This window comes from Convolutriloba macropyga, chromosome 8 (genome assembly GCF_964194025.1).
Source record: "Convolutriloba macropyga chromosome 8, txConMacr16.3, whole genome shotgun sequence".
NCBI classification, from domain to species: domain Eukaryota; kingdom Metazoa; phylum Xenacoelomorpha; order Acoela; family Convolutidae; genus Convolutriloba; species Convolutriloba macropyga.
Genome location: NC_134475.1, coordinates 10,708,921 through 10,781,009, shown reverse-complemented (window position 1 = coordinate 10,781,009; position 72,089 = coordinate 10,708,921). Strand labels below are relative to the sequence as shown.

General features: G+C 37.3%; 3 protein-coding genes across 4 annotated transcripts; 1 reads left to right on the top strand and 2 right to left on the bottom strand.

The window, feature by feature from the left end:
- Positions 1–4,755: 4,755 nt before the first annotated feature.
- On the top strand, positions 4,756–6,311 carry LOC142344943 (uncharacterized). The gene is made up of 2 exons (XM_075397028.1): positions 4,756–5,493; positions 6,201–6,311. The coding sequence occupies exons 1-2, from the start codon at positions 4,756–4,758 to the stop codon at positions 6,309–6,311; spliced, it is 849 nt and encodes a 282-aa protein (XP_075253143.1).
- Positions 6,312–12,678: 6,367 nt separating this feature from the next.
- LOC142343925 (cationic amino acid transporter 4-like) lies at positions 12,679–46,405 on the bottom strand. Of its 2 annotated transcripts, XM_075395324.1 has the most exons (3): positions 46,085–46,405; positions 34,197–34,681; positions 12,679–13,973 (listed from the first exon to the last, which is right to left on the bottom strand). In XM_075395324.1, the coding sequence occupies exons 2-3, from the start codon at positions 34,648–34,650 to the stop codon at positions 12,772–12,774; spliced, it is 1,656 nt and encodes a 551-aa protein (XP_075251439.1). In that variant the 5' UTR covers positions 34,651–34,681; positions 46,085–46,405; the 3' UTR covers positions 12,679–12,771. The 2 variants fall into 2 exon arrangements, with proteins under 2 accessions (XP_075251439.1, XP_075251438.1); XM_075395323.1 differs by lacking the exon at positions 46,085–46,405 and having other exon boundaries at positions 34,197–35,076.
- Positions 46,406–52,150: 5,745 nt separating this feature from the next.
- LOC142344451 (uncharacterized) lies at positions 52,151–67,649 on the bottom strand. The gene is made up of 6 exons (XM_075396104.1): positions 67,196–67,649; positions 66,190–66,510; positions 64,326–64,802; positions 59,619–60,209; positions 55,672–55,849; positions 52,151–52,570 (listed from the first exon to the last, which is right to left on the bottom strand). The coding sequence occupies exons 1-6, from the start codon at positions 67,383–67,385 to the stop codon at positions 52,321–52,323; spliced, it is 2,007 nt and encodes a 668-aa protein (XP_075252219.1). The 5' UTR covers positions 67,386–67,649; the 3' UTR covers positions 52,151–52,320.
- Positions 67,650–72,089: the final 4,440 nt, after the last annotated feature.

Below are 72,089 nucleotides of genomic sequence, written 5' to 3'. Positions count from 1 at the left end.
TCAATTCAACAACCCTCCAGTCCAATGAATCAAACTGCAGTCTTATTTCCTGTTGAATCTATTGATAACCAGCCGGAATTAATTCACTCATCAATTGGAGAATTGAACCAGTTCTTTAGTTCAAAGTTGATCACATTGCCCGAAACTCCAATGAATCAACCAGCAAATGTCACAGTTAGACCAAAAGAAAAGTCTTCTGTTCCCATAAATAACAAAAGAGAAGATCAAAGCATACAACGTCTTGCATTAGATTTACAAATCTCACTTCGACATAACTGCTCAGTTAACAAAACCAATACATATCAAACATCAAGTTCATGCAATTTGAATGAGCAAATGCTTCAGCGTCAATTTCATACAGAAAAAAAGAACAAATAGAGTGACAAATGAGACCACGCCAAATCCATATTGTTACGAAGACAATCCCCTACATTTTGACAACAATCAAAGTGCAACTGCTCAAACTGTTTCAAGCGCTCAATTTTCATCTGTTCCAATAATCAAAACCAGAACAGCGCAAAATTGGCGTCAGCAATGTCGTTACCAACAGTAGCGCAAACAAACGTTTACCAGCAATTTCAGAACCCACTTTACCCAACTGGAGTTCATTTTAGCAATGGAAATCGAACGGAAGAACCAAATGATGGAATTGTTTTCCCCTACAATACAACACTCAACAACCAGGGTACCAACCTTGTTTGCTGTACATCATCTCAGCCACCTAATTGTCCGCTTACTCCGGAAAATCCCTTTACAAACTACCAAACCGCCATTCTTCCCCCCTTTACTCAACATATTAGCCAACCAAACATTTCGGGAAATTCGAAACAAATTCTAAATTGGTTTTTTTCTGGAAAGCAACTGTTTCAGACACGAACTGAAATACAAACAGAAAAAATCCCGTTTGAAAATAGTTTAAATTTACAAACCACAAACAAAAATTCCATTAAATTTCCACCAATAGCAATATCAAATTTCAATGGTAACCCACTGAAATACCATGAGTGGATAAACAATTTTTTCAACCTAGTTCACAATATTACTAGCCTTAAGGATACACACCGTATAACATACTTACAGAACTCGGTCGTAGGAAAAGCCAAAGAAAAAATTCAAGTCTACTCGTGTGACCCAGCTTACTACGCGATTGCTTTGAAAGAGCTCATGGATCACTTTGGAGAATTGTTGTGAATGCTTTCATCAATCAACTGGAAGCCTGGCGTCCGAACAATGACTACAACAAACAGAGTTTCGTATCTTTTGCTTCTTTTCTCAAACGATTAGTGCAAGCTTTTGAATATTTTGGCTTCAATGAAATTGATGAAAAAGGCAAAAAAAAAATTCCACATAATATTCTGATAAAATGGACAGAGTATACAATAACATCAATTGGAAATTAACCAACCGTCTCTGATTTTCAGAAGTGGCTTGAAGTATAGGCCCAAGTATACGACCAAAATCAACAGAGAAAATGTTCATAAGCCGTTTAATAATTGGAACACTTTCGGTCAAAACAATAATAGCATTAACAGAATTAACAACAACAATGATAATAGGAACAGCAATAGGAATCAATTTTCTAATAATTCACAAAACAATTGGAAACCGAATTCATTGCACTCAAGTCGCCCTGAAAACCAGCATGGTCAACCACCATTTCCTCTGCGTAAAGATGCTGATCAGTCAAACAAGTCTTGCGAGAAATGCAGAGGAAGTCACATGCCCGCAACATGCCCTGAAAACCAGAAACGTGCGCCAGACCAAAGGTATGACATTGTGAGCAAAAACAGTCTTTGCTCCAACTGTTTAAGCAACAAACATTTTAAGCAGCCATGTCCGTCCACAAAACGATGCCAAACATGTAAAGGATTTCACCACACAACTTTGCATGATCCTTCGAAACAAGTTAAGCGGCCCACCGCTGCCTTCTCAACAAGCAATCCCAATCAGCCGACACAAAATCTAGCAAACCCTCAAACACAGCCATCCTTTCAACACAAAATCAAAACAAAAGTACTGACACTGTCAGCAGTACAAACAGCCAGCAGACAAGATACGGTCAATCGTTTTCTGGTAAAAGACAATCACAGCAACAAAATATTCAACGCGCCCGCTTGAATGCTTCGAATCCGACACAAAACTTCAGTATCAACCGAAATACAATTCCTCCTCCTGAATGGTATGAACAACTACAAATAATACCAGTTTCATTTGTAAACGGAAGTAAAGTGTTTGATACCTACGCCTTGATTGACCCCGGAAGCCAGTTCACCTTCCTGCTAGATAAAGTTACTAGTTTTCTTGAGCTTCCCTGCGAAAAACAAGCATCAACAACTCTGCATTACCTAAACACTGAACATAAAATGCCACTGTCCAAAATTAGTGAAACAGTGACAGTAACGCCTTATGACAAAATCAATCAACACTTCAGCATTGCAAGAGCCTATAGCACGCCATATCTCAATGTATCACCCGCCAGCGTTCTTGAAATCAATCAATTATGCGACACCTTCAAGGAACTTAGTCACATTTTTTTCCCTGACATAGCCAACGGTGCAATAGGCGCCCTTCTTGGTGTCAATACGTTTGCCTTCACATATCCAGTCAACGTAACCCAAAGTAGCAAAAAGCGTCCATTCGGCGTAAAAACAAAGCTTGGTTGGACTCTCGCTGGAGAGTACGAGCTATCTCCTAAAACAATGAACGCAAACAAGCCCCCTCGCCAACCATTCATTTACCATGTCTGCCGGAAAGACATTAAAGAAGAACCATTGGACGAATTGGTTCAAAGATTCTGGAAAGTAGAAGCTGAAGGTACATTACCCGAACAGAATGAAGACAGCTCACTAGACCAATTAGCAGTGCAAACAATGGAAAACTCAATCTCTCACAACGGTGAAAGATATCAGATTGGCCTTCCTTGGAAACCTGTAAAGAAACTCCAGAATAACTATTTCTCAGCAGTCAGTCAACTAAAAAGTCTACAAAAACGACTACAAAACAATCCCGGTCTCAATCAGAAGTACAACCAGACACTCCAAACAGACTTGGATAAAAATTTTGTCAAACCAGTCGAAATGCAAGCACCACCCCCAGAGTCAACATGGTACTTACCTCATCATCCAGTCACTAATCCAAACAGACCCGGAAAAGTGAGAAGAGTTGCCAACGCAGCATCAAAATTCCGCGGTGAATCACTGAACTCTAACTCATCTTCTAACTGGTCCTGATTTGCTAAATAATTAGTTGGAGTGCTGTTGAGATTCAGAGAACACCCGGTTGCTGTTTTGTCAGACATCGAAGGAATGTTTATGCAGATTGCCGTGAGACAAGAAGACCAGTCTGCTGTTTGTTTCCTTTGGATGATAGACAACTCCATTCGACAATTCCAATTCACTAGATTAAACTTTGGCGCAACACGTTCACCATTTTGCGCAATTTATGTGCTCAATAAATGTGCAGAAGACAACAAAAGTGAAGTTCCAGCAGCCTTGGACGCTATTAAACACCACTTTTATATGGATGACTACATCCAGTCCCTGCCAACAATTTCAGAAGCCAAAGAAGTCATATCACAGACAACAAGATGCCTGAAAAATTGTGGCTTCAGGTTGACAAAATTTGTTTCGAACGAACCAGATGTACTCGCTGAAATCTCTTCCGACGACAAAGACGAAACAAAAGAGATCATAACAGTCCTTGGTCAAAAATGGAACGTAACAACTGACGATTTTGTCATGTTTCCCCTACAACAATTTCGTAAAGATGCAACAGTGTACACACAAAGGAAAATATTCAGTTTGGTATCTTCAATCTTCGATCCCTTCGGTCTGTTGTCTCCCCTGACAATTAGAATCAAAATGGTTTTGCAGCAGATTTGGAAACTTGGAAGAAAATGGGATGATTTGATACCACATGAACTACACCATGACCTCCAGTAAGTTCTAAACAGCTACTTTGCTATGCTTGAAATCCGAATACCAAGAACTATTCACAATTTCAAAGCGAGTCGACCTGGAATGAGATAAACAAACCACGCACAACATGTGCGGCAGTCACGAGAAGTCCCAAGACAATTAAACCTATAGTCGATTCGAGTAAATTCTCAACATGGAACAAACTTCTTCTGACAGTTGCAACAGTTTTCAACCTATTTAATCGTGCAAAGAAAATAGGAACGAACAATCACCAATACAAAACTGAAGACATTCAGTTATCAAGAAATTATCTCCTGAAATTATCTCAGGACACTTTTTTCCATTCGACCGTTAATTCCTTACAACGTGGAATCAAACTAAATTCTAAGTGCAAAATACGATGTTTAAATCCGCTGTTGGATGAGGACGGATTACTCAGATCTTGTGGTCGATTGCAGTATGCACCAACACAACTGGATTTGGAAAAACGTTCAATAATTTTGCACGCCAAGGACAAAATTGTTCGTTTGTACTTGGAACATGCCCATCAAATATGTATTCACCAGTCAACAGAACCAACAGAAGCATTCATTCAACAACGTTACCATGTGATTGGCCTTCGGAAAGCGTTAGCAAGCGTACGGTTTCATTGTTTCTTATGTCGACGCTTTGACACGAAAAATATTCAACCAATTATGGCGCCATTACCTAGGTTTTTTTTCCAACAGCAAAAACACAGTTCCCCTTTGCTAATTCTGCTGTAGATTTCTTTGGACCCTTCTACATCGAAGATTCCAAAGGCATTTTAGAAAAATTTTATGGTCTAATATTTACATGCATGGTGACGCGAGCAGTTCACTTAGAAACGTGTCCAGACCTCAATACAGATACGTTTCTCAATGCCTTCAGAGGATTTTGCAGTCGTCGATGCCAGCCCCAACTTCTCTACAGCGACAACGGGAAAAATTTCGTTGGCGCTTCTGAAGAATTGAAGAAAACTGTTAAAGCCTTAGACAATGACAGAATCTACAAAACTTTAGCAGTAGCCAATACAACGTGGAAATTCAATCCCCCATACGGCCCTCATTTTGGCGGTGTCTGGGAGCATTTGATCCAGAGCGCCAAAAGAACGCTCCTCCTCATTCTAGGATCCAGAAGACTCTCTTTTGACACTTTACTATTAATTATGGTGGAAACAGAATCAATCCTCAACTCCAGACCACTGACTAACGTTGCTGAGCAGCCTGACAACGAGGAAACTTTGACTCCAAATCACTTTCTTATCCAGCGTCCATTCAATAGCTTGCCACCAGGACAATTTGGAGACCAGCAACCTGCAAGCTTGAAGACATGGAAGAACACGCAGAAGCTGATGAACCATATATGGCGACGCTTGGTGAACGAGTATCTGCCAACGCTTAGCCGACGGTCGAAATGGTCAAACAGCAACGATCGACCTCTCAAAGTGAACGACATTGTTTGGGTGTTGAAAGACCAAACACCAAGAGGCATTTGGCCACTGGGAAGAGTCATGGAGACAACGCCAGGACGAGATGGAGAAACACGAGTCGTAAAGGTAAAAACGGCTTACAGTACGTTCGTTCGCCCCGTTTCCGGTCTCGCACGCGTTTTTTCGGCGTAGTTTTTTCTCGATTTTTCTCGCTCCGGATTTAGGCAACGTGAGTTACCCCTTTCCCACAAATTGATGTACTGACCATATTGACAACATTTCAGCCTACAGTTTCAGAGCCAATTTCAAAGAAGTTGACAAAAGACTTCAATCAATTGATGCCTCCGAAATTCCTTGATGCCCCCTTTGTGCCCTTGCAGCATATTGCCAATGTTATTGCAACTTTCAAGATGATTCAAAAACCGCCAAAATTGCAACAAAAACTTGACTCTTTTGTCCAACAACGTGAAACTTAGACGTGCTCTTTTAACAAATGATTAGACTAGAGATATGTTTTAAAACATGCCCAGTTTTCTGTAGAGAAGTTCCAAATGACGCGCTTTGGAGTTATTCTCAGATAAAGCTTCAAGGCTGAAAGAATTCAGTTTACTATTATTAATTCTCTCTCAGCAGGTCAACTGGCTACTGGTTGGTAGGTTAAACTGGTTTTACCCCTGATTCCTCATCCATGATCACCAAAACGTCACGTTGATCCTTAACACAGTCCCGGTCTGTAATTAGTCGTACTCAAATTATTTCTGGCACAGTTGAAACAGTATTCTTTATCCTAGACCTGTTATGTTTTTATTTGTAAAATACGTTTTGGGCTTCAGAGATCTGTCCAAAGCTTCATGCTACTCTTTATTGTTTCGATGGCATCTTTGAATGTTCCTTTCACTTCAGAATCAGATTGCGCAAAGTGGAAAATTTTGAGAGCAAAGTAGATTGAATTATCATCCGCGTACTCAAAATGCAGACGACTCGAGGCATCCGTATAAATATTTTATTGTCCGAGTGTATAGATCAATTTGAAATAGAATCCCGTCAGTGCTATCTCCCATCTTCTGATTTTTTCTGAATTTTTCGAGACATCTTTTCTCGTGTAAGCAAGTTTTCAAGGCTTGCTTTTAGTCTGTAGACTGAACTTGCTTTCGAAAACGATTTGTTTCACCCTTTTGGCAACAAAGACCGTTATAGTTGTCTCTCGCTCTATATTGGCTTTATTAAACTACTTTTGTTCTACTTGTTACATTTTTCTTGAGAGGTTACATTTTTCTAGACGGGATTCTAGAAAATAAACATTTCAGACTCATTTTTTTGCCAGTTTTCTTTTCGTTTATTGTAACATAGGAGAACGCATTTGACTTCTGACTACAATCATTTGTTTCTTGAACCGCTCTTTTTAGGTATTCCCGTTAATTGTTTCTGATTTTTGAAGATTACGTGATCTTTGATTTCTTTGAGTGTTGACTCAATGCAATTCCAAAAGAATGATACAGATTTCTCCGATCCAAGATGAAATTTGATAACTTTAAACTGTCCCTGCACTTTGCTGATTTTGCATAAATCTGTTGCACCTCGTCAAACTCAAAATAGAATGTGCAACTGTCAAATCGATTTTGTCAAAGTAAGAGACCCCTTATTATTATCATGGAAGATGGAGTCCTTGTCTGGGATTCGGGAACCCTCGTCCTTTAATTCACTAATTAAATCAACTGTCAGGTCCACAAACCTATTCTCAGGAATGCTATTCCCAGGAACCCTTCTAAGGAATGGTGACAAATATGTCACCTGGTGACATTTATGACCTCACAAAACTACACCCGCTCGAAGGCGCCCTCTCGGACAATGGACTTATATTTATCTTTGACCTTGTCCTGTAGAGGAAGAGAAATGTTTCTGACCTTGCCGAGATTTGGTTGTGCTCCTGATATCAGTATCAAATGGTTTTTTTTATTATTTAGCAGCAAATAGCATCTCTTCGCACAATGTGCTGATGCCTTCTTTCGGCAGTCAACTAAGTTGGTAAAATTGATTGTCGTATTGCACATCTGTTAGCGGTTTTTGTTGTTTGTGTTTGCTTTCTTTCCTTAAATATAGTACCTGAGTGACCACAGAAAAGTTCATTCATTGCCTATTAGGCTGCAGGAAGTCTCATTTGAATTTCCCGTCAAACTTATGTTTGCTAAGCTGAAAACAAACTGCTATCAGCACATTTGTCGCTTTGCATGTTTATCTTCAGATCGTTTACTGTGAGCAACAACAAATGCAGTGACATCTTGACATTCGTGCGTGTTAGAGTACTTACCGTTTCCGAGAAAACCTTGACCTGACAAAATAACTTAAGTTGTTGCTTAAATCAAATTTACTCGACTTTGTGTGCGTTATATATCTTCAAATCTTTGGTAAGTGCCTCACATCTTTAGATAACATCGGAATTACGCTTCTTGTAACAAGCAGTGACATGAATTATAGCTCTTTGGCTCACTGTTACCTTTTAGAATTGCCCAAAAATCTCTTTAAATTTTTTTCTAAACCTCTTTTTACATTACGTCCTTCTTCTTCTTCTATTTCAACCTACTTGTACCTCATGAAGAAGAATTAGCGAATGCCTTTGCGTGAAAACTGAATTAAATACCACTAGTCATTTTGAAATTTGAAATTTTCTGTTGGCTTTGCAGCTTTATTTTTTTGCTTCAGGGTCTCGAACGTGAAATGAATTTCATTTTTGCTTCTGCACTCAGGATTGACAGTTATTTTAACTTTTTTTGAGTTACAATGGCGCGTTTTTTAGCCAATTCGAGCAAAAAGACAGTCATCAAATCCTCGTACTTTTGATTTAGTGACTGACACTTGGCCCATTTTCCTGCAGTCAACATTTCCCTGGGAAAAGATTAATTATGAATTACAGCTCTAATATCGCTAAGAGGAGTGTCTAGTAACTTTTCGGGCTCCTTGTTGTGAATAGTGCGTAGATACTCGATGGTGCGTCATTTTTTTTTCTTTTCTGTCGTTTCTTCACTTCGCGGCACTTCGCCAGAAAAAAATTGTCATTGTAGTTCTGATTTCCGCTTTTTGGGGATCTAAATGTCGTCGGCCCATTGCTGACTTGGACACCGCTATCTTGTCTTGAGAAAAAATAACAAGGTTTCGGCTGATTTTAAAAATGAAACAAGGAGGCTCGGTAATGTGCAATCGCACATAAGGTTCCGACCCCGCTCCTCCACAATTTTGGCGTGATTGTCTACCAAATGAGGAACAGATAGAAAAACACAAAAAGTCAAGTTTTTTTCAATAAAAAAGTGTATGAACGTAAAGATAGCCTCCAAAGCAAAGAACTCAGCAGAGTAAAAAACGATGCCTTAGATTGATGAGGTATGTAAATAAGAAAGCGAGTCAAGACAAACATCAAAATCAAATAACAACAACAAACATTAATTACATCAAAAACTTTATGTCCGTTCTAAAAAACAAAAACTTAATAACCAAGTCCAAATAGCGTCACATAAAACTCAAAACTAAAAGAAAATAACTTGCAATTCACCAGAAAAGATATGGGACCACTCCATAATAAGGCTTGGTAAGAATTAGACAATAAAGAACAAAAACATTAAAGTTGAAAAATTCGCTTTTAAAAAAACAAGCAATTATTTTCAAAGTAATGAAAACCACTGGAAAACAACTAAAATATCCCATAGGTTTAAAATTACCAATGCTTCTATATAATTGAATTAGGAAATGTCAGTTTTCAATTTTTAATGCAGTTTCAAAAAGAACAACAAATAGACAACAAACAAAAAACCAATAAAAAATTGCCAGAAACGCCTTCGAAGCCGTAAAGCCATACTTTTGCCCTCGAAATATTCCCGATTGCACCTCCTCCAAACACCGATAATGTTTTTGCGACCTCTTAATAATGAAACTAGGTAACAAGTAGACAAAAAAGAAAAAAGTTAAAATTAAGTAATACTTGTTTTTTTTTTCGAAAAAAAATTATTTCCAAAGACATGAAAGCCATTAATAACAAAATGAAATATCTAAATAGGTTTGTTTATTCTTCCAAAGGAAGTCCTTGAGATCTGCAATCATCCAGAATATGTCTCACGTCTACAAATAGAACGTCAAATATGATCAGAAATCAAAAATTAATTTTTTTTTTTTGAATAACCCGTGTCAGAGCCAGTAAATTCATAAAGAATTCTGTATAAAATGGATATTTTGTGTCGCTAGTCCTTTTTGACACCTTACCTGGGGAACAATAAAGGCCAAACAACAAACAACGTATTTGGCCTTTAACCAACGAGACTAGGTAACAAACAGACAATAAAGAGAACAAAATTGCGAAGTAAAGATGTGTTTTTTTTATTTTGGAAAACATTTGTTTTCAATTCGTGAAAGTCATCAGCTATCTACTAATACCGGAATATGGGCTCACCTCTTCTTCCATGAAAAGCCAATACAATCGGGTTATTGCACATAAAATTTTGTTCGACAAGAAATACAAAGTAAAAACGACAGTAAAAGACAAAAATAAAAAATTAATTTCAATTCTTCGAGAAAATGGGGTCGAAGCCGTTAAAGCCATAATCTATATCTTTAGGAGTTTAATATCATCAATGGTTTATTTTTCTGAACACCGATTTTGTGATAAATGAACTGTCAATAACGTTATAATGTGACAAACCTAGAAAACATGAAAAACGGGCAAATACCTAAAAGTAGAAAAAAAGAAATCTAGTGGTATCAAAGACAGAAAACCATTACTTAAGGAATGAAATCGTAATAAAGATTGAATTTGATTTCAGTAGAAAGAAGAAGACTTCTTCCATTGCTAACACTAAGCTATAAATTGACCAGATTAAGGGAAAAATGGAGGCAAAGTTCAATAAGTCAGTTTTTATTTAAAAATCAAATATTTTCAAAAGTCAAAACAACCGGAAGCTTTCAAGTTATAAACTAGATACATTGATTTGGAGCTAATTGGGAAGCCGACTGGATCTATCACTAGGGAGTTTTGATTTCAAATGTTCTGTTTCTTAATTAATATAAAATGAGTTAAAATAAAAATGAAATATTTTAATAAAGAAGACCTTCTGATTACAATCCGAATTTTGTGGATAGTAACTGTTCAAGATCGGTATAAAACTAACCCTACTAATGCTGTTCGTCCATTAAGATCATTAATTTTTCAAATGTCATAGTTGTAAATTTTTGTTAGTTAAAATATCAAAAATGAATGCTGCGTTTTTGATATTCAACGAGTAAAATTAGAGAAAAACAGCAAATTTTTAACTACGGAGAACTCTTAACGGAATTTGAAGTAGAAATAGCCACCTTTTGAGTCTACAAAGATTGTGTTTGTGGTTTCTGGATGTGCACTTCCTGTAAATTTTGTCAAAGTGGAATAAAGAACCTTATTTCGTGCTGTCTTTGATTAAAAAGTCTGAATTTTTTGAAATATTTAGCCAAAATTTTGACAATTAAATTAAACAAAATTAGCCGGCAATAATTTTTTGTCTGTAAAATTAAAATCAACAACACTTTTGAAATAAAAATTAATATTTTTTAGCAAAATTGGCGAATATTTAGTCAAAGATTCCGAAGATTGTGAATAAAATCAATGGAATTCACTCTACTTCTCCCAAAAGTTTTAACCTCGATAAATCCCTGTGAAAAAAGAAAATCGCAAAAAACTTTTTAATTCCATATTCTACGCTGGACAAGCTTTCTAATGATACCACTCACAACTCTCTACGATGAATATATCGATCGGTCAAAATTGACTGAACAAAAAAAGCCCATTTGAGTACATAGTTCCTCCCCCCTCAAGAGGGGTACGAACAATTACAATCATCTAAATGCCAAAAACGAGTGTTTATAGTCCGTATAAGTATCGAAGTCTACAGATCCGTTTGACTTTGAGTTAACTGATTTGGGTTAATTGACACCTCAGGTTTGCTTTTTGCCATATATCGCCAGCAATAGTCGGGTAGCTTTTGCACTCAACACATTGTTCTCCCGACCTGGAACCTGCTATTTCTATATACAGGGACGATTGTCGAGTTTTCTCACACCAATATACGATTCGTCTAAAATGGAAATTTGAACAAATCCGACGTGGTTCAGCTTTGAAGCCATTAATCAATGTTATTTCGCCAACATCAGGTAAGAACGTTTGGTTTATGTCGAAGTTGAAGATCGACAACTAAGTTTTGAACTTTTCCATATATCGCATCCGAGTAGTTTTTCAATGAACTGTGAAATTTTTGGAGTAGAAACGAACCGTAAAAAATCAAAGTGTTTCAGGAATAACTCTAATATAAAGTGTATAAGTAATTAGGCCGAGGTTTCAGGATTCAGAAAATTTTATTTACTTCTTTTAAAACCGCACTTATTCTTGGAACAAAACAATCCACAACCAAAAATGAACCTCTCCGAAAATCAAGATCTTTTACTAATAAGGACCCTTCAATTCACGCTATTTTCATAGCATAACAAATTTTTGCTAGTGGTGACAATAAATGGCTCCATTAAAATGCATCGTTAAATAAATTCTTTCAGTTTTTTATCTCGAACATTGTCTTCTAAAATGAAATGAATGGCTCTATTCTGTCCCGCCAGCATAGTGGCTATTTACTTTTGCGTCACCTATGGCGCACATGCTTTTTTGGTAAATAGTAACGTGCTATGTAATAACACTCTGAAATGAATTGAGGTAAATTTACCAGAAAAAAAACAGCAGAATTTATCTGAACAGTTTAGGTAGATTTGTCTCACCTAAACCATGCCTGAACGCACCATACCTGAAAGCTACCTGAAATTTACCTGAAAATTCAAGTATCACTGCCTGAACTTTCACCTGAACTTACCTAAAAATTACCGGAAAAAACCACCTTATATGTTCAGGTAATTTGTGCTCTCCTCTGAAACTCTGATTAGGCCGGAGCAAACACTTTTGAGCTAGAAACTACAGCTGGGCTGAAGAGTGAGAACTTTTTATAATAACCTGATCCGTAACTTTGTGAAACTTAGAAAACAGCCAGGTGGACATTGCTTGATAAATGTGTTGTGGTGTCCCTTGGATTTTGTATGTTTTTTAGTTTAATTTAACTTGGAATACAAAGAGTTATGTTGCTTTATAGCTGACTGTAATAAAAACTTTTTTGCTGCTTACACCTGAAATCGTTTGGGTAAAAATTTACATGAACTATAGTTCAGGCGTTTCAGGTGTTTGTACACCTGAACTTCCGATTACCTGAACGCGGTTCAAATAAATTCACCTGAGTTTTGTTTTAGAGTGAACGCATAAATTTTAATGGGGGGATAATAAACATTTTTGGAGGGGACAGAATTGATCAAAATGAATAAATACTTTTAATAAAAATATAATGTTTTCTGTTTGGTTCAATCTTCAGTTTCTTCGATTTTTGGTTCCAAAGGATATGACGCATCATTTTCCAGGTTGCTGTGACTTATCCCGTAAACAAAGTAAACAAAAGCGCCCAGGCTTGCCCAAAACAGGCCGAAAAGTAAATATTGTGTCCCAAAATGTGCCATAATACACAAGTTCATCCAAATTGAGACAGCCGGAAGCAACGGAACCAGTGGAGTTCTAAATAGTCCAGATGATGGCGCTTGTTGTTTGTATTTTTTCCCGAAGTAAACAATAACTCCCAAAGATAACAAGGAAAAACTGACAAAGCATATCAAACAAACGTAACGAATAGCTCTACTGCCGTCAAAAATGTATACTGGTTGTATAAACAGAACTGCGCTTACAGACGAAATAACAAAAGCAGCCAAAATTTTCACTTTTTTGGATGTCCAACCGCTGTTATTTTTGTTCAATGTGAGAGGTTCAGTTTCCGATTGAAAATGTGGTTTATGGTCTATATTTGTTTGTTTTGCGTCCTCTAACAATAAAGGTTTGTCGGTGTATCTTACAACAATAATTGCAAACGCCAGTAACGTGTGATTGACAACATTCCCGAACGAAACTAACTCAGTAAGGTGGTCTAAGCTTAAAAAAATAGCAACTAATCCAATTAGCACCGACCCAATAACCGTCGAAAACACCGGAACTTGGGTCGTTTTATTAACTTTGCTCAAAATTCTCATAAATAGTCCGTCTTGAGATATAGCGTACATTGTTCGGGAGAAACACAAAACGCGCCCCATAATAAGGCCTATTAACGAACACAGAGCCCCAACTGTGACTATATATTCAGCCCATTTCAAATTATGGAACCCGAAAACGGAAATAAAAGGTGCTGTTTCCGATATCTCATAATAAGGGGTTATCAGTGTGACTGAGATAGAAACGGTACAGTATAAAACGGCGACCAATGAAATTTGAGTAATCAACGCCACCGGAACTGACTTAGAAGGTTCGAAAGCTTCTTCGCTCGATATAGTTATCAAGTCGTATCCTGTGAAGGCGAAATAGGTTTTGGTAGTCGATTTGAAAACGGACGAAATGCCGAATGGGAAAAAATTTGCCCAATTTTGAAAGTCGAATAATACAAATCCGCAAAGGCTAACGAAAAGGAGGGTCGAGATATTGACCGACCATAGAATTGTACTGACTAAGGTCGACTGTTTGATTCCTGAAACAATATAAGTTTTTTGAAATTTGTTATGGCGTAATTTAGCCCCCGTTTTCTGGGTGGGAAAATCTGCAAAATAGCATTATATCGATATCCTTTGGTACGCCAGATGTGCGGAGATGTTAAAGATTTTGGGTTCCAAAAATTGGGAGAAAGAAACAGCTTCATTTCTGATTGTTGTTGAGATATTTAACGTATATCGCGGAGTCGTTTTTCGAAGGGAAGGAAATTGTTTCAAAAAAGTAACGAGATAAGAGGGTAGGGAAGAATGGTCCAAGACCATGTTGCAGTTAAAAACGCAGTTGTTTCAAAGCTTGAAAGAAGACAGGATTCCAGTGATACTGCTGGTCTCTGCTATAGTAAAAAGGGGAGTACCTTTACATGTGGGCGCAGGCCTACATGTAAAAACTTAGAGTTAAATCGCTAGTTCTAGACTTATTATATAGTATACTTCTCAAGATTGTTAGTTGCAAATATGAATTAATATAATTTTGTAAAACAACATTGCATGCAAAAGGAGTATGAGGGATAGATTTCTAAACATGGGCGAGGCAAATAATAATAAGATAAAACAAGTTGAAATAGTCTAAAATTTTTGTAACCGAGACAGGAGTTGAAAAATGTTAAACACTGAAACTTTTCTGACCTTAAATCCAACAACAGTTCTACATATTTGTGAACTAGAACTTCTCAAGTCGAGGCCTATCAAAGTTAAGACAAAATGGGAAAGAGAATGGACAGTTTTCTTTAAAATTTTCTTCCATTGTACTATTTTAAGTTTTAATGGACCATAAAAGGTGAATGAAAGATCATTTCGGCATTGAAAACTGATTTTGTTGAGGAGGTTATAGCTTCGGTGTTTTCATCAATGACGCCTCTGGATATTAAGCGAACTGAATCCATTCATAACTGGTCGACGATGTGAGGTGATGGTAGATCGATCAGTGGGGATAAGTTAGTTAAGATAGTTAGTTTCAAATATGAATTATTATACTTTTGTTAACCCGGAGCGCATCGTCAGAGAGATTCAGTACTGGACCAGAAAATAAATCATAATGATTTTTAGGCGGGTCGTTACTATGTTCAGGTCCGAGATTTCACTGTTTAATATGATTTTAGTAAGACAAGATGATTCATCAACTGACTTTTGTCTGAACATGAATTTTGTTGATTCGGTTTGCGGTCTGGGCATGAACAAATTCTGTCTGCCCTGGTTATGGGCATATTAAAATGCCGCCTGGTTTTGATATGCGCATAGCGTAAATAATTACCCGCGCTTTCGCGCTTCTATTTGTTCAAGAGCCAATTATCTCGCGTCTCTCTCTCTCTCTCTCTCTCTCTCTCGCTATCTGTTTTGATCGTAATTAAAAATACATGCGTTTTTAATATACATGAATATATATCAAGTTGCAGAACTTGTTCTGCGTAAGAATTCACTTAATAGGCTCTGAAACTATGATTATAACTATATGATTATAACTAGGATTTTGAGTTATAGTTTTTGATTTTGTCGCAAGCATCTAATTAATTTGAATTGCGGCCATTTGAATTGCGGCTCCTTGAATTGCGGCTCCTTGAATTGTGGCTCCTCCGACCTCAGCATCCGACCTCTAAACTTTTCTCCCGACTTCATTGTCCAGCAGCATGGCTGGTGTGAATAAGTTTCATGTGGGTCAATCAACGTGAACGGAAGGTCGCACAGATTGATAGACTCGTGTCGACATCCAGAGAATAACTTCCGACATGCACTTCATGATCGAACCCGGCTGTGGGGGGGGGGGGTGAACAGCTGAAATAAATAGATCAAATTAAATGAAATAGTTACCATGATGGGGGGCTATAGGTTATCTGACCACTAAGCTGGGGGGGGGGCTAAAATGGGAAAGACTCCAAAATTTCAGTTTCATTTAAATCCACGTTTCAATAAAGACTAAGCTGGGGGGAGACTAAAGCTGGGGGACTAAAGCTGGTGGGGGGAGACTAAAATGGGAAAGACTAAGCTGGGGGGGGGGGGGGGGTGGGGGCTATCTGACCATCTATAGCGCGTTGATACCGCTGCGGCCTAGTGATCTGGAGCAGCCTGCGGGTTAAGGAATGGAATATGGTGGGGGAGGGGAGTTTGGATGACCAAGGGAGTGGACCAGAGAAGGAGTTGACGGGGGTGGGGGTAAGGAGATGAGTTGTGGAAATGTGGGGTGGAAATTTGGGCATTTGAAAATATGATCAATTCTGTGGAGTGGACTACTTGTACTACTACACCACAACTTATTTTGATTTTAATAATTCTGGCTCGCACATCGACATCCGCCTCCGCCTCCGACCGCCGCCATAAGTACTACTACACCACAACTTTCTGACTCGCACATCGACATCCGCCTCCGCCTCCGCCTCCGACCGCCGCCACAAGTACTCTTACACCACAACTTTCTGACTTGCACATCGACCTCCGCCTCCGACCTCCGCCTCCGACTCCGACCTCCGCCTCCGACTCCGACCTCCGCTTCCGACCTCCGCCTCTGACCTCCGACCTCCGCCTCCGACCGCCGCCACAAGCACTACTACACCACAACTTTCTGACTCGCACATCGACCTCCGCCTCCGACCTCCGCCTCCGACCTCCGCCTCCGACCTCCGCCTCCGACCTCCGCCTCGGACCTCCAACCTCCGCCTCCGACCTTCGTCTCCGACCTCCGCCTCCGACCTCCGCCTCCAACCTCCGCCTCCGACCTCCGACCTCCGACCTCCGCCTCCGACCTTCGCCTCCGTCTCCGACTCCACTGCAAAGATGTAAATGCACCAATATGTGGTATAGTTGGAGCTATAATAGCTTCTGAGGGTATCGCCATATTAAGAGTTTTAAGCATGATGTCAGTTATTCGAAAATTTTCAAAACTTGCTATGTTCTTTGTATGTACAATCTGATGAGAGAAATGTGAAACACTCTGGGCAGTGTTGACCAAGAATGTAAATGAGACTGTGAAGAAGAACGGCACACTGGGATGTTTCTTAATTGACTCTGGGCAGACTGGCAAAAGTATTTATACTGCTATTTGTCTGGTACAGTGCTGGTTACATTTGAAAGCCGATGGTACAGCGCTCAAACTCACTGTGAGCAAGGTCCGGGAAACAGCATTGCATTCAAAAGGAGTGTGAAGGATAGACTTATAAACATGGGCGAGAACAAATAATAATGAGATAAAACAAGTTGAAATAGTCTAAAATATTTGTAACCAAGACAGGTGTTAAAACATGTTGAACACTGGATTTTGACCTACCTTAAATCCGACACCAGTTCTACATATTTGTGAACTAGAATTTCTCAAGTTAAGGCCTATCACAAATCAATGTAAGTTGGAATTTAATTTAGTGAGTAGAGATTTAGGCAAGGGAAGTAGATACTTGGAAATAATTTATATTCAAGTTATTAGGAACCGTAGATTTTTGGCGTTAAAACTCTTTTAAACTTGCGGACACGTGCCCTTTTAGTTTCCTATTGGACAAAGTCGACAGCGAAAAACTATTTTTTGGTATTCTCAAGTTGTTTCGGTATTATCAAGTGATGATTGGTATTCTCAGTTTGTGTTTTGAATCGTATTCTCAAAAAAGGAGCTACATTTAATTCTGTTCACGTGATATGATGGATTTTAATCAACTCATGTTTGTGCTTTACGTACTTATATTTTATTTTTACTCACAGCCGAATAGCACAAATCTATCCTGCTCATTTTATCGACCTTCGCGCAACAATGGGAAAAGTTCAACAATTGACTTTTAGCTGATACAATTCTGTTTTATCATGGGCAGAGTAGAAAAATTGGAATCGGTACAATTTATTTTAGCCTCCTGGCATGGATTTGGGTCAAAAAAGGCAGACGATTGCACTAGAATTGCAAAAAAAATCAGCTCTCGAATAAAGGTCTCAGGATGCCTAGTGATGATTTTTCAAGCTTCAGAGCAAACAAGAAAAGGGAAAGGGTTTCTTGCTGGGCGAGATGTTATGTGTTAAATGGTGGAAATGGCAAGGGTTATAGCTTCGGTGTTTTCACCGATGACGCCTCTGGATATTAAGCAAACTGAATCCATTCATAACTGGTCACCGTCTGAGGTGATGGTAGATTGATCAGTGGAACAAAAAGAACTACCATTTTAGCTGCCATATGAAGCAAAATAAAATGATGATCCGAGAAAGCATTCTTTGGTTCTGTTACTTTTTTCTACCGCTTTCTGTGCATATTTCTTTAAATCAATGAACTTGTGATTATAATTGGCAGGAGGGAACAATTAGAAATCAGCAAATCGGAGAGATCGGGATATATAAAAAAGGCAGAAAAGGCGGAATGGAGCCGAAAATGGCGGAATGGAGAAAAAAGGCCCACAAAGGGGAGTCTACACTAGTAATCACATTCACAGACTTTGTTTTGTTAGCGTTTTGGGCGCCAGTTTATCCCAATCTAGTCTTTCATATGGCATAAAATGCATTATAACGATGCTGAATTTTGATTGGTTGAAACAGACTTTTGTAAAAATATACAGCACGCATTTATTATCTTGAAACTCACAAAGACAATTCTGCTCAGTACAGCTAAGTTGGTTACTTGGAAACTTGAATAAAACTGGTAGCAAAAAAGAGCGTTTTTACCAAACCCAAGCTCCGGATGGCACTCAGCAAAAACTCGCGATTAAAAGCCTTTATTAGAAAAGAAATTGCAACCATAACTCTGTCTTCATACCATATAACACTTGGCACTAGCACCTACATAGCCGCCTCTAAAAAGATAGAAAAAGGTATAAGCAAATTAGAAAGAGATTTATCTTATGGCGACAGAGATGTTGAACGCTTACTTCTGTTAAACAAAAAAGAGAAAAAATTTGCAACTCATGGAATTAGCCATTAACGGCAAAACTTACAATTTTCGAATCATCAGAAAAACAAACCCTGGAGTGAGTTTTTATTTTATCGCACAAGAAGACAATCAAACCGACATCAAACAGATCCGTATTACCAAAAAAAACTCAGAAACTTTACAATTTCTTTCAAAATTATCGAATTCGAGAAATTAACCACACTACAAGCACAAACCATCTTTACCCATTCAAAAATATATGAGCAATCAACTTTTTCGCTTTGCTGGCAAAGAGAAAATACAACTCAAGTCACAACACTATCTCTATAACACTATTGGAAGGTTATCAACCTAGAAACGCGTTCGTATTCTTCAACGGAAAAACAATCGACAGAAAAGTAAACCAAAAATTTGCAGAGAAGAATTAAAAAGACCAGCCAAACAGCCTAAAATTGCAAACTCTTTGACATAGCAATATTGAAGAAGCGCACAATATGCTCGTTCTACAAAAACACTTCATTAACAACCCGATTAAAACAAAATGGAAGATCCAAGTCCGCCCCACGTACATCCAGAAAGATTCTCAAGGACTACCAACCAAAAACTGGCCTGAATTTGAAGGACTACTGAGAGCAAGCATTGCTGTATCTACAATTCCTGAAGCAAATCGTTAACGTGCACGATATCTTCACCTAAACTTAACCGGTAATGCACTCAACTATTACCTTCTACTCGCCGAAAACACAAGAAACGACCTAGACGATTCGCTTGAACAACTGTGCAACCGATGCTGGAGCAGACCAAAGACGAAACATTTAGCTCGATCTGCAATCGAGAAAGTTTAATCCGGTGAAAGAACAACCAGGTGACTTCCTCACAGATCTGCAACGCCTCGCCAACCTTGCAATTGTGGACGACCCTGCAGCTCACATAGACCGCACTGACGAAAGAACAAGACGAATAAGAGAACAATTCATTCAAGGTATGCCCTTCAAGTATAAGAAAGTGTTGCTGAAAGAGAATGACAACATCAAAGTAAACGAATTGTGCGCTATCATCAAAAACTGAGTCCTGATTGATCAGATAAACCCCAAACAACAATAAACCACGCCATTCAATACATTAAACGCATCAGGAAACCCTGCAGTGGCCCAAGCTTAGAAAACTTAATGGCGGCAAGAATAGCATCAATGCTAGTAGCACAGCCACAGCATCAGAGCGTGGAGAGTACTCAGTACCCTAGCTATAGAAGACGAAATAACTACAGAGGCCACAACTATAACCGACAAACATACCAGTATAATGGAAACAAAAATGGCCGAGGACACATTAACAACTACAACAGCAGAGGACGTAACCGTGGAAGTTTTCAGAGAGGTCGAGGAAACTGTTTGAGAGAAAGGTCAAACTTACAACGAAACGACCAAAATAACGGACGTACCAAAAGATGTAAAGATGTCCTACACTCATGAAAACATTTTGCAGAACATGTGTTTGCAATGAGCACACTGCCCGAGATTTTACAGAACATCAACTGCGATGGAAACATGCCATTTAATCAACAATCAAAAAAATAAATAACCTGCATGTTTTTCTACAACATATACCAGATAGCATGACATTGTAGCAAAAATGTATTTATAATACCTCTGTAGTCCGAAACATTAATAATGAAAGCAGTAACAGACACTGGAGCATTCAGCAGCGCCATGTTAAAGAAACATTTCAATAAAATAAGCAGAAACCTCTACCAAAAACCCTAAAAAACAAACCCTCTCAAAATGAACGTTTCCGCAGCTTTCCTGCATTAATCACTCATTTTATTTACAGTCCAACTGACATTCAAAATTGGCCACTTACAATTTAAGGAACAGTTCGTGGTGTTTGAAACAATTTCCGCTATCCTTTTTGGCTTTCCCGTCTTTGACAAAAATCAGATACTTTTTGATGCCCATAACAGACTACTTCAAACACCAGAATCTATTTTTCAGCTAAATCTTATGCATATAAAAATCAACAACAAACAAAAACGTCTCAACAGCCGGAAAAAGATCAATATTGAAACCAAAACAATTTATACGCTCTCACCTGTGGAAAAAACACTTTGGAACTAATCCCATCAGAGGTATCTGGTGCACAAGAACAATTTGGACTAGTAAAGCCTAGTTTCATTTTTGAAAAACTGGGCCTTGCACATCCGACAAGGTTCTTCAGTAGCAGCATTCGAAACTATCACACAAGATCAAGCTCGCTACTTGATACCATTTGAGTCAAAAATATTTCAATAAAGCGACTCAAAGAAAATAAAAAAAAGATAGAAAAATCTATAGAGAGAACAGCAAATCAATCAACAATAAGAAACGAAAACGGATTTTGGTTTCCGACCCAAAAAACCAATCCCAACACATCCAAGATGAGTGCAGTTGAAAAACGCAAACATAACAAACTTGTCAAATACAAAAATTTTGAAGCATTTCAACCAATCTCGAAAAACGAAGACAGGAAAACTTTTCTTAACTCATTCAAATGGAGCAACAGCGCACTCTCTGCTATAGAAAAAGAACGAACATAACAGCTTCTAGTAGAATTCAATGACATATTAATAAGGCACCGCCTTAACATTGGCTACACTCAAAAATTCTCAGTCAAATTGACACCAGACACAAACAGAACCTTATACTCCAAAACTCAAAAAATTTCAATTCATCTCAAACACGATTCGCTAGTTGAACTAGCGCTTCTCCAATACTACGGAATCACAACAACGCTCCCATTCAGCCGCTATTCATCTCCAATATTTACTAAACGCAAGCCAAACGGGAACCTCAGCATTTTAGTAGATCTCAAAAATACAAACCATCTCATTAGAAACCACTACAATAATAATAACTTGCCGATAGCTACACTAGCAGATGCGGGCACCCTTTAGGCCGACAGGAAACTCTTCTGCAAAGTAGATGGCTGTCAAGGCTACTTTTTTGAATCAATGGCAGCTGAACAATCAGTACAGTTACTGGCCTTCAATTTCGCATCGAAAATATATACTTTTCAAAGACTGGCTCAAGGACTAAGCAGAAGCGTCAGTGCCTTTAGCTCATTCATTCGACAAAACATCGACCCAGTGATAACAGCGGATCGATGTTTTCAGTACGTCGACGACATTGGCATCGGAGCACAAGACACAAGCAACAATGTTGGAAAAAACTCATGCAGTTTTTACATGCATCCGCGAAACAGGAATTAAGATCGGAACAGAAAAATGTGCATTTGGACTCAAAGAAATACAATTCCTTGGTGTTAAAATGACCTCTGAGGGTCTCACGCCCAAAAATCAAAAGATTACAATTTTTCTGAAAACATTCTGACTTCCACGAAACCCAAAAAAACAAGTTGAACGAATGAAAAGCGTTTACTGTTTTATGGTCTACTAAGGAAAGACACCAATTTCGTGATAGAAGAAGACCACCAAGTTATTCTGGACAAGCTAACAAATGATCTAAGATCAGCCTGTGACCTTTCACTCAGACTGCCCAAAGTTGACCAGCAATATGTAATAACGGACGACGCATCCTTTTACATAGCCGGATATGTTTTCATGAAAGACGACAACACAACAAATCAAGATAATCAGGAATTGATAATTTATGCATCCGTCAGTTTTGGATCTAGAATTTTCAACCCAGACCAACTCAGACTTTCGATATATGCAAAACAATTTTTCGCAGTTCACTTTGCTCTAGACACCTTTGCAAATATTAAATGGGGATGTAAAAAACCAGTCCTCATTTTGACAGACAACAGATCAGTAACAAATTTTTTTCAAACAAAATCATACCGTCAACACTTTGGAATGCTCTCGATCATGTACTCAGCTTCGACATTACACTGGGACGTATACCCGGAAAGGCTAATTTAGCAAAGAATTATTTGTCTAGAATATACATAAACCCGAAAGAGAAGCTCGAGCTACGCATCAACTCACGCGTACCGATGCACGAAACCAAAATCAACACAACAGCAGACACACCTGACAACTCAATCAGTCATCTGAGCAGCTCAGCAGATGACGATACACCAAATATTATGAAAAAATACTTACTTTAGAGTAAACAAACTAAACGAAGGAGATCCTATGAATGTTCGAGCTGACGTTCAACATATTCTTGCACCTGCAACGCAACAAATAAACGCCATTCATGAAGAAAACCCTCTAGATGAATTCATCACTTATGGGCACGGAACTTTAGACCTTCGTGCCGAACAACAACAAGACGAAGATACCAAACGGATACTGCTCTGGTTTGAGAGAGGTTCACCGACAACAGGACAATATCTAACCAGTGACCTAAAAAAGTATCTCAAGCAGTTCGCAAGACTAGCGATAACAGAAGGCGTCCTTCATAGGAAGTTCTATAACCACACTGGAAACAATTTCATGAAACAATATTGCGTTCCTTCGCACTTTCTGAAGGAAGTACTCTACTTAATTCATAACAGTGTTTGGAGTGGGCACAAAGGAGTCTCACTGACAATAGCAGAGTTCAGAAAACGATTTTACTTCCCGATCTTCACTGAACGCCTAACAGAATATATCAGAAACTGTTTCACATGCTTGCAAACAAAACCAGCACCAACATCTGCCTTGAAACCTCCATTACAACAATTTTCTCCACAGCAAAACTTCTTAGCAGACCTCTTACTTATAGATCTCGTGGGAAAGATGCACCCTTCTCCTTACATGTACATTCTTTCAGGTATTGATGTGTTCTCGAAGTACCATTTCGCCACACCTCTTTTAAAATGCGACGCAGACATCGTAGCACGAGCCCCTGTCTCAATTTTTCTGAGACATTCATACATTCCTTCAAGAATCATATGTAATCTTGAAACTGCGTTAACATCCTAACTAATGCGTGAACTAGCAAAAAAATCTGGAGGTGGAGCTCAAACATTGCACATTGAAACGTGCGCAAACCATTGGCTCACTTGAAAGAAATCACGCATCGCTAAAACAAATTTTGAGATTCAACAAAAACCAAACTTCGTAGGATTGGCACGGATATGTTGACATTGCAGTATTCATCCACAACACAACATTCGCACCAGCTCTGGGTTGCACACCCTCTGAAGTCTTTCACGACAGAACACCAATACATCCTTTGGACCTTAGATTTCAAAACACAAAAAAATGCGCGTCTCATCCAAAGTACGACGGCATTAAAGAACTACAAGACAAAACTGCCGAGGTTTTCTCCAGCGTGAAAGACAAACTTATCTCTTCTTATCTGAAATACAAAAGTACTATAACAGAAAAGCAAACGCTACACCACTAAAACCCAAATCATACTGCTTCATTCTTGACCCAAAAAACACAACACAAGTAGCGATGAAGAATAAGCAGCAAAGCAAATGGATCCGATTATACAAATTAGAAAAATTGCTCAGGAATGCAAAATACTTTGTACGCAAAACCAACACAAATTACACGCAATGTATCCATCGAATAAGACTTCGACACAATATCAAGTAGAAGATTTTGAACATGTCAACCCCAGAAACTTTGAAGCATATCCCGCCATACTAGACGAATAGAAAGAACCACTATTGTTCGACAATCAAGTCATGGACCGCATCAACGAAGACAATATGAAGCTACCCATAACAACACCAGACGTGTAGTCAGTTGCCTTCAACTCAAACATTCACACAGGTAATTTTTCTACTGAAAGCCCACCAATACAATTTCATGATAGGACACATGAACCAACGTGTGACCAAGATGCATTCCTCATGCGAGGCTCAGTTTCATGCGCAAACACGCAAGAAACGCCAGAATCAATTGATACAGGAGATTACGTCTTCTCAAACTCAAACTTTTTATCGTCCCACGGTTGTTTTGGCTCAAATCGATGATACAATTTTCGCAGAAATGATCATCTGGCATTGGCCCGAGACAACTCGCTATATAACTTCTTGCAACCTTCAGAAAAAGAAAAGGAAGAAGAGGTAAAAGTAATCATTTCTCACTTGACTACATCCCAGACCCCAACCTGTAAAACTGATCACGATGAGAGCATTGCAGACTCACAAGCAACAGGCTCAGAGTCGCGAAATCAGAGTCTCACCGACTTCACGTTCGAATAATCTAAAAACATTTAAGATTTATCTGATGACGTTAATAGACCCGTCTACACGCGCCCAAAGTTAGACTCTACAGGCGAAATCTTATACCAGACCAACTCGATCAACGACATTTACCACAACAATACAACCTCAAGCAATGATGTCTAACAACCGAGCTCCGAAGAGAACAATGAGCACTCCTTCATAGGAGGGAAAATTTCACAAATGGAAAATAACGAGATCAATAGTGCTATTGCCCAACACAAAACCCCAAGAACATCTTCACCATTTCCTCAACGATTATCCAACAGAGAACCAGTGGACCTTGACCCAGTGCTTCAAAACAGACGAAGAATTGTTTCACTAACACTTCACCGTTGAGAGATCAACGGAAACCTTCAACAAACTTTTGGCTTTGAAGATAACAGCCAATAGGAATTAAGCACCAACACTCTATTATAGATACACATTACATACATCACCAACCAATGAAGACACTCCAAAAGAAGCCTAATTTGAAAGGAGAAAAGACACAGCTCAAATCGTTTTCCACAACTTCGTATCTCACAATCAGTCGCCCAGTGACTCGTATTCATTTTCACAAACAAACACATTCACCAAAATGTTCAACATCGTACTACTTTTACTACAACTTTTACCCTGGATGAAAACGAGCCAGCCATTGGTGGCAACAGAAGATCGAGTATTATTCAACCTTCACCACAAAATTCTATTGAACGAAAAATTTGTCAAAACTGAACTTCTGGGCCCCTAACCCATAAATAACAAAACAGTGGAAGACAAACTGATCAACATGACAAAAAGAAATAGACAAAATGTGGACTTCAGAAAATTACGGATGCCCATTGAACTTCAGTGATATAATCGACTCGACAGCAGGCCTCCACTGGATAGCGCAAAAAACAATTATAGAAAACGAACAGGCACAAAATGACATTGTGAACCTCAAATTGGAAATTTGAACACACTACTAAGAGTAACCTGTCAAACTTCTTCAACACTGCAAAGACAACCCCGCGGTGCGGCTGCCGCAGCAGCAGCCAAGGCAGTGCTTGGAATTGGAATAAGAACAGACAAATTATTATGCTTCATCAAATCCGTGCTTGGAGAATGCGACAAAAGAGTGGCTAGAAACCAGAAAAACATCAGACAAGCAAAGGCTTATCTCCAATACGTTACCGACCATGTTGAAGAAATCAAAATCAGAAACAATGAAAAACTCTATGTTGTATCAGGTGAACTGGAAGCCATCAAAGAAGCCCAGAACGAAATGATTGAGACACAAAAAAGGAACAGGGAAATTGCTAAAGGACAGTTCAAAGCGTTGCGACGAAACGTACATCACATGAGAAAGTGCATCCAATACTTATACGTAAGAGAAAAAATCAAAAAACATAGTCTTGTACTTAGCAATACTTTTCAGGCAATACTTGTTAACATTAAAACCTACCGTTTGGTTGTTCATACGTTTCGAATCGACATACTGAACGCTTGACGGTTCTCATGAATCCACTACCGCCAATGTCACTTGTTCCAAGGGAGCAGTTGCATGAAGTTCTTATGATTGTTCAATTGCAACATAAAGAACAACAGAATTGATAATCTCTAGCCGTTCGAATCCAAGAGATTCTCTCGTATTATGAAACGAAACTAGTCAAACAAGTCGAAGCAATTGACGCAGGTCTTATAATTACACTTGTAATCCCAATAGCTTCAAAAAGTACAGTTATCAATGTATTACATGCCACTCCGATCCCAATGCCGGACGGGGATACAGGCAAATCTTTAGTTTGGCAACTTGAGGCCAAATACATTACCGTCTCAGACGACGGAGAAGAAACAGCGTTTATCGATGAAGACGAGCTCGCAAATTGTATCGGATACCAGAAATACGCAATTTGCACCAAAAGAATTCCTACAGAACTTACTTATCAATCCTGTATGACTACTTTAGTTTACCACGATGACGAGCAACTTGCCTTGCAACACTGTCAACTGGATTTAGTTGAATTGCCGTTGACTGACAAAGGACGCAATCTCGACTTCGGTCGTTGGTTAATAACAACGTCCACAGACGATTATACAATCATCGAAAGCGCTGGTAATAGCAACAATCCATTGGCACGAATAGAGAATTTTGGGCGCAAATTGTGTATCATCACATTGGGATGTAGAAAACAGCTTAGAGAGCCAAATGTTCATCTTCGCTGAGATCTCACTGCTTGTGACACAAAACCGGCAATACGGTTAGAATTTCAATCACCACATCCAATAAGTACACTCTCCAAACTACTGACTCCATTGCATGAACTACCAAACATCTAATGAAGATCTGAGTTTCAGATTCAAATTCTTCAGCAAATTTAACCAGAGTCCAAACGAATGGAAACACGACGAACAAACAGCATATCAATAGAACAATTGGCCCAACCAATTTTGGAATGAATGAGAGCCTCCAAACCCGAACTCGAACACCGGTTCGAACAGTACATTCCATGGAAAATTTCTCTTATTTTTGGATTTTTATCCTCCTTGATTAGCGTATAACTACATCTAACCTATTATCTTTTACACAAATGGACAAAATTTTGCAGACGTTTCCCTTTCCGAATAAAACACGAGGGACGAAGAATAAAAACAAAACAAGTAAAATTTGTCGCATTAAATGACTATGAATATCTACATGAACATCCAGAACACAACCTGCACAAATGCTCACTAGTACCACGCGAAATCAAAACTGAGTTCGAAAATGAAAACGAAAAAAAAAACATAAAAACCTTGCTATCACTACACATTCCTAGGAGACTAAATCCGGAGACTGAAACGTAGGGAAGAACCGACTATCAAAATTGATCATAACAACAGGCCTGCCTCACCAAGTCAGCCCATCTATACACATATACCTGAACACCCACTGATATCCCATTACGGAGCGTATCCTCTGAGAACAATCAATACAAGGAACGTTTAAAAATAACCTGACCGGGACACGAACCCTCAACTTCAACATGAGAGTGCAGCGCGCTACCAACTGCGCTAAGTGGGACGATCCTATTGTCGGTAAAATTAGCTTATAAACTTTAAAAAAGGAAAAAAGTTAAACTTTTCTTTGCCATCACCTTTCTCTACCCCCTTACTGTTACCCTAGCTCACCCTTACAGCCCTTTTTGCCCTTTCCAGATTTTTGCCACATTATGGAAGCACCTGGAACCCGTCGGGATCAAAACCCGGAACCGAAGCTCAACGGTCAGAGATACTAACCACTGAACTAAGCCACTTGTTGAAAGTTATCAATTAAATTCACTTCTACTCTACCGCAAATTTTGTATCAACAGTGAGCAAAAAAGCAAAAATTTAAAACTGAATTTATAAAAAATTATATGATTTAACTGCATTTTTAAAAGTCCGACGCATACCAAAGAGACCCATTCTCTCCCTGGATTATATTTGCAAAAACTTACTTCATAAATTTGATATTACTTGAGTATCAAACCAAAATTTTCATCACTTCAAGGTAATCTTTGAAAGAAAAAACAAACAAAAGTTTTCAGAGCAATTCGCCTTAAACCTCCATTTATAAAGTCACGGATTTGCTCTACACTTTTTTTCCAGCGAAAAATTTATTTCGAAAAAAAATTTAAACTGACGCATTAAACAACGGAGTAATAAAATGAATTTCCCAAAGGAAACTTATCATTTATCTGTCAAAGCGAGAAAAAGAAGGAAGTGCATTAGCACGGAAGGCGAACTGTCTATCAATCACAATGACAACCTTCAAGGAAATACTAATCAGCCCAACCAGGGAGATTCACCACAATCCCAATTATTGAACATGTCAAATTTACCCCACTTCCCCCGCAACACTATCAATCATTCGAACTACTTTCCGCCTTGTACCTACCTGCAACTCTCTCTGTTGCTAACTGTTTACTCTTCAAATCTATTACAATTTTCTTTGCGGATAAAACTTGAAAGTTATTTTAACAACTCAAACGTCTAAAATTTTACCCCTTGCATTATTTCAAACACTTTAAAATGAATCCAGTATATCAGTTCAGAATTATAGTTGAGCCACGCATTAACACTACATTCAACGGCCAATCAGCTTATAATACGGAATACAGCATTGCCTTTTTTACAGATTATGAAGCAATTATTAGTATCAACATGCAACAGGATAATATTGTCAACATATTTATTCAATTTCATTCATTACTCCAATTTCAATCTGAACTCAGCGAAGAACCAGTTGCAGTAGAACCGTCGCAACCGACCATTTCTGAAAGTTCCAAAAGGCCTGATCCTACACCAAGCCATGGTTCTGCTGAATTAAACTATATTCCAATTCGTCCTCCATCACCAATTCCTTTCTCAGATGACTCTATGTAATTTTCCTCAAATTTTTGCAATTTTATTCTATAAACATTTTATCTCCTGTTTTATCCACGAACCCCAACGTTCACCCCAATTGACCATTCAGAAGACACCTTTCCTTTTATTTCTCTAATTCCAACCCAAATTCCACTTTATGCTTGCTTTCTTACAGAATTTGATATCAATGTTATAGTCTTTTTTGAATACCTCGTATTCCCCTTCAATACCTTATGCTTCTGGATTATTTTCCTGGATAATAATCAAGACAAAGAAACTACTTTGGAACCAGATCATCCAAATTTTCTTACCTTTTTGAATTTCTTACAAAACACCAAAGAATAAGTCTTAGAAGGCAAATTCGACCTGTATTTTTTTCAAAACCTTAATTACTTATTCTTTATCTGATATTTTCCAATCCTAAAACCTAGCACTTAGCCAATTTTACTTTTCCTATAAATCCTTACTACAAGCATTTGGGATTAAATCCGAAACTACGTCGGCCCAGAAGACATCGCCCCCAAAACTACATACAAGCCACAACATCAACGTTTGCGTGAAAGTCGGAATCCCCAACAGGGAATGTTTTTTCAATGAATATGTAAAATTAGAACAAAATGGAACCATCGTGGTCTGGGCACACTAGCATGCAAGCCTTCTCACAAAAAATTTTTTTGTTTACACAACCTGGGAATATTACATTTATGTATATCACTTCAGTACTACCCAACTAACCCACCAATACTGGGAATTTATTCAAATTGACAATGACGACCCCATTGGGTTTGACCCGGTTGGCAATCGTGTATTCACCTAAATTTCCATACAATTGTTTTCAATTCAAATTTTTTTCTTGTCTCACCATTCGAGTTACGAGTCACAATTGATTTAATGTAATCTTTATTTTACAAACACCGCAAATTATGTGAAGGTAACGCCTCCTCCTCTTATTTTCAGTTTCTTATCCATTTCAATCTTTACTTCTCTGACACCAAAAAAATCACTCGAAAGTGATAACTCGTGAGCACAATGAGCAAGCACCCCTAACAGGGCAAACTACTATCAACCAAACCATTTCCAACCATTACCAACAACCCTAAACATCCCAACCTCTTGTCACTTCGAAGGGAACGCAATTGAAAGTCAAGATATTAACTGCCTCAACTACATACGACTCTCCAAAATAACGGCCAAAAAACTCACAAAACATCATTTTTTTCCAGAACAAAACCAAACTAAAACAGAGAGGACCCTTACCGATTGCTCAGTACCAACAAAAAACAAACCTTTCAACATACGTGTAAGAGGCACGGAATCGAAACAACAAAATCTCGAAAAAATAACAAACAAAAACCTGGCAGAGTAATTCCAAACCTAACAAAAAAATAACAATTAACTAAAAGTTGAACAACTCATTTATTCCATTGAATGATACCTTGGAGGAAGAAACGAATACACGATATTCTCCTCGCTGTCGTTCAACTGTGTTTTCGTTTCCCGTTTCCCGTCCCATTTTCTTCGATTACCTCGTTTATTATTTGTTTTTAAAATTATACCACTATTAGCAAAACTCAGTGACATCACTAGCACCAGCAGTTGACAGTTTTTGATTTCGCCTAGTCTAAAAGTGCCTTCTTATTTTTATCTGACATTAAAATGATTTTCACCACTCCATTACGCACACCATAAGCAAACGATCCTGAAGTCCAATCGACAACAACCTGATTCGGTTGATCCCGCACCTGCCAGCCAGTCATTAACGACAAACCTCTTGTAAAAGCCAAAACAACATGCGCACAAAACGAAGGCTGGATCAACATATTATCTTTTGTCTGAAAAAAACATCCTTTCCCAAACCACTTGCAGAAAGTCCCCTCGCAATTTTAAAGTACCCGAATAATGCGGAGTACCCATAACACTATTAAAATCGCTTGATGTCGGATACCTTCCAAATCAGAAACAATTTTTCCGCACGGCGTTTTTGAAACACTATCATTTCCCCAATTTCAACAAGTGCCGCCGTCAACAAGTGCTACTCATTTCATTGTACCATTGAATCTCTCCTTACACCAGTAAAACCATCAGGCAAAACACCACTCATCAAACCATCCACACAAAACGTTCAAGCTATTGAATTACACAAACCAGCATACGACCCAACTTCTTGATACAACCTGCTATCACCATTCTCCAATTTAAATTTACTAAAAAAACTATACACATCACCCTGATCATTACAGCCCCGGAACCCCTCTATTAAACTTTCTTGAAATCCCACATTTTCCTCATTATTTATTGCTAATGGTACCTTAGGCCGACCATTCTCTCCAGCCAGTCCCCCTACCTTCTACAGTTAACTTATTCTTTACGGAGTTCCAACTATTAATACCCCGCTTATCGACTGTCTCCACGTCTTTCCATCCGAGACTTATTAATTTTTTCCGATCGTAGTATTGATGTTTGAACTCGTTCGTTTCGATTAGCAAATCTTGTCTGCCTCGTTTCGTTCTAAACACGATAATTTTGCTTTAAAAATAATTACAAAAATTGTTAGTGCTCGCCTTTCAAAACCTAAATTATCATTAGTAGTTAACGAGCCTTTTAGTGTCCATACATTGATAAAAAAGAATATCCCGGCTCTTCGTTTTTGCAAATATTCGTATTTGCAAAGGTTTGATAAAACGTCCAACCGTCGATGAATAACGCCGCTATTGAAGTTTGACCTCTTTGCAGTGAACGTATTCTGAAAAATTTTATCAATAAAGCAGCCAATAACACTGTTCTCATCTTACCTTCCTCCAAAAGATCTTTTAGTGTCTGCCATTTACTGCCATGACGAGGTAATTACTTCATTAATTTACCTACACTCACACAGTGGAGGAAATGGAGCTGTCACACTTGACAGATCACTAATACATCAATCTCCCTTGCAAATATGCGAATAAACCCCCCTGACCAGGTTATCAAATAACTGTCACACTAATACAAATCTAAAGAACGGCCTCCCGCTCTTACCTTACTCGACATCAGTAAAAACACTCATCAACTTATCTATTCAGTCTCAAATTTATCAGCAGAGAAAACAACAGTAAATCAACACAAATAAACTACCAGCTTGATCCCCCACAACTTTTCTCATTCGATTGAAGGCGCGCTCTGCTGATCAAAGTGGGAACCCCGGAACCCGCAATCTACCGCACTTGCGTGCAAATAACTTACGTTTGGCAGGGCCAGCCGACGAATCTGGACATACTGCGGAAAACAGCTCTCATCCCACGAAGGAGCCCTCTCATGCCTTACCTCAGGAGAGTTGTGGGCGGTCAGGAGGCCTTAAATTTGAATACCCAGCCGCACCATTTTGTTATCAGAAATTTTTAAACTATTTTTAGACGTTTTTTTAGCAAATCTGCACACCTTTATTTTTCTACTGCATGCGTACTATGCCTGGCACGACCAACACGAACATCATTGCAAAACTTGGACAAAAACGAGAACAAATTTTTTCGATCTCACCTTCTCCAACTGACAATCGGACAAATATGGCTCCGATATGGTACGAAACTAACATCAACTTGGCCAACGCGGAATGTAGTATTCTTTTCTTAACATACAGCAGTCGCGTTCCCCGGCTCAAATTCTTCACATAAATCAGATGAGAAAACAAGAGGACAAATAAGAACAAACAGAAAGTAAACTTTCAGCACTTTGATCTGGAAAAAAAACAGAAGAAACCATTATTGATGATGCTTTCCATTTATACTTAATTAGCTTAGTAAATCTCTTGATTTCGGCAATACCACTAATCAAGACCCACTTGGCACAGCAAACTAGGCAATTTTGTTTATAATCATCAGGTTGAAGGTTCGAAACCCATCGCCTCTGCTTTTTCTAAAGAGCGGTAATATAACGATGCTGAATTTTGTTTGGTTGAAAAAGACTTTTGTATAACTATACAACACGCATTTATTATCTTGAAATTCACACAGACAATTTTGCTTAGTACAGCTCAGTTGGTTACTTGGAAACTTGAATAAAATTTGTAGCAGAAAAAGAGCGTTTTTACCGAACCCGCGCTCCGGATGGCACTCAGCAAAAACTCGCAGTTAAAAGTCTTTATTAGAACGGAAATTGCAACGATAATTCTGTCTTCATACCATATAGCACTTGGCACTAGCACCTTGATAGCCGCCTCTAAAAGATAGAAAAAAGTATAGGCAGATTAGAAAGAGAGTTATCATATGCATTCTCTTTTAAAGTATTTCGTTTTATGTAAATAATTTTGAACACACTCAGTCAGATGAACGGTTTTAAATTTCTCTCTTGTGGAACTGTACAGTTTTTTTCGGGTAATAACCACACGAAATATCAATATTAAGCCCTGGAAAATTGTGCAAATTTGTACGATTTACAGTCTAAGTGGGCTTTTTCTCGTGTGTCATCCCCCCCCCCCCACCCCCCCCCCCCACACACAAAAAATGAGTGATAACACACAGTTTTTATGTGAATCATACGAAATATTTAGAGTTTATGCTTCGAGTACTTATTCCTTTCATTCTAAGAATTGTGGAATTAACATTTTTTGCTGAAAAAATTTGAAGCTTGATGTACACGCCTCCGACTGGTTATATTTAAAGTAGCAATTGGATATGGTCTAATCAGAGGTCAGTAAGGTCTGGGAGGGTCTGATCATAGGTCAATTCATTTCGGTCTGGGTTGTTACTAACCGAGAAAATGTACTCCAGAGCGCTGCTAAAGTTAATCCAAATCATCTGATCGAGGATTAACTGGTTAACAATTTTAACCACGATTGCTCAAAAATTGAAAATCTGATTTTGAAAATTACAGCATTCAAAAAACTTACCAACTGAAGCAGTCACTGCTACCAAAAGTACCACTATCACTGAATAGGGATCCAAATTATGTTTGACGAAGAACTCTGGCAGCGTCGAGTCTAAACTCTCATCCGAAATGCCATTTATATACCCGGTAATACCTCGGCACGCCAGTCCTGCCTCAAATATGTGATTTATAATCAAAGTCCAACCAGATATAAACGCTATTAGCTCACCAACTGACATATACAAATACAGGTATATAGAACCCGCTTTCGGAATTTTGCAGCCAAACTCGGCCAGACATAATCCAGTTAGCATGTGTGGAATCGCAGCGAGAAAGAAGGAAATAATAGTCGCGGGTCCCGCAATTTGACCCACCAAAAGTCCCAGAGCTACGTAAATTCCGCCCCCAACAGTGTTGCTGAACCCAAGAATGACCAAGTCAAAAGTGGTCAGACACCTTTTCAACTCCGTTTCCATAACATCGCCATCATCCGTTAGTTTTTGCTTTCTGAAGCATTTTGACCCGATAGATTTGAAACCCGTCATCGATTTTTCTTTTAACAAGCGTTTGAGGTGTTTTTTTGTTGATAAGTTTTAATATTAACCTACGAACAATGATACTGATTTGAAACTTATGTAGTGTGCTAGCAATAATAGCGACTTGAAACAACTTTTGTAAAAGCAAAAATGATTTCATTTTTAATTAGGTAAAAAGTAATAGAAAAAAATCTCTAAGTTTAATCAAGTTCGTTAGAGCGACTGCTCTTCAGCACGACTTCAGTAGTATTCACAATGTTCATTTATGTATTTAAATGCCTCTTAAAGCGTTCGGTTTTACCTTACTTCGATTAAATTAATTAAGTTAGTACAAAAATTTCACAAGCACTGCAAAGTTCACGTCAGTTTTTTCTTAACTTGTGTTAATCAAGCTTTTTAATCAGTTGTAATAATTTTAGCATATCTGATTTATGTTATAAAAACCATCTTTGCACAAGTTTTATCAGATTTGCACGTAAGAACTATAACATTTAAAATTGAGGTACTTTGAAGTTGGTTAGTAATTACAAAAACGACAGACAGCTAGTCTTGAAGTTCAGTTTATAGTTTTTCTTCTTCTTCAATTTAAATCTTTATCTGACGTAGTAACCTTTAAAACAACAACATCGTTTCATCAGATTTGCAGGTAATGTTTAAAACGTGAAAAATTGGCGTACTTTGAAGTTGGTTAGTAATTACAAAAACGACAGACAGCTAGTCAAAGTTCAGTTTAGTTTTTCTTCTCCTTCAATTTAAATCTTCTTCTTCTGACGTAACCTTTAAAACGACCTGATCGTTTTCAAAATCTCGGTTTGATCATTTAAAGCAGGGAAAAAAATCAGAAAAATCAGGGAAAAAATGTTAACCACAAATTAGTAAAACTCAGATAGTTCATTTAAACTGTAAAAGAACATTTTGTTCGTAATCTCTAACTCCATTTGCGGGCTATAGGCACTTCTCACCAGCACATTTTTTGCTTAGGAATTTTTGTTCAATGAACATCTTTTGCTAAGATATGAAAAAAACTAAACCATTGAATTGATAAGCAAAACTTTTCCAACAATTACGGTAGCAAATGTCTTCAAATAGGGAATTGATAATGAGCCCTATTTCTATGCAACAAAAATTCTGGAGAAAGTCAATTTTGAGATTTGATTAGGACAAAAAATGATTGATGTAAATTCAAGAGCAAGGAAATTGAACAGTCTGAACAGTGCCGACGTATGTTTACCCCAATTTAAATCTGGTCGCAGATATTATAGGCCTAAATTGAGGCTCGTTTGTTTAGTAGAAAAGTAAAAGCTCAAATGATATTACGTTGTCAGCATAAGCGCGCTAATTTTGTGGTCGCGTGTTGAAAGTAGTGATACATAAGACCTCAATATACTCGTTTCATATGCCGGATTATTTATCTATTCACTACTTTTAATACTACAACATGAATATCTTCTACTAATCGTTCTTATAACTCAGCCGTAATTCGATGCTCCATTTCGTTCGTTTTATCTCCAAGCTTTCAGAGAGTTTTAAAAGAAAGTTTCAAGTAAAAAAATCATTTTTGCACTTTATATATTGTCGGACTAGCTTTCTTGTTCAATTAATTTTTTGTGTTTAAATAGACTACGAAGAAATTTGGTAAAAAGTATTTAATGAAATGGTCCTCAGACTTACCGATAAGTTGTTTAGTTACAGATGAGGACCAGAAAACAAAGAATTGTTGTAATAAATAGTCAAATCCAAAATTAGATATCACAATATTTGACAGCTCTTGTTTTGTGACAAGAAAAAGGGAATCTATTCTGCTCAGCCCCAACCACCGCTCCCGTATTTTTTGTGCCTCTAAAAACAGTTTATTTGTTGTTATATAGCAAGTTACTGCTTGCAAATTATTACGTGCATCTGGTGGCGCAAAAGTTGTACGCGTACTAAGCAGGGGTCCACTAAGCACGAAGCTATGAGAAAAGTTATCGGAGGTCAGTTTGGTCTAGGTAGTTTTGATGATGGCCCACTTTCTCCTAATTTTGTACAATTTATACCATTTCAGTAACCAGCACGACCTATAACAAGAAAAAAATCTTTATACAACGAGAGTTTTTATCTAGATTTATTAGGACTATTCTAAACAGTTTGTTTTGAATCTACGTTTTCACTTTCTTATGAAGAATATTACTTTTTTTGAATTTCACTTGATTTACTTTGAGGTATAAGGCATTTGAAGCGATTTTTTTCTGTTATCCTCTCATTGTTTTTTGGGTATGGATTAAAAAAATTGTTTCTTACCAGGCCACATAAAATTTTGCTTTTGCTGGAAAATTGAGTTTTAGGCAATTTAGGCAATTTGCCGAGAACCTAAGATGAGAAAATTACAGCTCAAGCAGGATGTCATACATCATAAATTAATTTAGTGCAGTAAATTTATCATACGATGTACTTAATTTATTTAGTGTACTTATTCCTGAGGGGCATGTGTATAAGTCATTGTTATTTCACATGCTAGTCTGTTGCTCCCATCTCCCATAGCGGGAAATTAGTGTTCACGTTTTGTTATGACTTCTGGAATACCAGTTGCCTTAATCTTCATTCTCTTAGTTTTGCACTTCGCGTACAGTTGCTCAATTTAACTTATTCTTCATTAACTGTCTTTACAATTCGAGTAAAGTAAACAATTAGTCCTTACGCGATTCGCTAAGCGGATTCATTTAAAAATTGTGTAAAGCGCACTCGCCGCGCAAGTAGGACATAGAACATAATTTCAACTCGCGACTCAAGATCAAGTACGCAATTTCATTCGCGTACGAAATGGCGCAGCCAGCAGCTCAGAAACGGACTCCACTTGGCATTGAGCCATTTTGGGATAAACCTAGTGTAGACCTGCCGCTGAAATGGGAAAAGTGGCAGATGCAGGCCAAGTTAGCTCTTCTTGCGAAGGAAAATATTACAATAGACACTTTGTTGGAACCAAAACCCGAAACAGTGCAACTACCACTTGAACCGATCTATGCGGTTACGATAACAGGATCATCGGCACAATCGGAAAGGGAAAGATTGGCGAGGAACGCTCAATCAAAAATGAACTGGGAAAATCGGTGTCAGAGACAACTGGAGATAGGAATAATGTGCGGAGACAAACAATGGGCACAGGCCGATCGAATGACTGTGTCAATGCTATACCTCAGTTTGGGCACTGAAGGACGTCGAATTGTTTGTAGCCAAAACCCACACCTCAAGATGGACAGTCTCTCAACAGCAGAACTTTGGACAATCATGGAAACAGCATTTAGTCGTCAGCGCAAAATCACATTTGATAGTTATGTACTTCTCACCACGAAACAGACAAGAGGAGAGTCCATCGAACATTTCTTCGGAAAATTGAAAGAACTTTCTGAGAATTGTGAGCTCGGAAGTCAAGAAGACACCCTCTTCAGAGATTTATTTATTGCAAATATGTTAGATTCAGAAATTCAACGAGAATTGTTGCGAGAAACTTTAGAACCAGCCCAAGCATTACGTTTGGCCTGAAATATGGAACTAGGTCAAAGAAACCAACTACAAATTACAAACTCGCAATCTGCTCCGCAAGTTAATGCAATAATTCCTCAACGATCTTTTCGACCACCGAATCAACGGCCGACTACATCTAGCTTTCCTCGATCACCAAACCAACTCTGCAGGAACTGTGGCTTAACTTGGTCAGCTAATCATAAAGTCAAGTGTATTGCGAGAGGCAAGACTTGCAATAATTGTGGCCTCCAAAACCATTTTTCGCGAGTGTGCAGAAAAGCGAAGTCCTCGTCAAACAAATCTAGTCGCTCTAATGTTAACTCCGTTGAACAAACTACAACTGACCAAACGGTAAACGCTATACAAAATATGAATTATAACCCGCAATGCGAATCGGACTACGATAACTCAGATGACAATATGGTCGCTAGCATCGCAAGTAACGCAATACAGATCGAACCAAAGAACACCATCTTACAAATTTGTAACACCCACGTTGGACTTCTCATTGATTCAGGCAGTGTATGCAGTATTTTGCCCGAGTCTCTTGCTTCGGAAATTGTGGAAAATTCTCCCCTTGCTCGTTGGCTGATGATAGCGCCTCCCCAGGAACTCAAAACATTTTCAAACGAACCCATAAACGTGACGGGTATGATACAGGCACCAATTGCAAGCAATGAATGGCGACTTGAAGAAGCTGAATTTGTAGTAGTCCGTAATGGGCTAAAACCACTAGTGGGTAGAGATCTATTTGACGCTCTCGGAATCTCAGTAACTCAAATCCCAAAACATGAAGGTAGTATGGTCAACACTATCACATCTCAATGTCCATTTAAAACACGTATCGCACAACAATTTCCTCAACTTATTACACGTATTGGTCGCTCAAAAATACACATTGTCAATTCTAAATTCCATCGAAATTTTCAGCCAAAACATCAAAAGGGTAGAAGAGTACCCATTAATTTACAAGAACGAGTAAATAATGAAATTAAAAAACTTCTTGTAGAGGGACATATAGAAAAACTGAATAACTGTTCTGACCAATATTTTATTTCACCTATTGTAATCACAGTCAAACGAGATCAAACCATAAAGTTACCACTAGATTCTAAAACTCTTAACAAAGCAATACACAAGAAAAAATATCAGATGCCAAACATTGAAACACTTATGGATTCGATATCACAAATAATAACAAACTACAAAACAGAACCAGCGGAACAAACATATTTCTCTACTATTGATCTTAAATATGCATACAGCCAACTAAACTTACACCCTGAAACTGCTAATCATTGTAATTTTAATATTGTAAGTGGTGACATGACAGGCACATATCGATTCAAGACGGGATTCTATGGTCTTACAGACATGCCTGCCGAGTTTCAGAAGGCAATGGATTACACCCTGATTGGACTTAAAAATACATTCTGTTTCTTAGACGACATTTTAATTGTTAGCAAAGGTTCAGAAGATGATCACTTCCAACTTGTATTAGATTGTCTTAAAAAATTGGATGCAGATAACCTTCGAATTAACCTTCCGAAATGCCACTTTGCGAAACAACAAATTTCCTGGTTAGGATATAATATAACTCAATCTGGGATCTCGCCACTCGAATCCAAAACATCCTCTATTATGTCATTACAACCACCTAATACACTTAAAAAATTACGCTCATTCCTCGGCTCAGTCCACTATATTAGTAAATTTGTTCCCAATTTAGCTCAACTTTGCCATCCTTTAAGACCTCTACTTCGTAAGTCCACTAAATACATTTGGACTGACACTCATACACTACCTTTTAATGCCATTAAAACTCGCATAGCAAATCATACAGAAAACATTCACTATAACCCTCAACTTGAAACACGAATCAAATGTGATGCTTCTCGCTCCGGATTGGGAGCGGCACTATAACAACTAACAGTTGGCGGTTGGAAGCCGATATCTTTTGCATCCCGATTTTTAAACAGTAGTGAAGAACGTTATAGTATTAACGAATTAGAACTTCTTGGGGTAGTTTGGTCCATAGAATATTTAAAAAATTATTTGTATGGTAAAGAATTCACTGTTATCACTGATCACCGCGCATTACTTTCCATTTTAAAAGAACATCGATCAAATAAAAGTTACAATAGTAGGTTATCACGATGGGTTGATCGTCTTTTGTCTTATCAATTCTCAATAGAGCATCTACCTGGCGCGAAAATGGGACTAGTTGATTACATATCTCGTAATCCATATCAACCAGCAAAAAGTGTTTCCAAATATGACGAGGAATTTTTAGTTGCAACATTGTCGAGCATACATTCTGATGCCCAATTACTTCAACGGAAACACAATCTCTCAGCTAATTCACTTCATAAATTATATTGTGATATTGATGGTGAACATAAAAATTCCACCACCAATACAGCACAAGCTTTAACCATAAATTACGTAACACCAAATCCTCAAACTGAATTTCATGATTTACTCGCCCCGCGAAACAATAGTTCAAAATTCTATTCAAAACAAACCTCTAATTCAGACATAAATTCCGCCCAGCGTGTACGCTTAACAAACGTTAGTTCAAATCTCATTTATAGACATAAATTCCGCCCAGCATGTACGCTTAACAAATGATAGTTCGAATCTCGCGGCGCGAAAATACAACTCTAATGTTACCTCCTTTAACTTCAATCATCCGTATAGCACACACGCCCAGCACGTACATTTAATTAATAATACTAAATCATTCGCGGATCAAAAACATAAATTATTTCTCCATTCCACTAATAGTATTAATTGTACTAGTGCACATGACCAGAGAGTACATTCAAGTCAAAATGGTTCCGTATTCGCTCATACATATCCTACTCCTAAAGTTAACAATTCTAATTTAATTAATACCACCTCCGATCTCGCATCGCGAGTACGCTTTTCCTTTAACAATTTAACACCCGCCCGGCATAATCCTTTATTTTTTACTCAAAAGAATAGAATGCATTCCTCAGATGACTCTTTTGCAAAGCAAGTTACTAATTACTCAATTCACTCTGAATCTGCGTCACATAGTCTACCATTCACAACTAATCCTGTACAAATTGAGTCTCAAATGCTAGTAAACACAAGAAAAGCGTCACTCGCTTATCAAAATGCTTCCAAATTTACTCCATTAAGTCATTCTCACTTGTCAATCAAAAATCAGCCTCAAATTCCTACCTTTTTTAGTAAGCCACACTCAAATACTTTAAATAATTCACGTGCTCAATTAACAAACAACAATCAAGTGCTTTTTGCCCAAACTCAACCTGAAATTCAGTTGTCTTCCTCTTTGTCAATTAACTTAATTGAAAAAACTCAACTCTCATCAACAATGAGTCAACAAGCTTCATCTCTCAAGGGAAAATCACTCTCCTCCCGAACAACCAGAGCTTCGCCTCGCGTGTCATTCACCGACAATGCAACCACAAGTACGCCACGCAGATCCTCCTCGCATTCAAATTTAAGCACCCCACTAACGGATAGTCCCCAAGTGATGTCGTTTGAACGAGTGGGGGGAAAAGTATTTAGCAAAGGTCTAATTGCATCACTCACAAGTAAGGACGCAGTTCTAAAAGAGGTTCGGGACTGCATAATTCTGTTTGTATGGACGAGAAGGTGGCCATTCCGAATGCACTCAAAGATGCCCTCTTTGACGATTTACATGCGAGTCACCCAGGTAGCTGGGGGATGATATGTATGGCTCAGCACTGCTGGTGGCCATACATGAATCGTGATTTGCTTGCCAAAGCAATAGAGTGCAAATCTTGCACTGCTATCGGTAAAATTTTAAAATCTGTCTTTCCCGCAAAACAATTTAAAGCACATACACCATGTATAGTTCCAAACCAAGAAATATAAATAGATTTTGCAGGGCCCATTAATAACGAAAAAGAACATGAAATATACATTTTAACATGCATTGATAGATTTTCAAAATACCCTTCTGCAGAATTGGTTGATATTGCAAATGCCTCGAATGTTGTAAAATTCCTAGATAATTATATACAAACTCATGGAGTTCCTCGTTCCTTAAGAATAGATCAAGCCCGTTGTCTTGTAGGTAACCAAGTAAAAAATTGTTGTACCAAAAATAACATCAGACTAATACCAGCTCTGGAAAACGATCATCGTGCAATAGGTTTAGTTGAACGACTTATTGGTACTATTAAACAACGCTTGGCATGTATAAAAGACGCAATTAAAGAAGTAAATTCGTTCACCATTAAAGCAGCATTAAAATCAATTATATACCAGCTTCGCATATGTAAACATAGAACAACTAAGCTTTCGCCATTCGAATCTCACTTCGGGCGTAAAGCTAATACACCACTTAGTAATATAAGTACTCAACCAAAATCATCTGACTTAAGTTATGAAAAAATTTTGAATCATTATTTAGAAGAAGAAACTGTAACCCCTAATGAATTGCTGCCGGAGGAACACTGGGGAAACAGCCGGAGTGACGACGAAATTGAACAGAATATGTGTAAGGCGACAAAGGATGCCACCACTCGCGAACGGCTAGCAACTGATAATGAATCCCGTTTCCTTCGCACCACGAAAGCGCATCGCCCACTTCCATTGAAAGAACACGCCGTACGGTTAAACATTGCCAGAAAGAAACACCTTCATAAGAGATCCAAGAAGAATCTGGATGGCTTGTCTGAGGTGTTGGCCCCAGGATCGGTAGTACAAAAGACCGATAAATACACTTCGGTTATTCGCGAGCCGGGAAAGATGGAAGTGACAGTACGCAATAGTGATATTGCAAAATTTGGTACTCGGGAAGAACGAAAGACCAAATTGACCGACTACATAAACCGCCGAGGACCCCGCACGCACGAGAAAACAACTGAGGCTAAGATACTTAGCCACATCAAAGAGTGTACCCGCATACAAAAAGGCGACCGAAAAATGAAGCATAGAAAACGAGAAACTGGTAGTGGTGTATCCTCAAATAAATCTAACATTGCTCGCGCAATGCGAGTACGCATGCCTAAAGTTCCAGACAATTTCGCTCCCCAAACAATACCCGAAATTCCAGAGGCTGCTCCCGAACAGCAAATTATAACTGGAGAAGTATTAATTGCACCCCCTCCTACAAATACTCAACAAGAAGCTCTCTTATCATCTCTTTCAATTCCAACAACAACATTACCCCATACCCTGACAAGAACAACCAAACGGACTAGAAAAAGTCCTAAATATTATGGATATGATAAAGAAGATTCATCTGGTGACTCCACTACTTCGTGTCCTCCGAATTTTGCTCCACCTCGTAGGAAGCGACGCGTAGGCGACATCGAATCGATACAACCTTCGGTTGTACAAACAATTGTTGATACAGCTACGCGGGTTGGACCTATCGCAAACAACTTTCCCTCGCCTATCATAGGACAGGTGTCACCGACGGACCCCCGTATACGACCAGCCGACCACAGCACTTCAAATGAACTAATCATTGATGAAGAAGACATGTGAAAACTCTGATCCATTAAACTTGATACATTATTAATTATGAGTAGCTATGATAACCAGTAAATATATTGTTGATACTATTTAACCGGTGAATAAGTATTATTATTATTCATATTGTTATTAAAATTTTACTTTATGCAATTTAAATTTTTTTTGAAGCGGGAGAAATGTCATACATCATAAATTAATTTAGTGCAGTAAATTTATCATACGATGTACTTAATTTATTTAGTGTACTTATTCCTGAGGGGCATGTGTATAAGTCATTGTTATTTCACATGCTAGTCTGTTGCTCCCATCTCCCATAGCGGGAAATTAGTGTTCACGTTTTGTTATGACTTCTGGAATACCAGTTGCCTTAATCTTCATTCTCTTAGTTTTACACTTCGCGTACAGTAGCTCAATTTAACTTATTCTTCATTAACTGTCTTTACAAATCGAGTAAAGTAAACAATTAGTCCTTACGCGATTCGCTGAGCGGATTCATTTAGAAATTGTGTAAAGCGCACTCGCCGCGCAAGTAGGACATAGAACATAAACGCAACTCAAGATCAAGTACGCAATTTCATTCGCGTACGACACAGGAATATATTAGTTACGGAAAGAATTCTTTGATATATAGCAGCTGAGTTTTGTGTCTGAAGCTGGAGCGAGACGGAGTATTCAAATGTTGCCATAAAACACTTCCTGATTCAAACGGAATAGGATTTTTCATTTCTAAGTGGCTCACAAATGGTTTTGTCATTTTCATTAGAGAACAACCTTAAATTTTTACTCAAAAACATTAAGCAACAACAAGTAAATCAAAATTTGCTCCACATGAATGCTATTTACCTGTTTGCCTTTTCTGATCCATACTATCTTTTCTGTTATACTATTTTTTCTCAACATTTTCAATTTTTTCGCATGAGATCTTAATGTTAGCAACGGAACAAACGTAGTAATGAAAAAACTTAAGTGAAAAAATTCCCAGAATTTTAATGCACTCGACAACTTTGATTGTACATGAATTTTAAAAAAAAATTCAGATTTTCTTAAAGAATATATACCATCTAGGAAAAACGCGAAAATCAGAACTCAAAGACAAAATCTTAATATTGATGACATAATTACGTAATGTTACCAGGGATGAATTGGCACAATTTTGGGTTGGATACCGAAATTTCCTCAGCTAGTCAAATCCGGAATCTTACGAACAGTTGTTTCTTCTTACAGAAAGTGTCATTGATCTTTAATTCAGAGTTAGCGAAATGTGTTTATGTTGTAATCTCGGAACTCTGTTGCAAATTTTGTTTTCTTTTACTAACAGAAGATTCAAATTTCTGAATTTTCATTTTCCCATCATTTGCAGAGTTCAATTACAAAACAATTTATATAAAACATATCATCTAGAAAATGTAATCGAAACTCTAACTATTCAATTTATTTATTATTTTTGCATAGAAATTATTAAAATCGAATGACCAATTCTGATTGTCATCTTGGTCTTATTTGCTATTAAACTGATTGTTGGCATTAGATTTAATCCAAACCTCCTGTTACCTTTAATATGAGCTAAGTTGTTGCCTGGTGTTAGACAATAAGTAGCCCTACAATTAAATCGGCCCAGCTTCCAGGTACTTTCAACGAATTTAAACACAAGTTTGGTACAACGTCCGGTCTGGTATCTGTCGGGTACTTTCGTGCTCTGAAATTTCGTTGAATTCTTAAAAAATGCAGAATCAGCAAAATATCCAATTGGGATATCAGAAATGCTGAACGAGTTTGCATCACAAAACAAAAAATATCTAAACTTGCAGTGAATATCTGACTATATAAAATACTGTGATAGAATTAAGGAATAAAAGAGACAAGATATTTTACAATTTTGATCCAGTTAACGAAATGCAATTCACAATTTTGTGATATATTGATATTTTTAGCTTTTTTTTGTTAACTATTTCCTTTCCTCCTTTTGAAATCACTTGTTCAAATGAAATCTAGTTCAAATTTTAATCGATTCGAAAACTTTTCAAGATGGTCTGTTTTTCAGCGGTAAATTTATGGTAAATTTAAACATCTTGTCCCAAAAGAGTTAATTACAACTAAATATATGGATAACAACCAAACAAGTAGCCAGCATCCCAGTTAGCGAACACTTGGATCCTGCGGCATATAGATATTTGCAAAGTTCCCTATTTTGCTGATTCATTAAATTAAGAGCAAAACTGTTAATTGTGGTACCTCAAACGAACCAACATTCTGGCTGATACAAGAAGTTTGTGCCTGCTGGTCTATCTCCAGATTCTATATGGCAATCTCAATCAGAAAGAGATTTTAGGCACAACTGGAACTCAAGCAAACTTTTCAATCTTTATCTCACCCGTTAAGAGGGAGTCTTCTTTGAAAACTGTGCCATCCAATGACTGGGGACGATCAATACTAATGAGATTTAAATGTCTCACCAAGGAGCGGGGAGATCAGAAATTTGTCTTATTGTATGGTTCGTAAATTATTAGCAGGAAAAATTTGGGAGCGAGAACAGGGAAAATACCTCAAAATAATTTTCATAGAAAATAGCTATCAATTACATTGCTGATTCGAACTAAACTAAAACGATAATAACGATCGATTTTAAACAAACATTTCAATAGTTTCATCATCTGTTGCATATTTTTTTATCGGTCACGTCTGCTCAATTGGGTCTGTTCGTTTATGAGACTGAATATGCCAAGCATTTCACACTGTGGCTAATTCTATTATTTCCTGTTTCCATTATTTCATATTCATTTTGAGTTTGTTCCAAACGGTGGCCGCCGTATTGGTCAACAGAGCGTTTAGCCGACAACCAAACAATGAGAAATTTAACCGACAATTTAACTAAAATGAGCAATAAAGCTTATTCTAAAGCTGTGATTGGCCAATTTAAAACACTATTTCGTAAGCGGACAAATATACCGCAGTTTTTTCATCAAGTAGTGTAACGAACGTCTATCCATGCTCGCACCGTATTTTACCATGGCCATGCCTCAGCGGCCCGTGGGACCAGATATGAATCTATCACAACCGAACTACTGATTTATGGACCAATAATGGACTTTTATTACCAATTATGACTAAACTGTCGGCTAAATTTCTCATTTTTTTCCTTGTCGGCTAAACGCCCTGTTGGCCAATTTTCCTAGCACTGTTCCAAACGTTCATCCTGCAACTCACCATCCGTTGGCAAACTTATTACATATTTTCCAACGTGTAGCTAACGTGAGAGTAGACTGATTGTCACGCGCCAAGTGAATCCTAAACTTGCATTAACACAACCGAATGGGGTACGAAGAATGAGTTCTAGAAACAAAATTCATCAAAAGTATCAAAAAGTCTATTTTTGCAAAAATGGTCTGGAAAGTGGTGACCAGCAATTGTTGAACAGTATGCTAAACAAGACCCACCGATACGATATGTAGACAAGAATGAAATAGTCCAACTGAGGGCACCTCATTTGTTAAGACTAGATGGGATTGTGAACCGGCAGTAATCTCATTGAAAAACTCAGGAACAACTTGAAGACTCATCTTATCGTAGCCAAAAAAATGGTAGCGAGAAAAAGAGAGGATCTATTCTGTTTCGGCCCCCACAGTGTTTTTTATGACCCCAAGTTACAAATTATATGTTGTTATATAGCATGTTACTATGTAAGAAAATAGCACGGGCACCTTGGGGTCATAAAAAATTTAAGCTCACTAAGTTGGGGGGGGGGGGAAACAGAATAGATCCAAAAGAGAAATACACACAAAGATTTATTCAAGCATATAGCGAGATCGATTCAATTGTTTCTTCGAGCTGTAATGATAATAAAAACTATTAGTGTGCAACCGTCGCTTCTTTCATTTACATTTACTCCACTTGCAAAAAAAGTTCGGGAAGGTTTAAGATAGGTGAAAAAAATTGAAATGCAAACATATTTATGTCCAAATTTGAAAATGCAGTTACATTTTTGTGCAAGTACAAATTTTTACTTAACTCCAAAACGTTTTGGTATAGAAAGTGATTTGGAGCATTTTTCGCTTTTTCTTGTTGTTTTTAGCATAAAATTTCAGAAAATGTCTTTTATTTTCAAATATTACGATACAATTTACATTATAATATCCATAGTTAGCAGATATGTGGCAAAAATTTTACAGCATGGTTGAAAAGACAAATAGAAAACAATTTACAGACTCATTCTTCACTAAGTCTTGTTTTATCTACCTTGGAAACAATTGAATTATTTTTGGAATAATGTGCACATTGGAGAATACAAAAGTGCGCAAATATCCAAAAAAAAATATTTGAGTCTGAAATTTGTGAACTCATTTGCGTTTTTAAAAAGAGTAGTTCTTTGAATATTTCTTTGAAAAAACTCAATTCAGTCTCTCTTCAGTTTTAACATACTGTGTTGAACTCTGGTAGAAATTTTTTAAAAAAATTTGCTTCGGAACAAACATGACAGCTAAAACTGAAAATGTTTCCCGCCTGGCGAATACTTCAAAATTCGCGTCGTTCGCGCAGAACAGTTTTGCTCTATTATTCGAACTTTCCGGAAAATATTATTGCCAAACGACTTTGAAACATTGTGCCAATTTCTATTTACGGGTTCCATCTGAACAACTAAGACATATGATTTCCCCTTTCAAGGGACAGTATTATGCACAAGACATAATTGTTACTCTCGTCTGTCTGGATTCCAACTGGAGTTTTTTTTACTCATCTCTGGCTACCAATAATTTTAAATCTTGCTTCAATTACTGTTCTTTTTGTTCTACTACTGGCTGTCTGCATTGAAAAAATGAGAATTCGCGGCTCTAATTAAGTGAGTAACCTTGAGATTTTCTTGCATCAAAGTTTTCTGTGTCGCTGTTTTTCTTGAGTTTTTTATTTTCAAATTTTAAAACAAAACATCAGTTGTCTCAATGCATTCTGGTTTTTTCTCATGCTTCCAGTTAAGTTTGATTAGAACGCGTTTTGAGCGAGATTCTTCTACATTACGTGATTGTTCACATGATGCAATCCGTGCAACAATTTTTATCCTGAAAGCAGATGTCAGATTGACCTTGTCTACATATTGTGGATCAAATCAGACTTCCACTGGCAGAACTCGTGCATCTGGTTCCGCTCATTCAATCGATTGTGTGGTTAATCTCTGCCTCTGATATCATAGGTGTTTGTTCTGTTCTATAATAACAGCCATAAAAAGCCTTGATTTCTCATACGGGGAAATGTTAGAATCATTGCTCAACAAAATTTTATCAGCAAGACGAGTAAAATCATACATAAAGAGCTGAAACTTAATGATTGAAAGCTCATGCATAGATTTATTTTTGGAGGCTGAGAATTAGGTAATCTAATTGCATAAAACATTAGATGTGAGCACCTGCTAATCTCTATAAGCTACAAAGACTGTAGACAGGGAAACAAGTTCTCAAGCTGAGTAGGCTTTTTCATGAGTGTTGTTCTCATTAGAACTGGAATCATGGAAACTGCATCATTGACTGTTATCGTCAAAGGAATACTGACATCAAGTTTGTTGCAAGGGGATTAGGCCACCTCTTTTATATCACCTATACCATTTAAGTATAAGTACCATTGTTCCCATGATGCCCAACAAGAAAATGTCATTTCTAAGCGACTGGTTTTTATAAACGGAACTTAGCGGATTACCCGACTTATATAGATTAAACTTACAGATCTATATTAAATTGCGTTCTCTGTTGAAAACTAGCTTCCCACAATTAGAAGATAGCTTGTTGCAATGTATATTAGGCTGGTAATCGCTAACATCCAATCAAACTAAAAACAAAGGAAGTTCTGCAAAATCGCCATAAATTGTTCACACTGAAAAATTTTTACACGTTGGAACCGCAAATTTGTCCACCCCTCCAATTTTGGGAAGTCGATATCTTGGTAAGAATTGAGCTCAACCAACCTCTTAAGAGAACCATAGGCTTTCCATACAAAAATTTGTGAAGGGGGGAGTGGTAATTCTGGGGTGAAATCCGAAACCAGTCATCAGTTTTCATGAACAACGCCTATCATAGTGTGCATGTGGACACTGAGACAAAACTTAAGCTAGAGAGGACCCGTACACCTAAAACAGTCCTGTGTAAACAAAAACGGACCTAAGGTGCTGAATAGTTTGATTGGACCGGGAAATACCACCATTTTTGAATCATTTGACAATCACGAACGCATTACTCAAAAAAGCATTAAGCCCGCCAAAAAGCAGTCGGTTGGCCGATACACGAAACTTACCCCTTTATAGAAAACGCCCGAAACGCATAATAAATTCGGAATTTGCATGTATGTCGAATCGGCGGCCATCTTGATTGGCATTTAAAAATTATGTTTTGACATTCAACAATCAACGGTATTATGGCAATGACTTTATTGGAATTAAGCATACCAACCAATAACAGTACAGAAGATTGAAATCCTTGAGGCGTAATGACGATTGTTTTCTTTGAGAAAACAATGTTTGCTCGGCTCAGTATCAAAGGATCTTAAAACATAAGCCCCGGGCAGAAATTTCTAACCGTGAAGAGGCTAGTTGTTGGCCGGTATTGAAAAGCGCGAAGCTCTTGTAATAGTTACTAATAATCGCTGCGTTATATCGCCTGAATAGGCTCTGAATAGTCGCTAACTTGGGCTTAGCGAATTTCGGCTGAGTTTGCTCTGAATGATCGTTGTCAGACTGCGGCTCATCAGTCAGTTATTAGCTGAGGGATAATTCCAGCTGTTTGAATTGAAAATAACTCAGTTAGTTATTGATCTAAGCTTGTGGGTGCTTGTGATAAACTTAGTTAAAGTAAGTTATTTTGTTTTGTGACGATTGCGCATGCTAACGGATCCATATTATTATTCAGTTTCTTTAGTTATATTCATTAGATTTTAATTAAAGTGCTTTTCTATCAACACGTAACGTCAACCGCCCGGAGCAAAGTAGGGAAATTATATTGTTAAGAAGATCTGCAAAAACCACCTAACCAAACCTTTCGGAATTGTGAGATCTGGGCTATGTTTTTCCCGTGATGGGCTGCCTAAGCAATATTCAGAATCTTACAAGACGCTATTTGTCTAAGCCAGTTCGTTACAAAATTATACAGCGGAAACCTAACAAATTGAGTTTCGTTTTAATGAAGGATTGTCGACTCACGCATGACGCACACGCATCTTCAGAAAAAGGACACCGCTTTAAAAATTTTCACTAAACAGGAAATAAAACTCAGATTCAACGTTACGAATGTAAATTAAGCTTTAAGATTACCTCAATTTAAATTACATTTAATCACAAATTACGTGTTTAAAATTTCACTGTTAATGTTGATAACTAAATCAGCTAAATCAAATTTCTTTGACTCATTGTAAGATTCAAAACTCAGGTGTCCATTTTCGCAAAAAAAAGAGAACATGCAATTTAAATTGGTCAGACATGATTCCAGGTGAGAATATTTATTAGAGCTCGAATCTTATCCGAATCGTAGCGCTATTTAAATCAGTGTCTGCGATCTACCCCTAGAAAACCAAAAATTGATTGAATTTCAATTCATCAGATCTATGATTGACATTTGATTAAGCATTGGGGATTTCAGTGAACAGCACCTCAGTAACCTACTATGTACAATTTAACAAGTAAAATCGAGCATCAATAACAAATTCATTTGGTATATAAGTTTATTAAAAGTAACTAAAAGAGTTCAATAAATTAATACAATCTAATCCCTGATTGGTATCAATATCCAAAAGAAAGACAGATTTTAGGAATTGTCCAGACGTTGAGCCAGTTTTCTCTTGAGTTGGAGTAAAAACAGCAATAGAGCTAGCATTTAAACACCAAACCTGGGCATTTTCTATATCGTTTTCGGATTTGCAGCTTGTTGGGAATATATCTGATAGCGAATCTGTTGAAGACTTCTGATATGATAATTACATGTATGAACAACACTTGGAGGTTAAAGTGTAAATTAAATCACCAAACAACGTTTTTTTTTCTGGGCACCTCTTGTAGAGTCATTTAACAGTCCAAGGTGGTAAATTGATTAAACTTAATATTCTGTATAAAATTCTCGGTATCGTCTACCATCTGAATTTGAATCTAATCTAAACAAAGATGGCAATTAGAAACTGCCTGTCCGTAGATAAATTTTAGTTAAATTATGATTACGGATATTAGGAGAAATACAATGTTCCTTTTTATTATAATAACATTGAAATGATTATTTCTGAAGGCAAAGTTTTTTTTGAACCAGTTGCAACTGGTTCCACTTTATCAGATTTCTGATTTAAAAATATGCATTTCAGGGAAAAAAGTTGTTCATTATATCAAATAGCAGCTAAATCTTAACAATATGGCCACTAAGATTGTAGAATGTAACTTGACGTAAACCATCTTTGATAAAGGGGATGGGTAGACGGTAGGGGGGGGGGGGGGGGGGGTCTTTCAGACAATTCCTTTCTATCAAGTAGCAAAATACTCTCATATTAAATCTAGTTTGTAAAAACAAACAACAAACGATGCCAAACGGAGGAATGGGCAAGCGGGGAGGTTTTCTGGTTCTCGGGTCTGACTTTGGCAGTCCTATGACGTCGTCATACCCAAGTCCCTTTGACCTTGTCAAGGAGGTTGTTGAGGGCAACTTGTATGGTCGAATAGACAGGAATGTGGAGCTGGTTGGCCATGTCCGTCAAGTAGGCTCTACCTCTCTTGTAGTCTTTGGCTAGACAGTCAGTGGCTTCTGTTGAGGAAGGGTTGATGTTATTCACTGGTTCCACACACAACACTATGCTCTTAACTCCCTGTCCGATGAAGAAAGCAGCCTCGCACATGCTGGCCACGGACCTGTGATACACTTGCAACTAATTAAGAGAAGATGAATCTACCTTTGAATCTGATACATGTACAACCAGAACCTCATGCCCGGTAGATGCCCGGTAGATACCTCAAATTGACCACCTCCCCCGTTCGCAAAATTTTTGTTTTCAGTGCCAGGAGTGGCAACTACTGCTTAATTTGCACTTATAACGCTTTGCGTAGCCTAATAAGAGGTAGGACTATCAACATTATAAATATGTAAAATATTAATTATGAAGGTTCATAACCTACACAAGGGGAAAAGAGACAATTCCCTCGGCCGAGATCGTTCAACCTCTCAAATAAGGTGGCCAGAGACATACATAAAACATACCTTTACAACTCGAAGAGGAGTATTGGAAGTGTCTTTTTAAATCAATTCTATTTGAGTGATTTTGAGGCAGGAAATAAATGCATTAAAAAGATTATAATGGTTTGACTGCTGAACAAATTTAAAGAGAGGACCGAAAAAAGATCGTTTGCCAGTTTATACTACTGTTGTCGAGAGAGCGAGAAATTTAAGTGTAAAACATAAACCGACTAAGGTCGGACTGTTGGCGCCACTTCAAATCAGCTAGAAAAGCCATCAGACAGCAAGAAATAACTTTTGAAACTGAAAAAACTTAGAATTTGTCAAAACTCAAAAATGGTCAAAAATGAAAAATTTTACAAGTTGGGACCGAAAATCTGTACACCCCCCCCCGATTTTGGGAAGGCAAAACCCGAGCAACCCGAGGTTATGGCAGACGGTTAGGGTTACCTCTAAGCTATTCATGGACCCAACGAACGTTATTCCATCAGACCCACAAGTGTGGCTATTAGCACCTAAATGGTGCAAAATTGGCATTTTTTGATATTTTGTTATTTATTGTTAAATTTCTTAAGTTGTTTATTTATGATTCTTTAGATGATCATTAAAGGTGAAATACCGTACATTCGAGGCATTTAGAGCTACGTAATAACCATCCGTGCTTATGTCAACAAAAGTAAATACTGCAGTAATTTGACATTTACTATGTAAACAATGACCTAAATCATTTTCTTGATTAACCAATCAGAAACAAGTAGCGATGATGTTATAAATGATAAATATTTGATTATTTACTTTAACCCAATTGTTTGATCAGTCAAACCGTATTGTATTTAGGACCATTAGAAACTGTTACCAGGAGCAGTTGGCTCTCAGATTGACTAAAATTTGATTCTTTAACAACTTTAGTCTTTTTGCTAAGTTTTGCTAGATCTTAAGATCTTGCGAGTTCTAAGTTAGTTGAGCTTACTTAACGAGCAGTTAGCATCATTACTAACACTGGTTGAAGCCTTACAAACTTCAGCACGAGATTAAACATAGATTGTCACTAAGAATTTTCTTAACTTCAATCAACAAAATTAAAGTTAGTCCTTTAATACGTCCGAGCGACAAATTATTTCTGCGGGATCGTTAGTCAATCGAACCCAGTGAAGAACCAGGCCGGCGTAAAACTCGAGAACCAGGCTGTGATATATCGGTTCCGCTGAGATTCTTTAGCAGCCGCAACACGGACAAATTGCTCTCGAACGAATTCTGAGCGGGCTGTAGCAAAGGCAAACTTTTCTTTATGAGTGAAAAAATCCGACTACGTTAGGATTCCGCACCGCAACCTCCTGTCTTTGACTGAAGCGCTTATCACTCGCTTACCTGGCCCTTATGATCCCCTAACCTAACAAACGCTTTTATTTCTGAGACGCAGACGTAATTTCTCAATAAGAGCAATTTAGGTGAAGCAAAAAAATCAAAGTCAAGCGTGGAAAAAATAAAGTGAAATCGAAAGAATTTTCTAGAAGAAAACGACCAAGCAAAAACTTTACACGAAAAAGACACAAGTTTACAATAATTGCTTCAAACTTCGCTGAAAGGCAATTAAAAATTTTCGGATCTCAGTTTGTGCCTCCCAGTACGTCATGCACCCCCAGCTACAGAGCACGTGTCATTACATAGTAAATCACCATGCAAAAATATGGCACGTGCGTCGGGGGGGGGGAGGGAGGGTGCAAATAATATGCTCCCACTAAGCAGGAGGCACGAACGGAAAGGATCCAAACTTTATTGGAGCGAGAAAAAATTTTTCACGTTTGATCTTTTCTTGATTTAACCACTTTTTTCTCAACTGAATCAGAAATTGTTAGTTAATGAATGGCCTAAGAGTTCTGAAATGAAAACCAGATGTAAGCTAGAAAAAATTCGTCCACAATCAGTGAGAGATAAAAACAGCAGGGAGAATTCTGAACATCTGGAAAATTTTAGTTAAATGGTCAAAACTTTCAAGCTGGGTGAATCGATATCAAAACCCAAATCTAAAAATGCGCGTGTGCAAATCAAATTAAAACAGTCACGTGCACATCTTAAAATGTCGAAACTCTGCAGTGCCAGAAGTTAAAATGCTAGAAAATGCTACTTAGCCAAAGTTGACTTCCGTTGACTCTCGACATTTTAAAACATGCGGGTTTCGTGTTTTAATCATGGTTAGGTGACTCTGCAGAAGTCACTTCGAAATTCTGACTTAATATCTCCAACCACTTCGCGGTTCTCGATAAACGCCAGAAGTTCTCAGTGACTTCAATCAGAGTCACTTAACCATTACTTAACAACACATACGAGCAAGTTTTAAATGCTGGAAGTTCCTATATACATTTCCATCAACTTTGTCTTTAAAAAACTTGCAAAAAATGTGCTTTGAGCAAGGTTGTGAGAATAGATGCAGAAGCAACTTCTTTCACATCTTCAATAGCCAACGTGGATATCGATTAAAAAAATCTCAGCAACTTTCAGCTGAGTTGTGCAGCATTTACTAAATGAATTTTATGTACATTAATTTTATATATGTTAATTTAGCTTTAAGTTGGCTTTATTTGCTAGTTGAGTTAATGGACACTTTGTCATGCATGTCTGTAAGTTAGTTTATTAGACTACTCTTGTTTGACACTCGCTATTAATAGTTACAATCGGACTTTGGCCTAGTTTCAATCCATTAAAACGCGACACACTTAGAGACACTATTCCAATAAAAACTTAACAAACGTACCAGAATATCGTAGTGTATTAAACATACCTAGTGGAAGCAGATATGAAGTAGAACAAAACAGTGCACGAGTTTTTCTGCATCTCTTCTTTGACGAACATGGAGCAGTCCCAGGCTTGTGTCTGTGGGTTGTAGAATGTAATCCCGTGTTCCAGCAGAAACGGAATAGCCACCCTCTCGCGCCAATCCAGACCACTACAACTCCCACCTGCAGCAGTAAACGAGTGTTAAGGGGATGTAAGCAGGCTGTGAATATAAACCAGTATCTAACCAGAATTCGAACCCGCATCTCTAACTTGCAATCCTATGTTCTAACCATTGCACCAACTGGTCTTACGTTTCCGGGCACCTCCATGTTTTTTTTTGGGGGGGGGGGGGGGACTATGTTGACCTCGAACTTCACCCAAATAGTGTTTAAACAGGAGCAAAACGACTAGATGACACTTTAGTTTTTCTCAAGTCCCAGTTTTCTATTTTTAATTTCAGTATAATTAGCACCAGCTCCAAGGAATCTGACAATCTTTCTATAGAATTACAGCCTGCGTTTTATTGGTTTATCCACTTCATTCATTTCGCCTTGTCTATGGTTATCTTGGTTACCCATTTTTGCAAGGAGAGAATCCACTCTTAATTTCACCTCAGAGAAAATTAATTATTATATTCACTTCTCATATAAACTAAAACGTATGTGTCAATAAAACTTCTACAAGCGGAAACACTCCTTGGGTGAAATAAGCACCCTGTTTGATGGATACAATTCTAACACTTTAAACAATTCTAAGTTTGAAAATGAGAACTTTTGCGCACTTCACTTCACTATGATTTAGAAATTTCATAATATTAAATCATTATTCAATATAACTTTTTTGTATTTTTCGAGTACCTAACGAAGTTCCAGGTAGATTTTTCTTTACCTTCAGTAAGTCTAATTTTATTTTAAAAAATATTGAGTCAAGGTAATTTTTCAGAGCACAGTATTAGCCATATTTATCAATCCATCACATCAAATATAGTTTCCTTAAAATCAAATCGGAAATATCAATTCAGCAGTACATCAGTTTTGAAACTGGCGAAGTGAAACACATTGAGAAATTCCAGCCGCAATGTCTTTCTCATCATTAAAAAAATGCTTCAAGACAGTGTTTAAGAGCTTTCCAATGACTCCCACTTTAGCATCTCCGAAAAATATCGTTCAGACAAAATAGACGTCATAAAAAATAGACTAGCATAAAATCAGTAGCTCCCAGACAAATTTCGAGGGTTTGAACAAATTTACCTAATCATTTTAAATTTGAGATTTCCGCAGCAAAAAAAAACATAACCGACTAACGTCAAAAGAATTGCTCTCGAACGACTAGTGGGGGCTCGAGTCTACTGCAACCTGCTTCAGCCAGGGTGGTACGGGGTAACTAAATTGGAGGTCAGTGGAACTAACTCATTGGGGGTTATTATATATAACTAACCCCTAACAAAAAACACAAATTTTGGCGCACATTTTGACTTTTAGTAGTTAACTGACGCTACTTGAGTTCAGCTGCTGACACTTGTGAATGAGAGAAACTTAGGTCACGCAAAACGAAAAAGTCAGTAAACGAAAAAAAGGAGTAAAAGTCACTCTAAACGTCAAAACAATCAAGCAAAAACTTCGCACAAAAAAGACCAAAAACCAAAAATTTCTTCAATGTTCATTCGAGAGCAAATAATTAGTTTTAAGAAGTTGTCCTGAATGTATTAAGCTTCATCAAAAGAAGCGTGAAAAAATCGTAACGAAATTGACAAAGCGACGATAGCATTCCTCATTAAAGCTTTAATTAAAACATAGCCCAAATTGCGGCAAAAAGACTTGTGCCATAGTATATACATAGCAACAGATATTGCACTGAGATGATAGAGTTGTCATCCATCAAAATTAATATAAAATTCAAAGTCATCTTTATTTTTGTTTTAAAAAGGAATTTCTTAATAAAATATGATTACACTTCCGAAGCTGTACTTCCACCAGCATTTATCAAATAGTTGTTCTTTGCTGATATTGAGACTGCTTTGAGTGACCTTAAGTTTTTATGATAAAACTAATCACGCAATTGAGTTAAACCTCCACTAATGAGCTACCAAATTCGTCATAAAACTAGTTGTAGAGCGAAAGGGGTACCTTATCAAAAACGATTCTTGAGGTCCGTGGCGTTGGAAATTTTAGCATAAAAAAGACCCACGTCTGGCATATTGCTTTCGAACAAGAAGCGGGGTTGTAATCTAGATGTTTCATTGGTGTCAAAATTTTTCTACTAGTAAGGAGTTCGAACCTCTGACCTCAGTCGTGCTAGACTGCAGCATTAACAACTCCGATATCATTGCCTTGCAATTTCCTATCTTACAATCGGCTTGTTTTAGCAAGCCTTTACTTCTCAATAGGCAAAATTTGGATCAAGCAAAAATCAAGAGTCAAGAATGAGAAAGTCAGTCCACAAGTCAAATCGAAATAATGATCTGGAAAAAAGAAACATACACGACAGATTGCCGGAAAATAGCCACTGTTGATTCCAATAACCACGATTGGGATTGAAAAGAGAAAAAAATAATGGAAAAATGATTTCTTGTAGGAAAACGATTTTAAAGCGCGAACTATTTTGATGTCATTTTGTAGTTGATCAAACTCATATTTCAAAGTTAGACGATACAGGAGCTAGTATCAATACCAAGAAGCATTAGAGATGATAACTGAGACTTATAAGAACACAGTTCGAGTAACGGGCATCTAAAACTGGGCTTTATTGGTTTATCCCGTTTGCATTTCTGATTTCGTTTTCTGATACTGACTCTGTTCATTTTGAATTGCTTTGCTGAGCTACTGCTGTCCAAAAGCACGTTGAGCAGAATGAGAGAAGAGTGAAACTAGCCCAGAGAAGTCAAAAAGATTTCACGCAAAATGTTGAACAAGATGTGAAATAAAGTCAAGATGTGAATAAGGTAAAGATGTGAAATAAGGTAAAGTAATACGACGAAGTAAAAAAACATAGCAGGACAAGTCCCGACGTACAATTCGAAAAGAATTCAATTACTAAACAAAAAAACTAGACCTAGAGCAGACTATGAGTGAATCGGGAAAACCATTTCTGAAAAAAATCAGATAAAAATAAAAAAAAAAACAGAAACTCAATCTCAAAATGCCGCATTCGAACAAACAACCACAAGAGAGAAAAGGAAATTTGGTTCAAACAAAAAACTAGGCCTAGAATGAACTATGAATGGATTGGGAAACTCTTTAGAAAAAATCCGATCCAAAAAATTGAAAAAACAGTAAACATCAAAGTGAAATTGCCGCCTGCGAACAAAAAATCACGAGAGAAAGCAAAAAATCACGAGAGAAAGCGAAATGCAAAACCACTCGCTTTTTCGTTTTCTACCTGTTTCGGCGTGACCAAAATCACTACTCCAATTTAACTTCAATAATCATGAAAATGTGTGCACAGATCTAAAAAAAAGGCAGTGCCCCAATACAATTCAAATTCGTTTAATTGTAATAAAAATAGGAGCGCTATATTAGACGGATGAGAAGCTGCGGCGGCTATTAAAAAGAACGGTCTTGTATAGAAAAGACACTCTACAATAACTGCTTCAACCTTCGTTCGAACACAATTAGACGAAAAATGAGCATCAGACGACGAAAGAAAAAGAAAACCAAGAGTGCCGCAATATAGCTAGGTTAAGCTTACAGCTCCACAGCCATAAAAAGGAAGCCTGTTGTTCATCAACCAATATGATATTCGGCTTGTCGCAATTCAAAGTTAAAAAGAGCCGAAACAAGAGAACATCAAATCTCAAATTTAACAGAAAAAAATTACATGGAAGCTCATACTAACCAAAATTATTGCTGTAAACTTTCTTTGGCTGGAAATAAATTATGTAGCGCAACAGACTAAAGTAGGAACGCGCTAAAATAAATGAATAGCTACATGCATGAATTTGTTTCTACTAACCTAAGAACACATCCTTTTTCAACGGCCCACATGATGACACGAAAGGAGAAGTCAGAAGCAGACTAAAATCTTCAACATCTTTCGTCCGCTCTCTTTTCTCTTTGGGCTCGGAAGACAAAAACCCTGATGACAACCACGTATAATAGGTAGGCGCTCTGTAAGAATTAGCCAAAGAATTTCGTTTTCCGCTCTTTTTCTGTCTGAGGTTTGCTTGGTTTGATGTAGTCAAAAATTCTGAAAACTCTACCGCTAATGCCGCAAAATCGTCTAAGCTAACTATTGCTACGTCGTCTGGTCTATTGACATCGTAATCTTCATTGCTTTCGTCATCGCTATCAGCTATTGATCTCTGCATATAATGAGATTTGAGAACTTGATAGAACACTGAAGGAAATTCATTTTGAACTCCGAAAAGGAGCTTCAAAGCGAGACAGCACTCGTCTATTGAGAGGAGTCCTCGACATTTGATGTCTAGCTCTGTGAAGCAACGTCTGATTTCTCCGAGTGATTCCCCAATGACAAAGTCTGGGATTTGAGAGTAACTGTTAAGGCAGGAGGGTGATTTGTTGTATTTGAGTAAATAAGAACACGCTAAAACAGATTAAAATTTTCAATAAAATTCTGGAAAGTTTGTTGTCTAAATTGTTTAACACCTGATCAGTTAGTGAGCCTGGCATCGGTCTACAAAAAGTATTGGCTTAATTGAATCATGCCAACTTTGACTACATTAATTTAAAAGATGAATAATTCTTTTGATTGGTCAATTGACATTTGTGACCATGTAAATATTTAGCCTCAAGTTTGTATGCTTCTTAATTTACTTGTTCCCTTTCATAATAAACACAGCCAGAAGAATTTCGGAAGCGACTCGAAGCGCCGGACCTTCCAAGCACAAGTTATTGAAGCCACAACAATTATTCCTTTTCTTGAAACAGTTGTTCTTTTCTCACCAAAAATAACTAAAATATCTGAAAAAATTGTCCCCTATCGTAACGAGCATTTCCGCTTTAAACTAATTGAAGCAAGCAAAAAACAATTAGGAAGCCAAACAGAAACCATACAAAAATTACAAAAAGAACTAAAGCCTTAGAGAAAAATATTCTCATAGAAATCACAAAATCAGAGCAAACAAAATTAAGGATTATCAAAGGTAAAAAACTAATTAAAGATATATTCGATGAACAAAAGCAGCCAAAAAGTAAAATGTTATGTATATATAACAACAAGGAGGCTCGGTAATGTGCGTTCGCATATGAAGTTCCGACCACATTTTTGGAATAAATGTCTAACCAAATGAGGAACAGTATTTTTCAAAAAGAAATGTGTATGAACAAAAAGATCGCCTGCAACGCAAAAAACTCTAAAAATGCCGCATAAGATTGATGGGATCAGCCATTAATAAGAAAACAAGTCAAGACGAACAACAAAATCAAACAACAATTACAACATAATTTACACCCAAAACTTTGTCCATTTAAAAAAAAACTTATTAACAAGTCAAAAAGGCGTCAGATAAAACTGATGCTAAACAGACAACTTGTACTTCGCTAAGACAGATATGGGACCACTCCATAATAAGACTCGGTAACAATTAGACGAAAAAGAACAAACAGCAATAAAAAATTGGCTTTTATTTTTAAAAACAATTAATTGCAAAGTAATGAAAACCATTAAATAGCAATTAAAAACATCCAACATGTTTATGAACACATGCACGTCTACAGGAGGGCATTAAGAGCTGTTGTTATTCAGTTTTTTATGCGGTTACAAAAAGAACAACAAACAGAACAAACAAACAAAAATTCAATTAAAACTTGCGAGAAAACGCTGTCGAAGCCGTTAAGTCAGATTTTGTCTCACAAAATATGTTCAATTGAGCCTTCTTTGAACGCTAATTATGTGGTATGCGACCTCTCATTAAAGAGAATCGGAAACAAGTAGACAAAAAAGAGAAACAGCAAAAATAATTAATAATTTTGTATTTTTCGAAAAACATTAATTAAAGTCATGAAAACCATTATCTACAAAAACATAATTAAAAAAGTTGGGCTGTCGTCCAAAAAATGCAATCTAGTTCTGTAATTGTTCAGAAAATGTCTGACGTCAACAAAAAGAACGTCAATTATAGACAAAACAAATTAGTTTACTTTTTTGCGAAAAACCCGTGTCGAAGCCAGTAAATTCATAACCAATTCGTTAACATTAGATTTTGTATAGTTGCACTTTCCCTCCAGGACAATAATGTTATATATGACCTGTAATTAACGAGACTGGGTTACAAATTGACAAAAGAAACAAAAATGCGAAGTTAAGTCATTTTTATTTCAGAAAACAATTGTTCTCAAAGTCTTTAAAACACATTCAGTTCTCAACTCAAATCAGAATATTGGCTCATTTAATCGTCCATAATATGCAAATGAGTCTTGTCATTATCCAGAAAACTTCATACAGCTAAAAAGACAAGTAAAACAACAGTTAATGACAAATGTGAAAAATTCAAATAAATTCTTCTAGAAAGGGTGTGGAAGCCGTTAAAACCATTATCTATGCCTTTAAAGACTTATATGTTCAATGTTGTCTTATTTTGAACGTCAATGATGCAATATGTGAACTGCTATCAATATTGTGATAATGTGCCAAAACGAGAAAAAAACGTTAAATATGCACCAATTTCTAAAAATCAAAAACAAAGAAATCTAGTAGTATGAACGCCAGAATACCATAACGCGTAAAACCGCAAAAAAGATCAAGTTTTAATTCAGTAGAAAGAAGTGGAAGAAAAAGCATTCTTTCTTTGCAGACACTAAGCTACAAGTTGACCAAACCAAAAGAAAAATTGTGGCAAGGTTCAATAAGCCATTGTTTATTTAAAAATGAAAAATTATTAAAAGTCAAAACGACCATAACCTTTCGAGTAAAAAAATTGATACAATAATTTGGAACTGCTTAGGAAGCCAATTGGACCTATCAACAGTAAGCTGTGATTTGAATTGTTGTTTATTTAAAATAAAAAATATCGATTTTTTTTTAAAGACCGAGTGATTTTAATCAAAACTTTTTTTTGGATTCTAACAGTCCAAAAATGGACCAAGACTGTCCTTGCTATTGCTGTTCGTTCATTAGGAACACTCAATTTCGAAAATTTTAGATCTAGATAATTTGTTAGTTAAAAGATCAAAAATAAATGCTGTTTTTGATAATCAAAAAGTTAGCAAAAACGGCAGAATTTTAATTCCCGACTACTCTCAATAAAAGTGAAAGTAGGACTAGTTCCCTGTTTTGTTTACAAAGATTGTGTTAGTTGTCTATGGGTGTGTACTCCCGTTAAACTTAATCAAAGTTGGCTAAAGAAGCTTATTTCGGACAATTTTTGATTAAGTCCGAATTTTGAAATATTTAGCCAAATTTTAGCCAAAAAAATAAATCAAAATAGTCAGCAAGACTTTCTGTCTCATGAGTAAAAAATCAAAAAAGTTTTTGTTATTAATTTTTTTCTCATTTTAGCACTATTGACGAAATTCTCCTTTAGCAATATTCTACGCTGGACTGGATTTTTAATGATACCACTCACAATTCTGTACGATGAATAAATCGATCGGTCAGAATTGTCCAACAAAAAAACAAAAAAGGGAATATATAGTTCTTCCCCCCTCTAGAGGGGTCAGAACAAAAAACAGGAAATTTCAAAATTTTGAAAATCAAACATTATTATTTATCCTTGGACATTGAGTAAATTTACTGCACAATCATCCTGTCGAAATAAAAACAGTTAACTAAATGCAGAGATCCGAGACATCAATATAATTGGCAAATATATCGTTTTTTGGGAACATTTGATTTCAATAAAATGTTCCCAAAAAACGATTTGACTATCAACAAAACGAAATTTAAAACTCTCAGGGTGCACAAAAAAACTAATTCTAGTAAGTCAAAACCAAAACAAAAAATCACAGAAAAATTGCACATCGAAATCGGTTTAGACGAAAAACATGACGATAAAAACAAAACAATAACGCCAGATTTATTAAAAACAAGTTACTATGTACATTGTTTACAAAAAACAGTTCGAAGATCCAACAAACACAGAAACTATTGAAAGGAGACAATAATTGAAAAAAAAGGTGAGAAATGAGCCTCTTTTGCCCTTTAAACGCATTATTGGTCTCTCAAAAACAATGTAATGTCAATTGAGGGTTAGATATAACTTCAACAATAAAATCAATTGAAAATTATTTTCTTGAAAAACTTAAAACCAGCTAAATTAACCAAATTGACTTGAAGACGGCAAAAATCCCTCATAAAGTCGAAAAACTTTTGAAGTTTAAAAGTCATGCATTCAGCGCAACTCATGAAAAAAACGTCTCTGGCTCAGCAAAAACAAGTTCACCGACAATTTTACTCACTTTTGCTTCAAGTTGAAAACGCCAACAAAGGACAGTATCTCCGCTAAGAAGAAAACCAACACTCACCTTCGACTCGTAAAAATAACCGACTAAGATCAGGCGAATTACTTTCAAACGAAAGGCGAGCGGTTAGCCTTGGTAGTAGTAAGCTCAAAATTAGAGAGGCTAGCAGTTGGGGGCATAACAAGCCAATTTTTCTCGTGGAAAAAAATAAGATTCCTGCCCGCAGCTCTTAAAATCTAGTTCAAAGCATACTAGAATTAACTCAATATTGCATTCAGTTTTTAATGAAGTAATTACTAACCTTGCAGAGCAGATTTCATCTCGGCAAACACTGGGACCATCATTTTGTCAATAAAGGTATTTAACAAGACCAGACCCCGGTTTAGATCATCTAACTCTTCACTGTTCAGACTCTGTCCGTTAATTTTAGTACTAGTTGTGTACTTCTCACCAATCAGTACAACCAGAAGAGGCTTTTTGGCCCCAGTCAAATAACACACTTCAATCAACGATACAATTCCACGCGTTTCCCGACAGTCCAGAACAAATAGTAACAATTTGGCACTTCGTTTCGCCAGTTCCTCGCTTTCGATCATTTCTGGCGACCAATTGTCCTTTTGAGGATTGAAATAAGTTGTGAAATTGTGCTTCAGGTACGGAATTGCAATTTCCCATCTCCATGTCGTGGGATTACAAGCTCCGCCCAAAAACACTTCGTGGGGTTTTATTAAAAAGTTTTGCAAAGAATTTCCTGCAGTTGTCAACTTTGCTTGTGCACCTGTGGCGACCATTTCCTTTTCCTCGTATTTTTCCAGAAATCAAAACATAAACCAACTAACGACAGATGAATTGCTCCCTAACGACAGGTGGGGGCAATTTAATTTACAGGGGGTGTAGCTTAGAAAAGTTTTAAGAAATCAAAAAAACCTCCGATCCCACAGGGGTTCAAACCCCGGACCTCCAAGAAACAAATCCAACATCTTAACCACAAAGCGTGATTACTTTTCGGTCACAATCGCTTTTATATTACCAACAAACTTTATTTTAGAAAGAGAGCAACTAAGAAAGCTTGAAAAAGTCACTCAAGGATTCGAAGAATGTTCTAGAAAAGCGCAAAAAGGTCAAGCAAAATTTTGCATATAAAAGACACCCACGTTTACAATAATTGTTCTAAACTTCGTTCGAGAGGAATTAATAACTGTTTTTACAGAAATGTGTTTCGAAATTTAGATATGTCCACAACTTGATTCGATCTTTATCTACGTTTTCTCTGCGAAAGCCCCACCCACATGTTAACATCAACGAATATCAATTTTTAGTAATCAACATCTTGATTACAGTCCTCGGTTCCGTGCACCTTCCCAATTGTCGAAGCGTTAAGTATTTAGTCTACAGATCACTACAGGAACGAACCCCTTTCCAAGTGTCCGGAGCAGAGCCCAAGTGCGTCAACCACTTGGGGCGTCGCTCATTGAGGAGTTGCGTCCCGACAGCCGCAAGTCTCTCTATCCATCTTTCGATATAGAGATAATTTTTCGGGTCTTCCTTACCCCGAAAAAAAATGTAATTTATACCGCAATAGCTTAATAAGTATTACCTAATCTCATATGTTGAAGTTGGATATTCTGTTTGTGTCCAACCTATCCCAGCGTAGTCGGGGCATATTATCTGCATTGTACAAGCGCCCGTGCGCCTACAAGGGGGAGGGAGCCAATAGCAGAAAAGATTCCAAAATTCGTTTAAAAAACAATTCAGCGAAATCATTTTCGAGCCAAACTCGAAGCATTTTTGAAGTAAACTGGAGACACGATTGTCAATAATCAGTTAGGAAGAGAAAATTGAGGTCTAATTAGCAATCTGGAGATTTCAATCATTTAACTTGATAGCCAAGTTTTCAATACTCTAATTACTATATCTGCTGTGGTCTAATCCCATTACATATATTACATGTGATTTGTGATAACCATATCAACAGTAGAATCTAGGAAAAACGTTGATTAATTTTTGAGTCAACATTTTAAATATTTCGAGTTAAATCAACACATGTTTTTCTATATTCCTTACGTCTATATTTCAAATTAGTTTATTGAAGCAAAAACTGCGTCATGTCTAAAGAAATTCTTTACTTTCTTTCTTAAACTTGAGGAAAAGGAAAAAATGGATGCCTAATTTATTGTAAACAATGTCCATAGTGGATGACAAGGGAGAACTGTGACAAGAGGCTGAAGTCATCCGACTGACAGTCTTACTGCCAGAGTCATACACTTCGTCTCTGTCAAACGATGACATCTTTTTCTTCGTCTCATGCGAGAATACCATGGTCTTGGAAGATTTCAGAGGGCTCGACTGCTGAAAGGGACTGTGGCTCTCGCTCATGTTGTGCCAGTTTTCTTCTGGACTTGGAATTTCTCTGGTTTGCCTGGCGAGAGCCAGCCTGGTCTCGAATTCGTAGATTGCTGCGCAGAAGCAGCCAAATGTGATTGCACCTGAAGTGAAAAAGAAAAACTTTCAATTTGGAGCCACTTGAAACTCTTGAATGACCAGACATTAGCTTTTCAAATGTGCTGCAGAGACAGAAAATTTTACTCTCAAATTAGTTAAGTTGAAACTTCGTCAAGAAGTATTGAAATTAGTTATCACTGCTGGTTTCAGAGAAAATAACTTTGGTATCTAATTTAACTAACCAACTACCACCGGACGAACTGCACTCCAAGGACTGTAGGGGGCATCCCGCTTTAGTCTAGGAGGCGGAGTGCCCGTTAGCTTGCGAGGCGGGAGGGGATATACGCTCACTAACGGGCTCCAAATGAAGTCAATAGAGGTAATTATAAACTAGTATTAAGATTTAAAACGAAAAAGGAAGCCCAAATTCGGCGCACTTTCAATTGAATTTTTACAGTAAACCACTGCCAATGGAGGAAAGATGATGAAAATTATGAATGAGAGCGTAATCGAGATCACGAAAAACTAGAAAAATTCAAAGACGTTCAAGTAAAAAAAAGACATGCGACAACAATAATTGCTTCAAACTTCATTCGAGAGCAATTACAAACAATTTCACGAAATATGCACTCCCACACTTAAGGATACAACTTCCAGGCGGACAATATTGAAACGTTTTATTTGTATTCCGGCAATGAAAATAAGGTATTTTGTGCTGGAAAAACATACCTTTGGGCGATTGGCTCTTATTGGACTGGTGGACAAGGTTAAGGACTTGGGTGGGGGTGGGGTAGAGCTTGCACCCTCTGAACACATTCTTCACGTCCTCTGACACAATCACCAGTTGACCCTCTTTCTCCGTGCAGTGCTGTAGAAACACCTCACAGTACCGTTGAGTCTTTGGTCCAAGGATTATCATGCTGTACTTGCGTTCCTTTCTGTATTCTACCAATTTTATATGATGACTGTAGAATTGAGTCTTCTATCAAGTATCACATAAGATTCTTAGCTCTTGACAAACTGCTAGAACTATATCTCTGCAAAAGCATGTTTCTGTTCGCGCAGGTCAGAATATTGGTTTGTTGTGTAAATAGATCAAGAAGTCTTCGAGGCCTGGTTCCACATCGTAAACTATGCCCCATCGTTTGAGTCTATGCTGACGAGATACTAAACGTAGCATACTTGACCTGAAATAACAATTCAAACAACTTATGAAAGTATGCCAAAGATATAGTTTCAAACACTTCAAGCAGCTGGTATTGCAAACATAACCGATTAACGTCGCGAGAATTGCTCTCAAACGACCAGGAGCGGCTGCCAGCTTGTGCTCAAGGATACTATCATTAAGGCCTGCATGGGGGAGCGAACAAGTTGGGGTCTGAGTGGGGAGGGGGGAAATCACGCCTTCGGGATGGAATGGGACGATGGGGTATTGACGGGGGGGGGGGGGGGGGGGGGGCGGATTGTCTAAATCGCAATGTGCTAATACAATTGATAATTGATAAAAACCTCATTTGAGAGCAATTAAACAAAAGCATGCACTTAACAACGGGAATTATGGTTTCACTCTGATTAATCCGCACCCTCTAGCATTTCACACCAATGATAATTCTTCATTTAATTTATACAACTAACATTCAAAGTTATGGATAAGTAGGGTTGGATCTTTTCCGTTTGTGCCCCCCCCCCCGGCTCAGTGAGTGCATATTTTTTGCAACCCCCAGAGGCACGTGCCATATTTTTACAATGATTTACCATGTAATGGCACGTGCTCTGTAACTGCGGAGTGCATAAGGTACTGGGGGGGCACAAACGGAAAAGATCCGCAAGGTTTGGGGTAAAAGTTTTCGGGGGGGGGGGGGGGGGGGGGTTAATGGGAACTGGGTGCAATAAAGTCGAACGTAGAAAGAAAATACCAAAACTCATAATTGAAATGACTGATAAAGTTCTCGGATTTTTTGGGTGGCCAGATAATCTTCTACATATCTATGTTTCTACGCGTTCCAGCTTGGCAAATGAGGTATAAAAAAACTTTTGCTGCAAAAAAACTGTTCAGGGCTTATCGTATAATAGTTCATTATCATTATCATATAATAAAACAATAGTTTTTGAAAATGACCCTAAAAGATGTTGCTGCCTCAAAATGATTAAAAAAATGCGAAGATACTACTATAAGTTGGCGTTCAATAAAGTATCATCCAGGAATCGCGACTCCATGATAATAATATTGACCAAAACGCACCGCTCTTTTCACAAGCCTATTCGATATTTTCCTATTGTATTTTACATGAATTCAATGTCATTTGTTTTAGAATTTAGATTTATTTAAAATGTTTTCATATTTACATTAACTATGTCAAAAAACGTAACCGATTACCGTCTGAAGAATTGCTTTCGAGCGACTGGCGGACTAGTGGGAGCTCAAATCTTATTTATTGCAGCGTGATTCAGTCGGGGGAACTTACAGAAAATAGCTGCGATAGCTTAGCAGAAATGTAGCCTCAAAATGACAATGAACAAAAACAAGGAGGCTCGGTAATGTGCGTACGCACATAATGTTCCGACCCCGCTCATCCAAATTCTTGACTTAATTGGCTACCAAATAATGAACCCATAGAAAAGATTCAAAAACATACATATCGCTCAATAAACCATAATGTGATACAATAAGGCCACGCTAGAGGGCCTATAAAACTTGTTGTTAATAGGACTACTGGAAAAGACTATAATAAAAATTAAATAACAAACATTAATTACGACCAAAACTCGATGTCTACATTTAAAATATTACAAAATCAACCTTCCATCAGATGAACTAAACAAAAAAATAACTTTTATTTCAATAGAAAAGATATGGGACCTGTTCTAAATGCGACTGGGTAACAAGTTGACAAACAGAGCAAAAAGGTACGAAATTCAGAAATACGCTTCTATTTTTGAAAACAATTGATTTCAAAATTAGTTATTATCATTAGATAATAAGTGAGATCACTAAACATTTTATTTACATCTGCACATAAGCAATTGAGACCTGCCATTATCCAGTGTAGGTCATACGACTACAAAAAGAAGGACAAATACCGGCAAAACTAAGATTTGCACGAAATGCCAGTGAAACCGTTAAAACGGTTGAAACCATAAACTTTTACTAATGAAAATGTTCAATTTCGCAATATTCCGAAGCCAATGGGACCTACCATTAGCGTAATGATTTTAAAAGAAAACAAAAGTCCTTTGAAATGTACAAATGAATAAAATTCTCAATTATGTTAAAATTTTGTAGTAACAGCAGTAACAAAGCGGAGAAACAATTGGTTGGCACTAAAACCATTATTTTATTAATTATAGCTCACTAGAAACAGGTTGTGACCTGTCTTTACAGAGGTTAATCCACCAAAGGTTTACAAATCCACCAAAAAAAAACAATTTAAAAAAAGGCGAAGCTCAAAAATGCAAACTTTTTCCAAATATTTGAAAAACAATTTTTTTTCAAATGTCATAACAGACATAAGATTTTAAAACAAGAGGTCAATTAAAATGCAACACCTCAGAAAGCCAATTGGGCCTGTCATTAATGAGACTAAGTCACGAGATGACAAAATAACAAAAACAGGCAGAAGCTTTTATAAAATTTTATCTTAAGAGCTGTAGAACATCACTTGGTTCTCATCTGAAAATCATTGGTATTTTCCCTATAAAATGACTACATAGAAATCACAACAAAAGACACAAAAACTGAAGTAGAGAAATCTCGAAAATTTCTTATGACACTAAATGGCCCAAGCAATCAGTCAGAACATATAATCCACCGCGAAAATAAATTTTGAGTCAACAAAAGTAATTGAGACTTCTTATTAGTGTTATTGAGTTACATTGTGACAAAAATCACGACACAAAGGAAACAGTTGAAAAAGTCTTTTTTTTAAAAGTTAGCTTGAAAGTTAATAGAAGAAAGAGCTATATACTGAAAGGTTAAAATATGTTGTTATATGTCCTGGGGAAGCAATTGAGAGCAAGCATTATCAGGTATGTCGTATAACAACCAAAAGAAAGACAAGTTTACGCAAAAAAAATCAATAAATTTTGCAAGAGAAAACAGTGTCTCAGCCCAGAAGCGCAAACTATTCAATAAAAACAATTAACATATTCGGATACGCCTTTTTGTAACCCCGTTCATTTCCTAGTTATACTTATCTTCAACTGGATTTGTCAATAATTTAATAATTCGACAACGAAACAAAATGAACTCAAAAAATCTGCAACTATACTAAAAAAAATCGAAATTCGTAGTGTCAAAATCAAGAATCCATTAGGTAAATATAAAACCGTTATAGACATTAATTTATTGACTAACATGAAATGGTTTTTGCGTGTTTTTATTGAGATTACGCCGAAGCTGATAGAAATAAGAGAAAACGTTGGCAAAGTTCAAATATTCGCCTATATTTTCTTAAAACAAATGAATTCAAAGTCATAAGAGACATTAGGTAACAACTGAAAGCATTGTCTACTTCAAATATACCTCCTTATAAGCCATTCCGCTCACTGATTGGGGTGATTATGTCATTGGACTACAAAAAGTATTAAAAAAATGAATGCAAAACATAAGAAATCCACAAAATTTTACGAAAGCAATTGGTCAGAGCCATAAAATGCATGAGCTTTACTCTGAGACCAAAAAATATGGTCGTTAGTATTCATTTTTTGTGAAAAGCATCTGTCAATAAAAGAGACCTTAATTGAAATTCTTGTCGGCAATATGCATTAGAAACTATATGCGGAAAACTTTTTTTAAAAAAGGCCGCGCCCCATTAAAATCTAAAATTTTTTACCGTATGGATCTATATCCAGCCCTGATCTATATGAGCCCTGATATTGCTACGCGACTAAGAAGACATTCAATTGTTGAATTGGTCGCGAAAGAAATCAATTTTTAAACAAAATTGTTCAGTATATCAAAAATAAATAATGCATTTTGTTTAATTATCGTGATTAAATTTGCAAAAATCTGGCGAAATTACGATTTCTGAAGACTCTTAAAACCAACGGGAGTGCATCTAGCTCTCTCTTCAAGCCTGCGATGAATATGACTGCAGTTTTAACGTGTCCACTTTTAGCAAATTCAGTGAAAGCGGGCCAAAAATGCATATTTGGTCCCATTTTTGACGAAAAAAAGTCTGATTTTTGAAAAATTTTGCATAAATTTTAGCCAAAAAGCTCAGATCGAACAATTCTACAAACCCCTATATCTTTTAAGATAAGATCAATCCCACTACTGTCAACAATTTCAAGATATTATAGCAAAATTAACGAAAAATTTGTCAAAAATTACGGAAAATGTGAACAAAAGCAACGGAATTCACTCTATTTTTCTCAAAGTTTAAACTTCGATAACTCCGTAAAAAACGAAAATCAAAAAAATCTTTTTAATTCTATATTCTAAGCTGGACGGGCTTTCTAATGATACCAGTCGCAACTCTCTCCGATGAATATATCGATCGGCTAAAATCGACTGAACAAAAAAAAACCGGTTGAGTATATAGTTCCTCCCCCCCCCCACTAAAAGTGGGGTCGGAACAATAAGACCGAAGTGATCAGTTTTTATATATCTATTGCACATATG

What these genes read in the sequence shown, in the direction of transcription:
- LOC142344943 (XM_075397028.1), top strand. Translation starts at nt 4,756, where the DNA reads ATGGTGACGCGAGCAGTTCACTTAGAAACGTGTCCAGACCTCAATACA. An exon ending in GAGAAACACGAGTCGTAAAG is followed by an intron (nt 5,494 to 6,200) that starts GTAAAAACGGCT and finishes TTTGGGCTTCAG; the next exon opens with AGATCTGTCCAAAGCTTCAT.
- LOC142343925 (XM_075395323.1), bottom strand. Translation starts at nt 34,719, where the DNA reads ATGACGGGTTTCAAATCTATCGGGTCAAAATGCTTCAGAAAGCAAAAA. An exon ending in AGCAGTGACTGCTTCAGTTG is followed by an intron (nt 13,974 to 34,196) that starts GTAAGTTTTTTG and finishes ATATTGTTTCAG; the next exon opens with GAATCAAACAGTCGACCTTA.
- LOC142344451 (XM_075396104.1), bottom strand. Translation starts at nt 67,385, where the DNA reads ATGATAATCCTTGGACCAAAGACTCAACGGTACTGTGAGGTGTTTCTA. An exon ending in CATTGTTTACAATAAATTAG is followed by an intron (nt 64,803 to 66,189) that starts GCATCCATTTTT and finishes TGGTCGCCACAG; the next exon opens with GTGCACAAGCAAAGTTGACA. An exon ending in GAAAAAGGATGTGTTCTTAG is followed by an intron (nt 55,850 to 59,618) that starts GTTAGTAGAAAC and finishes TTACTGCTGCAG; the next exon opens with GTGGGAGTTGTAGTGGTCTG.